Below are 72,089 nucleotides of genomic sequence, written 5' to 3'. Positions count from 1 at the left end.
CTGTTATACCATAGAACAACCACTCTTATCATTCAAAAGCTTATCACTACCGAAACGGTGGCGGTGAAATGTCCGTCTGCGAAACGGTGGCGGCGAGAAGAGTAGGTTTGCACCACGTCAGTTGCTGGCGAAGGGAACCGTGTCAAAGAACCGAAAATCAAAATAAAAGTAATATATAAATATAATTATTATTTTTTACCCTTATAAAGCGATTATGGAAATTTGAATTTTTATTTTTATAGTACTAGTCATCATTGTAATAGTTCGTATCCGTCGATCGTCACCGTTGATTAAAAAGTGGCCAATAATTTGGGGGTCGTCAAAATGTCGCAAACACACAAAGAAGCCGCGGGATGAAAAAGATTGAATATACCTGTACTGTAACATAGAGTTATTCTTTAATCATTAGTATTACACTTTATCATATTTTTAATCTCGTCTGGTCCTTCAAGAAATAAAAGTATTGTACCCGATAGGTTTTGAATTTTTTCTACAAAATATCTATAAACAAATATTATATTTTTTATATTATCATAAAGCTTATAATACTAATATCTTTTCATATTGGTGACTATCAAAAATCGAAAAACCTTAGGTATGACATCAAAAGTAACGTACGATCTACGTGGGACATAGATATGTTATATAGTTTATACATAAAGTAATATGCATGCAATATCTTATTTGAATCTGCAGTTTCAGTATGGGCCCTAGCCCAGGGGGAGGCCCCTTAAGTACGTCACTTATATAGCTATAATACTGTTATATTCACCACACATATTATGTATGAAACTTGTAACTATCTATAATTAAAGAATTTCACATAAAATATGTACGTACCTAATCTAATCGGAAATTCACGATGTCGGATGTAGGCAAAGTATTATTATTATTTGTGTATAGTTTATTACCTATTTTTGTATGTGACCGGAAATCTGCAGTTAGCGTTGTATACTTATATACCTACGCATTTGTCGTCGGCATGAACGTGAGCGTGGATAAATATTGCGAGCCGAGCCAGTTTAAAGAAATAACATTTTCTTACAATACCGATATTCCTATTATATATTATAATTTATAGTAAGTACTAAGTGCTCTGTGAACATGATGGAAAAATAATGTTTGAATTTTGGTGGTGCTTATTAGTCTATAATTTTCGGAAAAAAATAAACTCTTTTTTTCGGCAGGGTGACTATGTCGACTAGCCAGGGACAGTAATATTTAAGAACAAGAAAGTCCGGATTAAGAGGAGCCAAAGGGGGATATGGCCCCTGGGCCTCGGTAGTTGGAGCTTATTTAGAGGCCTCAGATTTGTCTGTTAGTTTGTTCGTTAAAGGCTATATATTGCATAAATCACGCTAAAAAAATCGATGGTAAAGCTGTGGACATTATTTTCAATTACATTTAAATTAACTCGAGAAATGTCGGCGGCGAAACGGTGGCGGCGAGATGTCCTAGACCCGACATTGTAGCAGCGTGATGATGGTATCAATTTCGCTTTACATCAGGATCTCTGTTGACATAATGATGATATTATTATTATTGTTGCAGAGGTAAAATACATTAAATTTTTTCTGGATGAGTGAGCTTGAGACTCACGGGTCGACAATACGATTATCGATCGACCAGCACCTTCCACCGGAAGTGCTGAAGTATAAATTCAGTTGCCCACCGATCACGGTGAAGTCGGATACTCTAACTCCTCGCGATATGTGTTGCACCTCTATAGGAATTCTCGTCACGGGAGAAATCGACACCATTACATATTGTGTAGGTATTTGGTAATAGCTGTAGATATGTAGGGTAATTCAACTCGTTAATTTGATATTTGATTACCTAAATTCCAGAGTATACAGTAATTTAGGTACAAGAATACTACAAGGTGATTTGTTATAAATAACTAATTTTACCATGTCTATTACCCTATTACTCTATTAGTGACTATAATAGTCGGTTTCCACTTCGTTCCTGGTATTTGGAATAGCGGCAGTCTCGATAGAAATATATAACTGCAAAATAATAATATGCTCTTGTATTAAATTATATTTTTATCAGTAACCATATTTGCGCCCTTTTAAATTGTATGTACTTAACAATTAGCAGTATAAATTATGAGTCTTAGAAATGTTCCAAAGAAATATAAGAATTTGTTAAAATAAATACAACTGCACATTTAACGGATCACAAAGAATAAGAAAAACAAAATCGTCAAATACCTACAAAAACCTACAAAATAATATCTGATTAATTCAATTTGACTACAATTATAGGATGATAATCTGATAGATATCGTAATATGTGTTCGAAATTATATTCATTAGAAAATCCGTAATAATAAACCACGTACAATTTAATTAATAGATTTAGGAATAAACATACAACAAACATATATTTTGATCATAGGCATAAAATATAATATCTAATCTGCCGTCGCTGCGGGTTGTGCTGCAGTAAAATTACCGTCACTACTTGTAGGGCGTCCAATTAATATACTCATGATGATAATATTGTACAATATGCATACGGGAATACTTACGGTAAAACTATTTTACTTTTGACTTGTAAAGAATAAGGAGTGCAGCTACAGTGCACTAACCTGCTGTACCTGCCCTCCTTAACAGTTAACGGTCAACGAAGTGCAGTACGGGATCAGTTATGTACGAAAAATCTAGAAGTCGTGACGGACTTATTATGATGCCGACCCGTTTCCGTGAAAAAATCCGAATTATCTGCAATACCACAGCACAAACAATATTATTATACATAGTAGCCAGTACCAGCTATATCATACATAATATATAATATAATAAACTGCAATATGCCAGTATCTTAGTTGTCACGTGGACTCGGGACGACACTGATGAATGATCCGACGATGAGTGGCCACTACCACTATACAAATGCATAACATACGTCCGATTCTCCTGCACGCACAAGTCCCCTGAAAACGTGTATACATACTTACGTATATTTATTTGCAGGTACGCACATAATCTGCACAATACATAGAAGGAGTGTATGTAGCACATATATTATGATGCGTGTACATATGGATGTGGCATTATAATATATTGTACTCGTTTTCATTATTTGATTTTCCGGTTTGTATTTTTTTTTTCTTTTTACCGACCACTCGTCGTTGCCCCTTTTTGCAACAGCAGCAGAATTCTCGCAGCAAAAGTCCCGGCCACGCTAGCGACAGAACGTACCTACCTACATACGCGCGGTGCGCCCACGCTGTGAGAGTTATGTTGTTATTTTCGCGGGCTGCCGAAAAATATAAAAAAAATAATAATAATAGAAATACGGATACCCGGTCAACCGCTGCTGTCGCACGCACAATGGCGTCGGTAGTCGATGATTTTTTAATAGCCCCCAAATATAATAATGCGCCCGTGGGATATGGGTTGGTTTTTTTAGGTAGGTAGGTAGGCCCCGTTTGATTGACATTTTTGCAGCAGGTCCCTTCTGTGTGTTCGCCAACTACTTATATATATATATATAATACCGCCGCCCCCGCATTGCACGCGAGGGCAGCAGCTAATAACACGCACAATCCTATTTTACGCACAGCACGTCATGTGGCGGACCTGACTCGTATTAGGTAGGTACACAATGTATACAAGTGTTAATATCATTTCTATTATACCGGACGTTTGATTTATGTGTGGCGATGCACTCTCATAAAATCGTTTAAATTTCACACACATTTAAAAACCCCCGTAGCAAGTGTATGTTTTACCTGTACTACTGCCTTTATTCTGCACTGTACCCAGTATACGTATATATATTAGATGCGTGGAGTGCACAATTGTAGTATTATATACGCACTCGCCGCGCCTTTATATAAGATTCATATTATTATTACCGAGAAAATCTGTTCAATTCATAAATAGCCAATATTGGTACCATATATATATATTCAAACCGCTACCGGCGTTTCCCTGCAATACCGCACGCACGATAATTATTATTATTATAGTCTGTTGCTGCAGTCGACGCCTGCAGAGTGAGACATATATTATACGACAATCATTTATTGGAATCAATGAGAACTACAATAACGTTTACTGTATATACCTACCTATATACATATAGTATATAGGTGTATATATAATGTTAGATACTTTTTTATTCATGTCAGTAGTATACCTACCGGTATTTAAAAACTATTGTACCAATACTACCCACGTGGCTGCATCACACGTCTCCATCCACACGACCACGAAATATTGCAAATCCGTTCTATCTGCAGTAGCAATAACACGTCCAGTGCGACCGTTCGTTTCAGACCCCACTGAAAAAATAGGGATACATCAATGAGAATATTAACCAAATTATTTTAAGTAAGGGCGATTGTAAACACTCCAGATTTCAATGACATGTATAAACTCTCCCGGGTCAACAATACTTCAGTACTACTAAGCTAGGCGAGCATGAGGCATTATTCGTATTACGCAGTTGGTAAACTGGTAAACAGGTTGAAAAACTTGGTTGAACCATTATAGTCAATATCGTTTAAAATATTTAAATTAAAAATAAGTTGACGGTACTTAATAGAATATTTAAATATTTAAATTACAAATACAGGTTAACGGTAATACTGCAATTATTTATAATAAATATTTAAAATGATAACCACTATCTCTGCAGTGAAGCCAATTCATAGTGTAGCAATAACATTTAAAACGACTTAGAAGAGTTTACACTTTTCCTTCAGGTAAACATAATATTGACCCGGGAGAGTTTACATATTTCCTTCAGGTAACCATAGAATTGTCCCGGGAGAGTTTACTAGTTTTAAAAATCAGGAGAGTTTACCACCACTAATCATAACTTATTTGTAATATCAATTTTTGTAAGAAAATTTAAGATTTTTGTGCTGTTGTCTTCATTGAGGGCTTCTACTAGGTTGTCTGGTGTCGATAACGAAATTCGTATGTTTTGAAATTCTTGGCAGTCTTAGACGATATTTTAGATAGTTAAATCTTCTTGGCATTTATTGAAAATAGGTGATGGGTGTTGCTAATTGAGATTGAGTGTGTCAAAAAAGAATATCCAATTCTCACTCTGATTAGAGTGAAATCTTGTTAGATTATATGAATATATGAATAGGTATATTTATTCTTGTTCTATTTAGATTTTGAAGAATGTGCCACCTTTTGGTGCATTTTTTAATCTTTTTTAGTTTGCTGAAAACAAATTTTCATTTGTTTTTGTAATTTTTATATTCATAATATTATCCTCTAGTATGCTTAAATATACACACTTCAGTTGAATTTTCAAATTTGTTTTACGTGCCATCAATCAAGGTATCATACTCTGATATGTTCTGTATCTGCCTGTTGTCTGTGCTCTCTGTCACTGTTCCAGATTCGTTAAATTTACCGTAACAAACTTACATTACTGATGTGAATATTTTAAATTCGTACAAAAAACACACCAACAAATTACATTTGTCTGTTCGAGTAGAAATCTAACATTATATACAAAATGTCTATGGATATTATATTCCCGATTATTTATGGTTATAGATTTCTAGAAGGTATAATATATATAGTTATTTCTTCTGCAGTCTACACCCAAGTCAAAAAAAAATCAATTCGAAACTCGATTTTTTTTGTTCGTTTATTAGTAGGTAATAGGTATACATTATTGTGCGACGATTTTGTACCTATAAATTTTAATAGTCTCAACAGTTGGAAACCTTTAGAAGTATACCGCTGAATGAACCGTCACCAGTGCGGTATTGGAGCAGAAAAACAAAACCTTTATGAGACTTGACGCCGCCGCCGCCCGGTTTACTGAAAACAAAATAATGCCAATGTCACCACTTTATACTTTATAGATGCGTTCCGGTGTAAGTAGTACCTATATAGTATACGATTTCGGATTTCCATTATTATAAGTTCCGAGTAAAAGCAATAATAATAATAATAATAATAATAATACGTATAAGAGACACGTCATCTGGCATAGTCGGAAAACTCACATATTCCTCACGGTGCAGCGAATCCGTCGGGTCGTCTGGGGTTGTTGTACATAATACAATATACCGATATATATATGCGTGTGTAATGGGCCACATATTAGATAGGTACCTATAACCGATGTATATGTATAATATTGTAAATAAACGGAATCACGTCGTATATTACAAGAACGTTCAAAACCGTATGTAGTTGTGCCGCGCCGAAACGAATTTCAAAATCGGTATGTTTTATACTCGCGGGAAAACGACGACAATAATATACATAAGACGTATAAAGACCTCAAATGTCACGTTTTCGGTCCGTGTGAGACTGTACACACGCAATACAAACTGGCGCACATTATAATATATTATGTACGTCGTGTATTATAAAAGGAAGTCATAAAACCTTTTAACGGCGAAAGCGCCGGGTCGTGTGTGTGTGTGCGTGTGTGTGTGTGTGTGTGTGTGTGCTCGCGCGCGCGCGCTCGATCCTCTGTACCTATACAATGGCCGCGCACAATGGTACAAGGACGTTGAAAAGATAATTTACGCAACGGTCGTCGGGGCGGCTTCTTTGGGGCGAAAAAGTGTACAATATATATATGTTACATTACACGTATACATACATAATATATTATATTATTGTACCTAAAACGGAGCGTTAAACGTATATTATGTATATACGCCGACCCCAAGTCGGGCGGCGGAGGGCATGCGACGTAGTGTGGGCGGCGGTGAAAAGACTGTGTATAGAAAAACGTCTTTTCCCGGGAAAGGGCGCGGAGGGCGGACGATGCGCTGTCGTTTTTTTAACAACCGAGACGACGGCACATAATGTAACATAATGTAGAAGACGACAGACGGGGGGGGGGGGAAGGAATGACCGTTTTTTCGCCTCGTTTTGTTTTCTTCCACTCCGCGCGTGGCGTCCCGCGCACACACACACACACACACACACACACACACACATTATCATAATAGATCTCTCCCGAAATTCCTTTGGCGGTCGCTCTCGTTAGTAGGCCGGACGTCAAATTTATGGTCCTCGGGGCGAAGCGTTTTTGTAATATTATTATTGTTGTATTGTTCGTGGCCAATACGCATACATGGTGGTTGCGGGTCGTATGTTTAGACACATGTGTAATAATATATACATGTATATTTATATATAATATTATATTGTGCGCGCGTTTTTAGTTTTTCACTCTACATACCCACAAACAACATCACACCTATCCAGCTCTACTACGCGTGTGTGTGTGTGTGTGTGTGTGTGTGTTACTTAAAACGGATCCGGCGGCGGCGTTGACAAGAATTCAATGGGGACCCCGTGAAATCAGAAGACGTTATTTGTTGTGCTTTATGTAACATTATCGAATCGCTGCACGCCGTTGCAGTGTATACATATACTGTATAACATAATGTTGTTGTCGTGTGTGTAAGTACCTACCTATATATTATATAGTAAATATAAATAATATCATAATAATACATGTAATGTAGGGGTATTATTCGTGTTATATGACTCCTCGCAGCGTCCGTCGTCATCACGGTCGTAAAATAATTTAGCCCTCCGTGTGACGGGCGGTACACCACCAACTGCACGGCTATTTATATAAAATACGACTACGGTGGCGGTCATCTAGGTCGATTTCGAAGCACGGCTGCTATTGTACCGACATTTTTTCTTCCTTTTTTTTCGTCTTTTTTTTCCGTGCCGCTCCTCGTCCTTTGAAACAGGTAAACCGAAAAGAAAAGGATCGCATGCGAGTGCTGCAGAAGAATTCACTCCAAGGCGGACGATATGAGAGCGTGAGGGCCCGCATTAATATAATAGGAAGGATGGTCGAACTATATTGTACGCCTATTATATGTATATGTATACAGTCAGTCGTATAGATACTAAAATAGGTATGTCGAGGACGCCACCGCACCGAAATGTGTATGTAATAATATTACATGTCAGAATGTTAGGTGATAGGTAAATATTATGATGCATGACAATAATATTATATAAGTGTATTAAAATATATGCACAATAATTACACGACAAGTGAAGACACAAACACGACTTCTATTGAACTTTTATATTATACTATTATAGCCTACACCGATGTATTGGGGCCTGGGGTATACTCACATCAGTAACTATCTCTAGTTTCGTTTTAGCTCATATTATACTCTTTAAATAATGTACGATGACTCATGGGTAGAAATTTCGGTGACGAAATCAAAATATTTTATAATTGATATGGATAATATTGTAATATTCAAGTATCGGTTGGGGTTTAGTAAATATCTGGTGATTTGATATTAACAAATATTTCGAGAACCAATGACCTTTTATGTACACCATATAATATACTGCAGTTAATGATTATATTACTGGGGATGTTGAATTTTATGTAATTTTTCTGGATTTAAATTTCCAAAAATTGAAATTGTCATCAATGTGTGGCGGCTATAATGTATGATATATGTATATCTATTCACTTTTTTCATTTGGTTTTCATGACTTTGTTTGGATGAAACGGGCGAGTACTAAAATTAATATCTATAGAATAAAAACCGAGAGAATATTTTTTTCGACTTAATGATACAATTTTTTTTAGACATTGTTATTTGCGTGAAAAAAGGCTTGATTTTTTATGTAATACATCACTGATTATTACATACTAATGAAATATAATAATAATAATATAATAATATTCGTAACAAAATCAATTGTGATCAAAAAAGTAGTCGCAGGTATGCGTATACCCCTATAATTTGGTGTCGCCGACGACGCTCGTGGTTCGAAACAGCCGATTTCATGTTGTAACTTGAAAGTAATCACTGTGACTTTTTCAGACGCAAAAAAGAATGCGAAATGTATTATAAAATATTTTATGTTGTAGGAAAAAATAGTATGCAATATGCTGTATATTGTATTAGAGTAATACAACAATGAATAACAACAATTTATTCGGTAAAATAATAAATTATGTAAAATATGAATAGGTGTATATATAGTTATAATAAATATTATAAAAATTATGTTGAAGGCGAAATTTCAGAGTGTCGCTAAAAATTCTCAAATAGAAACGACTTAATCCACAAAAATTTAGATAAATAAGAATCCACGAAATAACGATCCGTCTATTGACGTCTCCGGTATACGGAAAAAAAAACCAAAATGATAATATAATCAATATTTTTACGATATATATTTTTCTTTATTTATATCTGTTTTCCGGCATATTTTAAGGTATACATATAACCTTTGTGACGAAGCTTATCTGCACCCTTATTTGATTTAATAATTTTCATATTTTAAAATATTAAATCCAGAACTTTAAAAAAAACAATTTGCAAGACACAAGACACAATAACACAATACAGTAAAGTCACAGTCAGCACAATGATCAATAGTGTATTTTTATATGATCTTCATATTCTCCCAATTTCAACTATAAATCTTGACAGATTAACTTCTCAGACTTGTCTGATTATATTGTTGAGTTATTTTTAATTTTCGAAACCAATAGCATATTTACTGAGAATTTCTCAAACTAAAATGTATGTAATAGCATACATAGTGTTTTATATTATTATTATCTCTATTATTATATTATAGTCGATATATCACTCATAAAATTGATACTTGTAAAGTTGGGTAAGTGTAACACCAAAAAGTGACTAACTTGCTCAGCTTTGAAAATTGGATTAAATAAATATAATATAATTAATTTTATAATATTTGAATGTATAATTAATTTATATATAAATTTTATTCGTTATAATATTGATAACACAGCAATTGATTTTATATTATTATATTTTGTGATTATACTAATTCTCTGATTATATTATTATCATTTTGGTTTTTTTTTCCTTGGTTTTTTTTCCGGGATTCGACGTCTCCATTTGACTAATCTCAACATATCATTTATTGTATATTTTGAGTAGGTATACAATACATAACGATATATGCACCTATTGCACCTGAATATGGACTAAATAATTATTTGTATGATTTACCGTATTCTGAGTAAAATCCAAATTGGTTAAATTATTGTAAGCCCTCCTACAACAATCGGTTATAAATTAAATCAATCCTAGTCGTATGATAAATACTGGAAGCTTTTATAATTAATCATCTGTACATAATATTACCCTGTGTCCCTGTATATAATAACGTTTCCAGTAAATCAAGATATATAAAATAATATAATTTAAAATTTTTTACTCAGAAAAAAACAAAAATATACTTATAGTCAAGTCATACTACAATTTAGAGGGGTTATACTAGACAATAGTAGTAACCTACCGAAACTAATAATATAAATAATTTATTATAACAAATACAAAAAAAAAAAATGAAACACGCGCCTTATTAAGATTGTATGTAATTGTCAATAACATATTAATAGTATATATGTATTATTAATAATATCAATACATATTAAATAATAAATTCTGTCAATTCTCTAAAAAAGTTTATTAACTAAGTAAAATCGATCAATTAAAAAAAATTTATATTCTTGAAAATCAAATTCTTATAAGTCGTAATTATTACCTAATACATGTATAAATATGTTTATTCGCCATTCTATTAATTTTGATTATAATATTAAATCATATGAATATGTAAATATTGAGTTAAATAAACCAAATGATTTTTCCATAGGTGACCTGTATTCATTCATTGTGCACTGAAATAGTGAAATGTTAATTACTTAATATTATAGTACCTATCACAAAGTTGCAGAGGTATAACGATATTAATATTATTATATAGATTGTAAAGGGAATTATCGGGTGCATATAGGTACCTACATTATAACACAATATTATTTTTATTTTTACTTTCTCGATTTTTTACACGCTATTAAAATGTATATATTATATGTATTGCCGTAACACCTCTTACTGTTGTTTGTATCTAACCTTTCATTTTTTTAGGTTGAAATCTGCATTACTTTGATCCACCGACAAAGATACGCAATTGTGGGTATTTTACCCGTATCAAAGATGTCAAGGGCGGCTTTAATCAGATTGTAAGATGTTTTTGCTGAATTTGTAGGCTGCAGGTAGGTGCCTACACCATGTTTCAATTATAGGTAGGTCCATACGTATAGGTACTTCATACCTTCATACTTCATACGTATTATTATTATATTATACGAGTACGTTTAAAATAAATCTTTTCCTTAGGTATTTTATAAATTAATAAATCAAATTCTATTACTTCCAACTTCTGTTTTTTTTTTACCATGAAATGTCTAACATAAAAATGTAAAAAATATTACTTGATAATAAGATAAAAGTGACGATATTAAAAACTGCCTAAATTGGAAAGGTCGTAAGTTTAAAATGGTAAATTTTACAGAAAAGAAATAAACATTTAATACATTTCGATTAGGAATCATTATATTTTTCTTAATTTACTTGCCTAATATTATATTTTATTAGTTAATTTGTTTTTTTATTATTACATATTATACGAATGGTATTCTAAAAAACTTGCGGTTATCCTCTTATAGTTTACATACAGATACATCATGAAGATAAGACTGAGAAATATTAAATATCTTAAGATTATGCAATTGTCTTTAATATTATTAGAACTTAGAAGGTATTATCAATAATATTTTTTATTTTGACAGACAATATATAAAAAGAAACAACTTTCATTGCCACAATAGTTAGTAAAAAATAGCAGTTAACAATACACTTGGACTTGGTAACATTATAATGATTATATTATGATATAGAGGATCGTGTATTTACAACTTTACCTGTATCTATACGTATACAAAAAGCCGTTTTAGGGTATTTATAAACCCCCAATAAAAAAGTGCTATATGCTGTATGAAAAATTAACTTTATTAATGATACTTATCCAATAATCCATTATAATTATTAATTATCATTATCCCATTGTGAGACCAAACATTATGTACCTGTCTATAATATTATTATCTTCACGATGATAGTATGGTATCTCTAAACTATCATCATTCATGATATTATAGCTATTATACGATTGCTATTATTGTGAGGACCCGGCATAATAAGTGATGGAAATTTAAATCTATTTTCTTGTGTGTGGTAATAATAATGTACTATAAGCATGTTGCATGTATAGTGTATAGAGCACCTAAATAGAACACCTTTTTCTATTTTGAAACTTTTCCTAAAAAATATTATTCTACGTGTATTTCACTGACCCCTCTGGAATTTAGGATTTCTGACCACGTGCATGTGAATGTATTGTTGATGTTTTTACACGACTTAATTAAAAAATACTATTTTGGGGGGACTTGAACAACCCCGACATAAATCTCTTGTATAGTTGTATGTGCCTCTGTACGTCTATACCAACATATATGTGTTAAAGTTCCAACGGTAATTTTATCCTTCGTTCCTATTTACAAGTATACATACATTTTTACGTTTTTATGCAATTAACATTTTTACTATGTATTATGATCAAACATATAATATTGGTTTCACTGTACGAACTTATTATTCTTTTCAAAAATGAATATTAATTCTAAGTGAAATTATTTAATTGTGAGAAGTGTACAGCTAGTAATCAGAAATTTATACTCGTATACTCATATAACTATATAAGTATAACACAAGAAAGGCATAATATGACTCATGAATAATAGACAATATAAAATAGACATAAGACTGCAAAGCTTTGATACTTAAACTTAAACATGAACAGTGATAAGGTATTTTTGGTGTAGTTTATTAAAATAAATTATTAGCAAATATGATTGTAATTAAAATAATATACCTAAATCAAAAATCTAATACTACAAAATCATGACTGAGTAACATTTTTACCTTTTAATTAAAATAATTTTCAAATCACATCGCATTGATTTGATAAATTTTACATTCCAACTTTTGACCAAATCTCCTAAAGTGTTTGTTATTTAATATTAAACTATTCATTTTACACTCAAAAATTTCATAGAAATAGTGAAAACTGGAAATAAATAAATTAGAGATTATTAATATACATTTATTTATGTGTAAGAACCCAATCACATAAGAATTATAATTTAGTACATTAAATATAGTATACAAATTTTTAAAATAATACATTCCTACATAACTTAATTCTAATCATTAAAAATCACAGAAATAAATCAACAAAATTACTGAAAGAATTAACATAATTTAGATTAAAATTTAAAAAATCAATTTGTTCACCGTTAGCGATATATATTAGCGATACATCATTCTATGTACAGGATCGAATAATGCATAATTTGTTTTGTGGTTATTTAGATAGAATAAAGTAATGATTGATGATCTAATTTTAAATTGAGGATCAGAAAAATTTAAGAAACCATTACGCATAGAGATTTAAAACATTAACGGTTGGTTGTATGCAACTGCAGGTTTCTATGTGTTTGTATTTACGAAGTACAGTTCGTTGTTTTATAATAACTTAAAAGCAATGTTAATGATGGTCGAGCATTTTAAACGATATTAATTTATTCTGTTAGAAATAAATAATAATGATAAGTGCTACGAAAATCGAGTTGAAAGACGAAAGTATATTTGGCATGCCGCCTAAGGGGTTTGGAAAGCTAAAATAGTAAATCAAAAATAAAATGTCACTATTTTAAATGTGAAAATTCATTATAATTGTATATCTCAGATTTCAAATAAGCTATAATTATATATTTAAATCAAATATATATATTATGTGTATGAACCAATATTTATCTTCTAGTATGTAAAAATAAAATATTAATTATTGTACATAGATTCTCGTAGTTCATCATATTTTTTGATTCCATGCTAAGTTTAAGTTTATTTTGTTTATAAATAAGCAAATTATCTATTATAATAAATCTAAAATGTACGGCAACAAATGGTTTTAATTTTCTATTTATCATGTGTGTACCTATATAGATTATAAGTTATAATTATTACTGTGAATAATTGAGTAAATTGCACCTAGTTAGTTGTTGCTACCTAGTTATGTGCTTAGTTTACCTTGTAAGTAAGTAATTCATATATAAAAACATGAAGTTGTCAATTTAAAACACACAGAAATCATATTATTTATATGTACCTAATAGTTGAGTATTCTATAGTACTATAGAGTATTCCTATGTATTTCATGATTCCTGATTGGTCGTCAAATCATTATTTTGTTTTTACATAAATCATTCTAATTAAATATTTTTGAACGCTTATGACTTATGAGGCCCTACGTAGGTACCTAAACATATCAATAATTTATAATCCATAAGTAAATAATTCTCAGTGCAAGATCTGATCATAATTATATTTTGTGGTTTGTAGCTTTGTACTACATACTACCTATATCAGCTATCGAATTTTAAACCCACACAATGTCATAAATTCAAACATGCATCTCAATTTCTGCCTCTCTATATGAAAATAAACATTTCTCAGGCCAAATTATTTTTATGGTTACCACCTTTGACTATCATTACTGTTTGATTTTTTTTTTAATGATCACAAACATGCATATAACTCACAATTATTAATCTTATTTATGAATACCTATGTTATTTTAAACTTTCATCTTTTAACGTTATTATACATTTACTGCATATTAAACATTAATAAAACAAATACAACTTGAATTTATTCTTTATTCTATAAATTTACAATTTCTAATTATTATCGTGATTTTATATTTTATGTATACGATTTTTTTTTAAATATCTATTTTTACCTGTATTATCGCAATTGAGACGAGGACTATAAATTATAATATGTATTATCATAAGACTATATCTGATTATTAAATCATAGTAATAATTATTAATTACTATAGGTGATTTAAGACCTGTAAACATACAATATTTGTATGATACAACTAACTAATTAGGGGATCTACTATATTAAATTATAAATTATAAAGGCTGTAAAAACCGTTTAGGTAAAATTAACTATAATATATTCATTTAAATTTGTAATAGTATCAATGTACCAGTCTTTAAGTTCTCAGCTAATTCCAAAATAGTTGATGTTGAAGGTAGAGAAATCGAATTGACGACATTAAAATAATCTGCATTAAAAACAATTAATTTGATACAATCTCTTCTAATAATCTCATTCGTTTAGTTCATGGATATTATCTATATCAAAGACCATGGTTTAGTTCTACTCATAGACATATGTAAATATTGTTTATACATGTCTATGATTCTACTACTTTCTATCATATTTGATAAAAGTTATTAACTATGAAATCAAATATTTATAAAAATTTGAATCAATTTAATTAGTTATTATTAGGACAGAGGACTTGTAAGTTTTAGCATTTGCATATTTATTTTACACAATCACGAAAATATCAGGGTATGATACAAATAAGTTGAGAAAAAGCTGGATTTATAATTTTATTCTAATTACAAATGCATATTTTGAGATTATTTTGCTTTTAGTGCATATTTCTTTTCATTTTATTCTTATTGATATACATATTTTAATTGATTAGGTAATAAGTCGGTGTATAGTTTGGTAATAGTACAACCAAATAATACTAAAATAAGTAATTTCTAAATACTAACGATTACAATCTATGTTATCATATTATGTTTGTTGGAATTACATTTATTTTTCATTTTTATCATAACGTAATTTACATGCAGGTTTCCTATTTTTATTTTTGAAGAAGCACTTGAGGTTGGTGTGCTAGATTCATTTTTCGTTTATTAATTTTATTTATAGTCAGTCACCATGCACAAAATATGACCGATAGTCGATCGATGGCTTACAGATTATACAGTCACACCCACATATATTCAATATAAATAATATTCACATTTCACGTTTGGTATGTTTTTAAATGATCAACAACGCTTTCTGTTTGTGATTCATTTTATTTCTGCAGTTATTTAATAAGTAAAAGTTTCATTAATACTTAAACTTTTAGATTCTGAGAGGATCGATGAATGTATTGATTTTACAATTTTTTTTTTTTTTTTGAGGCTGTCATCATCTTTTTGGATAGTAAAAGTGTTTTGGTTTTCTCCAACACCATCTTTCTTGGTAGGAAAGTGAATCTAGTTGGTACTTTAGATGGGTCAGAAGTAAAAAAATCCCAAAGATTTTCAAAAGCAGCAGGAAAAACAAACAAAAAATTAAAGAAAAACGAGAATTTTCACTGAAGCCAGATTTTTGACAAAATCGACTTTGGGTTTTTGATGTAACTCTAAAAAAAAAATCGTAGATCCACAAAATGTTCACTGAATGTTTATATCTCCATTTTCTATACATCAAATTTTCAAAATACTTTGACCCATTTTAAACTATTTATAGGTATACGTAAATGAAATTTTCGATTATTTTTAGTTTTTTTTAATTTAACTAATGGCGACAAAATAATTTCGCTCAGTCAAACTTAAAATTGTAATACAAGGTTCCTCGTAAGTTGTCGTTAGTGGAAAAAAAAAAAAAGTCTATAGCCTAAATCCACAATAATTTTTTATGAGCGTTTTCTTAGTTTTTTTTATAAATGTCAATAAAATTTTATTTGTCGAGCCGAAAAGCTGGAAAATTTAATACAAGTCTTATGATATATTGTCATTTGTCACAATATCTGTTGAAAAATATTAAATTGCATAAGTATGATTTTATTTTACAAGCAAATAAAGTTCAAATTTTGACAACATTTATTAATGTGAAAATGTACAAGCTATTTTGTAGTTAAATATCTACAAAATGTTCAACTTCTATACCTAATAATCAATAATTTAATACAAAGTTACACAAAAATAGTTCAATATGTAACCAAAAAATCTAAAAAATATCCAAAAACCGTTTTTTTAAATAGTTATTTTATGTTTAAATTTGGACGAAATTACATATTATTAAATAACCAAGAATAAGAGTTAAGTTATTTTGTTGTAATTTAAAAATATTATTCGAGCGTACCTACTTGAATCTTTTAGAGTATATTATTATACTTTTTACCCACAATGACTTTTGAAATGTAATTTTTTTTGGCAAAAATGAATATAACATACTGTAATATTTAATAGTAAAATAAATTACTTTTATCACAGTAATGTCGTCAAATATACTAAATTACCAAGTAATATAATAGACTGACAGACCATCTTCACTCAGAATCGTTTTTTCACATAAAATGATTTTATATCATTGAATTCAAATCTAACACCGACCATTACAGTGACTCACTTGTAACCTACTGGCTACTGTACAGCAGAGGGACATCCATTAACGCACTTTTTTATTTATTAATTATGGTTTAATATTGAGTGAGTTCAGAGAATAATTTTTTTAGTGGGGAGGCTTTGCGTAATTTTTGAGAGGGTCATGGTCCGCATATTACTCTTGTTGTGCAGTATAATATACTATAGACATAATATGTCTCTTAAGTGGAAATGGACATTCCCTGATTTCACACTAGAGCTTTTACCCAAAGATTTGTCCGATTTCTTGAAGTGATCGTCGACCAAAAGCTGCTGTATTTTAAAGATATCAATGTTTAATATAGAATTGATATTATAAATAAATAAAAATATAATACCTACAATAATAGATTTATATTGATTATATTTTTTTTTGTTCATAACATACAATAATATACCTATAACCAATATAACTAATATAGATATTGGATGTACACCGACACTCCGTTAATTTGTAAAAAATATAAACTCAATAAACCTGAAGCAAATAGGTATATGAAATAATTGTTTTCATGAAATATTATTTTTATACACACTCATACATAAATAAAATGATATTATTATATTTATTCAATTTTGCGACATTAGGACTTTCCCAAGTGAAAATAGCATGCTTCAATCTGGACGGCCGGAAAAACTTTTATCTAGCAACTGTAAATGAAAGTAAAAATAATGCAGCACATGCGCAATCGTTTGCCTAAAAAGGTATTGCCGAAAAGGACCGTGCTCAGTCGTATGATACCAAAACACATACGATGTAAAAGATTTCCAGAAAATCCTTTTTCTAATCACGATAGTTGCTGTAATTATTTGATATTATAATTATATACGTATACAGTTATATAGGATCTGAGAACTTAATCTCAATAATATTTAGTTTATACATAGACAGAGTAACGCACAGAGAGAATGTCTTAAAAATAATAGAATGCGCTGCAAGGGGTAATATTGAGAAATATGATTCGAGCAGAACTTGATCAAATTGTATGAGAATAATAAAGCGTCGATGAAAATGATTAAATTACTAAAAAGGTTTTCATTTAAGCATAATGTATAATATGTGCGTGAGTATACCTATGTATACATCTACTGTAGTACCAACAGTACCGTGGTGTATTATAATGTGTATTATTTATAAAAATAAGATATTCTTAAATTCAGTAGATAAGAGATAAGAGAGAATATTATACATTATTTATAATAGGCAATAGCCATATATGCGTATATTTATTATTATGTATTGTTATGAAACCATATGCGCAGACTGTAGGTATAGCCACAGTATAGAATATTTAATGTATAAATCATTATAATGTGCACCTCACGAATTACCCATTGTACATCGTTGACAGTTAATATTATATTATATATTGATTATCCATTTTTATTGTTTTTAAAAACAAATTTCGAATACGATTTTCATGTAGAAATACAGAATATAATAATATTAAAACTCGCGAATCCCAATAAAAGAGGCTTTACTGAAGTGAGTACATTTAAATTTTAGAACTAGATGAAGCGCCGACAATAAGCTCACTGCTCTATGGTGAATTCCTTGCCAAATACGTTCCTAATATTATAGCGAGTACGTTTAGCGAATCTTCTTATTTGTTGCCAAGTATTTATGATGCATATGGTATGTACTAAAGAGGTTCTCACATTATACACTTTATAGCTCCGACGATTATAAAGTTTATTATTTATTCGAAAATCTTGGGTTCGAGTATTGGACTATACGAGTTACATAAGTTACAATACCTATATTCAAACACTATAATAATAATGTACCCACCCCTTGTCGTGCATACCCCGATGTTTGATAAAATTGATATTATTATTATTATTATTTAATTTATATTATATGCACCTGTATTTATAATTACAATAATAAATAATATTGACTACAGAACGTATCACCGCAAACATCTGAAAAATATAAAATCTGTGAATATGCATAATTTATCAATGTAACATTTTTATTGAACCTCCCGATGTATTACCTACGCACTCGGAATAATATTTATATGCACACTGCAGTTGCGGTTTTATATTATAATCCTGCACGATAACTCCACGGTGTTCCTCGCTATGAATTTAATTCTTACAGGTGTCCATGATGTACCTCAATAATGTACACGCATACAACTATATATAATATATATATATGCATACAACAGGAAACGTCACATCCTCACATCATATATTATATAATATTATTATGTATAGCCATGCAGGTATTATAAGTGGTATAACTACTCCTGTATTATTACAGGTCGTCGTTGTAAATATTAGTCCTGCAGTGCACTGCACAATTCCCTGTGCGTCCCTTTTATAGATTATTTTACGACTGACATCTTCTTCTACCGTGTTATACCGTGTTATAATATTTCATATTTGTATTAAATAAATGTGTATACATCATGCAGTATTCCGCGATCGCGCATCTAGTTGTGTGTGTGTGTGTGTGTGTGTGTGTGTGTGTGTGTGTATGTGTCTGTATGGAATAAATGTCGATTACTCATTGTCAAGGCACACACTCACATATTATTATTATATATTGTGTTATGTTATACACATATATATATAGGTACGCGTCGGACGTCATCGCCACCACACGAAACGTCCGGCTAGGATTTTTCGGACACGCTGCACACAACAATATATTATCGTACGATGATGACATAATAAAAGTGATAATTCACGTCGAGAGACCGCAACGATCTGACGACGGATGACGACGAAGATACAGACCACACATCGTATTACATATTATATTATATATATATATAAAGATCAAAGGTACATAATATATATATATATAGGTGCACCAGGACAGCGGCGTGTAGTCATCACCACAGGGTCACCTCTATATAATATGTTCAATATTATAAAAATAATATATAGAAGTATCCAATGCCCTTTGTCGGCGCATTCCATTGTCGCGATCAGTATGCTAATACATATATATATATTATACCATGTACATTGTACACGTATGTGTGTGTTTATATATATTATTATTAAAATTAATATTAAGTGTACTATCTGCACATATTATATAGGCAATAAACCAATAATTAATAGGCTTACTAATGAAGAAAGAAGACGCCCCTATATGTACATGTTTCGGGGTCTCCCTCCCTATTCTAAATCTCCAATCGCCTTGCTGGAATACTCAACCCCGACCCTAACAACATCTTAAAGATCATGCAGTTCCTATCAGACAATAAGCACCTCATAAATAAATTATAAATTGCATAAAACACTTAATACTGTAACGTACATATACAATATGTATAATATAGCACACATTTACGACTAGGTGTAACGACTAAACTAATTAAGCTATTAGTATCAAAAGCATGCAGTGGTCATTGATATAGGAGCGTGGCGAACATGCTATTAAAATAATCTGCAATTTGTAAAAGCGTTATCACACGTCTCTTTTCGGAAAAAATTCGCTATCCAATAGAAGGGATATGAATCGACCAGAATACTAAATTAACTACGACCCAAATGCCGACATGTACCAGGAAAGTCACCACCGCCGTGACCACCACTCTTGAGGACATAAAATCATATATTAGGGAGACGATGACAAGAGACAATCAGAAGGTTAGGGGTAACCGGGTAAGCAATACACTTGTTGGCAAGTCGTATAAAACCACTCACAGTCTTAACTATCAGTTTTTAGAGTCAGGTCGTAACACCACTCAAGACTCAACACTCTGTATTAGTTATTACATTGTAATTTTGTATCAAGTAGGTATTGTGAAGTAAACGAACATTACCTAAATACATCAAGTTCTCATTTCTACGTTTATGTATGTATGTACTGGCGACAGTTGGGACGTAAAAATACCTATAGTCTCTTTGTTTTATCTCTCTCTTTTAATTATTTTTTTTCCTAAAAATGTTAAACTGTATATTATCGTTTGAAAATGTAAGCAATGTATTGTCACATCTATTGGCCACAGATGCCACGAATAGTTTGTTTAGTAAAAATTAAAAAAAATGTAGGCTTACGAATAATTTATATTATATATTTGCAGCAGAGGACAGAGCGTTTATAAATTGCATCTTGCATCAACAAATCACGTTATTAATTTCGCGTAATTAGTAATAATTATATACTGCGCATAGGTACTTTGGTTTTTCACGAAATGGAAACCTATAGGTTAGGTCATTATATAATAATATCTAAAAACTGCACAACATAATTTGAACAGATATTATGCGTATTAATAACGTGATCAACACATTGGTCTCTAGTGAAAAATACAAATGAAATACCACGCAATATGATATATTTTTTTGTTGTATAATGTAATGAAAATGTTTAATTTTAAAACGCTTTATACCCAAGTTCTTTCATAATTTACAATAATAACTTTGTACCAATTGCGTTTGAATAAAATAAAAATTGCAGTATTCATATTAATTATCATAAAATGTAATCACCGCATAGCTGGAAATTAGTCAGCCCGTCACATTATACGTTTCTCGAGGATTTCTCGAGGGTGGTGTGTCAAGGTAAGACGCTACACATCAGTCACCCCACTCACCCGTGTATATATATATATTATTTACAAGTTCCGGTACTAGCTACTAGCTAGGTCGTCTCAACGGCTGTAATTTACAGTTTAGCATAAATTATAATGCACTACCTATATATACTCATTATATTCGTGTATTATTATACTGCAGATTTGTAATATCCCTATTATAATATTATATTATAACCTCGAGGTAAAATAGTCAAGTGATCACCAAGTCCATAAATGTTTAAAAAAACAATCTCTATACATACAAGAATAATTTATAACTCCACAAATCAGAATTTGGAAAACTGCATAATTCAAGCATAACTATATATGTATTGAGTTATATGCTTACAAACCATCTTGTACCAGTTGTACCCATATATTACATAAACACGAGGTCCAGCTTACCAGGTTAGTATTAAAACAGGGCTTGATCAATAATTGATAAATACTTTGAACACTTATTAATCGTATAATTGACCTGGATGTCTGCGTGTTGCTATTTAAATAATATTATGGTAACGACCAACAGAAAAGCACTGTTTTCCGAATGCTGTTATCACTTTATTATCTAATAATAATATGTTGATATTTATAAATTATAAGTATATAGGAGGAAAGACCGACTGGAAGAATTGATTATGGGACCTATAGGCATGAAAATATAATGAATAAGTATCTGAACACTTATTTTAGTCAAATATATGTATGCATTCAACAAGTTAACTTATAGATACAAATGTACAATACATTTCAATATTACACTATTTCAACATTTTAAAAGAATACAACTTAATGAAATATTTTATTGTTATTGAGTATAACAGTACTCTATTGATTAATAATCTAATAATAGTGATACACACTACCACGAGCGCGTTGGAGTAATTCCATTCAACTTCAGCAGATGCAAAACTTTCATTGATATTACTTTATAATCATACAAACAAATTAAGTCATATTTGAAGCGAATCGCTTTGCTCGCGTACACTGTCTTTTTATATTAGATTATAAACAAGTATCAAAAACTGTGTATATTAAAACTGTATGTCATATAGGTACCTATATTAAAAAAATACAATATTTAATTCAGATAGAAATGTTATTTTGTTAAAATTTAGTCTATAATCTATAATAATGACACCGTTATAATTGGTTAGTGATAACAAAATTATTACATAACATTTTTTATTATTTTTTTCAGTATTGTGTCTTCATTTATCGAAAAAATTGTACAAATCAATGAAATAGTAATATTATATTTTAATTTTTAATATGTTTAAAGTTCAGCTTCGGCCGTGAGATTGTATGGAACTATTTATTTTTTAAATACGCAATCGTTCTTAAACGTCATAATTGAATGTACTTACCTACGTAATATGTCTTAATAAATAATAGTGATTAAAAAATGTATATATATATATGCAAGATGAAACCCGAGGTCTCATATTTGAGGTTCCTCCTGTGGTAAAATACATTTTTCACACCAATATGACAACTTGTAATTTTTTTCACAATGTGGTTATACGCTTTGTGAAACAAAACATTTACTACGCAAAATGAATCGTAACTATTATTTATTTATGTCGTATTTAATACCATACAAGATATTTTACATAATACATAATTTACCATAATTTATGGTGTGTCCGCAAAAACACTAATACAGTATAATATTTATAAATATTTAAGTCATTTAAGTATAAAAATTAGGTAGATTAACTTAGTAAAAAATTTAGAACAAGTTTCGAAAACTTGCAGGACAAAAAATTTGAAAAAGAGATGTGGGCCCCTAATCTAACTCTCCAGTTGCACTCAAGCCTCCTACTGCAGTTAGCGTCAGAGGGTTTAGCCTTCGAAGAGCTTATTTAGTTTTAACACATCTTTCGATCGACGCCGCTGCTATCGGGAGTTAAAGAAATTTTCTCAAGTATTTAAATACATGATTTGTTTGTTCTCGTGGCAACGAATTGAAAAAAAACCGATTAACTGTTATGTATATATTCTGGATCACACAGAAAACTCTCGATTGTCCGAAAAATAGGGTGGCATGCCGTGGCGGTGAATTCTGCGGTTAATCCACAAAATACAAATTGCAGAAACAAAAATGCTTTCAATGTATTATTAAAAAAATTATAATTATAAACTCGAACTGTTCATATCTGGAACGTAAAAACCTGGATCGTGCATTTATGAAATGTATATATCTGGACGGTATAAATTTGGACAGTGATGCCCGAGTGGCCACTCTTGCTCACTGCGCTGCGCCCGAATAAAAAAAAAAACAAAAATATCCCTCGATTGTCTATGCAACACTACCACAAGCAAGTCACCATCCAGTTTTTTACAGATTCAAAAATATTATATTCCAGATTTGACTGTCCAGAATTGTACCGTACAGATTTGAAACGTCCAGGTTTTTACCGTCCAGATATGTACTTTCTAGATATGTACAGTCCGGGTTTATAAGGTCCAGGTTTATAAATTCCAGGTTTACACATGCTTCCCCCCATGTGGTGCACCTGCTATTATATACGGTAGTTGCCTTTTCGAAATATATATAATTAAAAACTTATATTAAGAACTTATAATATACTAGCTAACCCGGCAAACGTTGTTTTGCCATATAAATTATTTCTTGGTAATTTGTAGTGTAGAAAAAAATAACCAACTTATTGTAAGTGTATATAGGTAGATCAATTACCCGGCGTTTCCCGGAAACAAATTTGTGATAAATGAAATAAAGCCATGTATTACCATTTACCTTCTTAAATACATAATTATCGATAAGACATAAGGTTAGGATACTAAACTTAAAAAATACTACGTTTTTTGAAAAGTAATTTTTATTATTTTGGAAAAATACTACATAACTACCGATTAATCAATATTTCTTTATAAACTATATTATTAGTTTTTTCACCGGGGGCTTAAATGTATAAGTTTTTTTCTGAGCTTTAAAATAAATACCGCGAACCTCACCCACCCAGTCTACGTAACTGGTCATTATTTATGATAATTGATTACTCCTTTGTTTTTAAAGTTAGAGAATCTATCAAAAGCCATAAACCTTCTCCGCAATGAGCTCTTCAATTTAAAAAAAAAAAAATCATAAGGATCGGTTCAGTAGTTTCCGAGAACATATCACTCAAAGGTTTTCATTTTCACATTTATATATTAGATTAATTATGCGCATGTGTTCACAGCATAGTTTCGAGTTCAATTTTTGATTTAATAATGATGACAAACAATGACTATATTACCTATTATGTGCAAGTGACACGTGTTATTACGTGGATTTAAAAAACGGTTAATCTGTTGGAACTCGGATATACTTACGTTTACTTATGTCATTTCCGTTTATATATACTGGTATAACTGGTACGCGTTTTCTATTAAATCGTATGAACCGATTAGTGTCTACCTATTATACATACTACGTGATTTTAGATTTGCTATCAATCGATGAGGCTACATCTCGCGTTTGCAGATTGACTTTATAGGCCAACCCTGCTGAGTCTAGAATCAGTTGATCTGAGCGTATTGCCTATAAAAAACAAATATTCTAATATCATGCGCTTTGCGCGACAGGACTCGAACAACGTACTTATATACCGTCTACCAACAACGCAGTTTACTCTCTTGTGCGATAGGGTATGTAACCACAGTACGCCTTTGACGAGTCATCCTCGCCCGACGGTCCGAAGCGCTGCAGTGGAGGAGAGAGAAAAAATAAAAACGTTCACCGCTCCATCGGTTTATAATCTATAATGAGAATCGTATACATATTATATTATATTGTCACATATATGCAGCCACCACCTATATATATATATATATATATATATATGAGTATACGCAAGCGTTGTATACAAACATTATAATAATAATAATAATAATAATATATTGTTGTATTATATATGTTTTATAAACGTATATATACGAATATAATGAGAGTGACTCGTTAAGAGGGCAGAGGGCAACGTTTCCGTTTACGGACGGAGCACGAAAAATCATATCTTCCTATCGGATCTCCGCACGGTGTGCCGGTCCAACACGATGGGTCTCTCGCGTGCGTATATAATATTGTGTATGAGTCATTAATTCCGGAACAATGGGAAGACAACGGGTCGGAAAAAATCGAAATAAAAAAAAAAACGTTGCTATAGCCAGTGTGCGCATACATTCGGCGTGATGAGGGGGGGGGGGCGTACACGAAAATATGTCTGATAATAATATGTAAGTACGCACACAACACGATAATATGACGTGTATATTTACTACTCAAGCGTATGTATTCACTGTATGTTCACTCATATTACGTACCTATTCATTGCATTCACACATATGGGTTTTATAATATAATATATACCCAATATATGGATTTTGTGTATTTTGATATTATATTCGAACGTTTCATGCCTATCGCGATGGAATTTAAACCGAAGAAACGATGGATTTCCCCGGGGGCGACGTGTAAACGTCACGTCGCACAAAACACGTCTGCTGCTGCAGTGTGCGGTCCACGCGCCGCACAAAATATTTTACATACCTACGTCGACCGCGGTACATATTTTAAATATTTTCCTCGTGTACAATATAATATTGTGTATATGACGTAGGCACATCATGTGCGTGCTTTTTCATTTTCGTTTTTCTGTGCGTAATATAATTATAAATGTTTTTGCATCGAGAGTTTTGAATTTAGCTGTGACGTCTGAATCTAGGACGTTCCCCCACAACATGCCTTCCTCCTCGATTCAATGGACGTTTCCACCCCCAAACGGGACAGTTGAAAATAAAAATACTAAACAACAATATGCAATGCAAGTCAATACATTTACAAATGATTAAATTAATATATAAATATAATTCAATAACACTATTGCAAATACAAAATTCACTAATAGTTATAAATATTGAAAATATTAAAAAATATTCCTACAAATTACAAATACAAATAAATAAATATAATATTAATTAATAATAATACAATAAATGTACTGTTCATAAGATTTTTCATTAAATAATTATACAAATTGTTAATTAATATATAAATATAATTCAATAATACTTGCACAGAACTCTGGTTTATCAATCATTACCCATTTAGTTACCCCGTAATAAATCCATAACGTGAATGATGATTGTCGATAAATGACGATATGATCATATATTTCGGGGAAAACCAAAACAATCTACTTTCCATCCTATAATTATGTGTAAAAAAAATAATATTGATTTTTAGGGAAATGTCTTAATCCAGGGGGGAGACGTCCAGTACCTCTAAAATCTACAGGGGTAAGACACGAGGGAAGAGCACTTCGAATTCGAATTTTTAGAGAGAATCTCGAATCCTCCGATTAAAAATCCTCGGAAAAAAAATCCCCAAATCAACCACTTAGTTTTTAAATCTTAAAAATTATAAACAATAATTATATAGGTAATTATAATAATATAATATTAATTAGTCAGTCAAAAAAAAAAATATATATAATAATTATAATAAAATGGTTCGTTTTTTTATATTGTTAGACACAGCTGTCAAAATCTATGCTTAATTTATCTTCCCTTTGCCTCATAACTAACTCTTTCAAGCGTATGTTTACTGTTTGATTTTGTCCTCTTTTTGTACGTCTAATTGATTAACCTAAAGCAGTGATAAAATATCGTACGATAAAATATATATATTATATATATATATATATGTGTACTGGCTCTAAATGTCATAATAACTTTTTTTTGCATTCAAGTATCTTTGAGTAATTGAGCTGCACCATTTTATTTTTATTATTTTTTTATAATTAATTATTATATATAATAATATATAATAATATTATTTGTATTATTATAATTTAAATAAGTACGAAATAGTTGCTTTGGGGATTTTTTTTCCGATTATACTTCAAGTATGCTCCTTTAACATGAGTTGATGTAGAACAAAGTTTTTCATCCTACAAAAAATGTACTTACTGATAACAGACGCAGTTACAAATTTGATCAATTAAAAAAAACCATAGTTGCACCACAGTGTAACGGTAATAATGTGATAAATAATAATGTAAATTAAAGTAAATAAAACGCTATGTAGATTTAAAAAATCTAAAATATTTATTAAAAATAATAAATAAAAATAACTAACTATGTAACATAAGTAAAATATTTATGTATTATGAATTATAATAAAAATTATATGCATATTTTGATGTTTTTACTGGCTAAAAATGCATTTTTTATAATTTTTAGCTCATATTTTGATTGCATATTTCGTAATTTTTGAGTGCTTAAATGCATGCATATTACAATAGTTTTAAGTGCATAAACATCTGAACACTAGACTTATTCCTTAATATGATTGAATATTATTTAAGTCTTGCATTTTCTAATTGATCAAAACAACTCAATATAACAGTGTTATAAAGCTGTGCAGCTTATATACTTTAACGTAGATTTTTGAATTTTTAAGAGATACACATATATTAAACTAAGTGCTACTGTCTCGGGTCACCAATATTATAATACATGATGTTTTCATTTGTATATTATTATAAAGAGAACAAACAATTGAAGCAGAACCGATTGAAGTATTTAACGTCATCATATACGGTACATCCAGTAATCCAACAGTTTTAAAATATTGCATACCTAGATGATTAAAAATAAAAATAATTTACAACGTTTATCGGTGTGGGACAGCATAGTTACATAATATTGATAGTGCAATTATAATAATATTATAGTCTAAACATATTGCACCCATTTAAGTGTTCTTAGAATATTTTCAATACGAATAGTCAACAGTTAATGAAGTTGTCGTGTTTAAGAGTTTATTATAAAAGTGTAACGGGTGTGATAGGTATAATAGGTAAATACCAAATGGTAATTCTATTTCTGGATCGAATCGATTGTTTTTATGTATAGTTAATTAAATTGTATACATGATATCAGACGGCTGAAATTAATCGTAGGTATGGAGTGAATGTTTGATGTTTTCTATGAGATTTCTCTTCAATAGCATAAGAGTAAACACACTAAACATTTCTTTCAATAGAAGACGATATCATTATGTATATACACCATGCTTTGTTGACTCTTACTACAATTACACGGTACACGAACGTTATATTATATTGATGTTGTTACTGTTAAACTAAAAACATGAAAAGAGCTACAACGGGTCAGGATTTTAAATCTCAGAAACGATATACATATAAGCAAACGTCATTAGTGTGCAGGAGTTCTTGAAAATTTGTCTCGCGACCTCATAACCCACAAAAAAACCGTGTAGGTACCTGCTGCAGTCACACATTATATTGTGCGACGACTCATTGACCTCAGTCGGGTGTGTTTTCTCCATTGTTAAAAACATACTTTGAAGTTTAAACCGCACAATATCAACAACAAGTAACAGTTTTATTAATGCGTATTGCGTATTGGTAGACACATAATATTATCATCCAATGATATTCAAAACTATTAATTTCGAAAAGTTTTACATTTTTTGAAAATATTATTTTTAATTAATTGCATAGCATTGCGAAACAACATTTTTGAAAAATTAAGAATTCAATTTTCACTATTTTCAAGTTAATCATGATTTTTACATTTTTGAATGACAAATAATTGTCGCAACCACGGTCCACGATGGATTATTATTTTAATCCACCATGGTTGCAACAAACATTTTTTTATTTCATATTTAAATATTTTGTAACTTTGACGGGAATATAACAATTTAATTTTTATTGAATAGTTAATATTATTAGTCACAACTTATATGTGGTGATACCCGATTGAGTACGGTTCATTATTTTAACAACTCGATTCAGTACAGAAAAAATATTCTCATTTCATTCAACCGATTTATGAACGCGTCTTTTGAGAAATGGTTTATTACGAGTATTGAGTATTAACACGTTTCACATGTTTTCAACGTTTGTACGAATATAATTCGTTATCTACACATATATTCTATTATTGTTTCTTCTAGATAAACTAGTACGATTTCCAATGTTGATCGGGTTTTTTTCGTTGTCAGTCTATATATTAACTTCAACACAACTATTATAATTATTAGTCGTTACTCGTTACACCGTAGATACTTATCGTGAACCCGACGACATTTCCAATACCTATTGTTGTAGTTTGCAAATTAGTAATAATATATAGAAAAACCGACTATATATTGAAGTACCTACACGAAATATTGTTATTTTCAAAAATATTTTTAATCTTATGACTTATTTCGAATTTCGATGTACAAAATAAATGCACACTGCGCTTAATCGGGTTACAGCCGTTGTAAGTATTTGAAGTTTTGACGAGTAGAGCAGTGGACCAACTATATTTACACATTTTGAGGGGTAGTAGGTACTGGGGACCAGATAGTGAGGTACTCAGTACATAGCAGCGTAAATTACGTGAATTCGACGACGTGTATTATATATTATTCAGAAACGCATGTTAATAATTGAATCCGAAAAAAACCCGACTGTAATTTAATGTACACCTGTATTAATATTATGATACCTATCATGCGCTCAGCTAATATCCCATATTTCTATATATTATATATACATATGATATTATTAACTATAATATGTATGGATTGTTAGGACTTACAGCTATTATATTTTATAATATATTATATTATATTATTATGTACATATATAGTACAAATCGATCGCATTTCAAGCCTGCGGGTAGACGCATTCGTTCGAAGGCTATTTGCACGTTCTGGATAATTTACTGCATTTTTGGTAATGATAAATGATGCGGCACAACAAAGTACAAATTACAGAGCATAATAGATGTTGTGCGTTTAAGTATTTTATGATCACCGTCTTTGCTTCTGGTTACAGAATCGCGAAACACGCGCTGTCACGGCCAGGCAACGTTCACACGTCCCGTCGCGTCTCGCCATAAAGAACTATTTAAATACACAGACGAACTCACGAATACAATGTAGGCACTCGGTGTACCTATGTGTACCAATGTACACACACCTATATTAATATACCAGGTAATATACCTACCACGAGGTCTATGAGGATATGGCACATTAAATAATGAACAAGTAAAGCTGTAAAGTATATACTATATGGGTAGCTGGTCTATTGTAAGACTTACAGGAAAAATAAGCTCAACCCCAATACTATTTTTCCCACGCTATAATTATTGTTCCTCTATTAATAAAATAAAATCAGTCGTTTAGATCACAATAATATTCTAATCTTTAAGTTTTCGTTGGCATTATGTAAATGTTATCATCTAGTGTGTTTATTCTTAAAACTAAAAGTATTCATTTTTATTTTTTAGTATTTTCATATTAAGACTATTGGCCATTAGGTACATCAATATAATAGGTGAAATGAGGTAAGGTGAAAATATGTAAAATTCTGCCGAGAGTAAAGTAATTTTTAGCAATCTCTGCAGCATATTTGGTTCAAAAGAAAATCTTAAAAAATAAACAATTATATAAATGTAATGGAATTCGTTCAAAAAGAAAAAAATGTATTATATTAAATATGTGGACCTGTTGCAATCTGCACGCAACTGTTCACAATTATATTTTTCGAATGCGAAAAGTCACTAAAGTTTCATACTTATTGAAATGCATTTGGGCCTTGGGGGCTGTCTGAAGAACCTTTAAATAAAATAATATCAGTTTTCTAATAATGTTTTTTCAACAAACTAAGCGGAATTTGGAACTTTGAAAATCCTTGCATTATAAAAAAGGTTGTAGAAGAGTATTTAGATCATAATATTTTAAATTATCTTTACCAAATACTAAATTACTATTTATAGTATTATAGTATAGCCCTTAGCCGTACCTATTTATATATAATAATTAATTCTTTGATATAATTATGTATTATTATTATCAATACCTTGTTCAGTTTATTTTTACTGTTTCGCACACAAAAATACAAACTAGCAAAAAAATTAATCGTGCATTCGTTGACGCATAATTTAGATGGTATTTTATATGATAATTTTTAATTATAAATTATATTGGTTATATTATTTAAATACCAAAATTACTATGTGTACATATTATGTCACGCCCGGATTAACACTACCGTAGGCCCTAGACCCATGTGCTAATACGGTCCTGTAGTGTTCAGTATTTAAATGAAGAAACCTAATGTTTGGGAGAGGTAGTGTTGAATCTCAGTGTTTTAAGTCTCTAAAAACGAAAATATTTACAACATGAAAATCATCATGATGTTTTACATTTTAGGCACATAATAAGTTCTATTCTTGTTACATAGTTATGTTATTATTACTTAATATTACAATAGGAATATTATAAGTTTAAAAGCAAGTGTACCTCTCATAAGCAGTGTCTCCCAATAAGACACGAAACAGAGGACTATATACGTATGTATAATACGTCATGCATATTTTATACGATTTTAAAAAACATATAATTCTGGGCTTAATAATGTGTAGTATTTTGAATAATTTAAAATTGTAATACTTACGTCAAGTCCGGGCTTCTTTTTAAAAAAAAATCAAAAGAGTATTATTAGTTGCCGGTAATTTTCTTTTTTTTTTTGCTCCATTTTGCTTTTAGCTTATGAAAATTAAATCAATTGCCTGACACTGTGGCTATGTGAGAATCGATAATGTCATAGTATGTAGTGTGTGTACTTAATCGCGATAATCAATGTAGATACTTAGTGTCGGCGTTCGTAGTATTAATATTCGTTCTACGAAATATAAATCTTAAAGTTACATTTTTATTATTAAATTTTAATTTTTGGGATAGTGGTTTTACCCATCATCGGATTACTTACCATCATAATATGCATGTAGTGTGTAGGAAGTAGGTACTGTAATTAGGTCATACAGATGTGACAGTGCACCCAAGTGTTTATTAATAAATAAGAATTAAAATGAAGCAGACCATAAATTTTAAAATCATGCTCATTACCCTCATATTACTTCATATTACCTCATGTTACCTCATATTACCTCATATTACCTCATATTTACCCGAGTAAATATTTATGATCCGTACTAACACAACATATAAGTTTGTATCTGAACTATTTGTGGGTATACGACAATATAAAAATACAGCTCATGGGGGGGATCTATCCCCCATATCCCCACCCCCGTAATTACGCCCCTGCAGTCCACGATCAACATTCACTTATCGAGTTAGACGCTATAGAATATTTCTCAATTATTTTTTAAATCTTATATTTTATAGTTATTTTATATATTTATCAATTTAGCAAAAAATGTTTTTATTTCATCGCATCACCAGTATTGCAAAATACTCCAAGCAGCCCACTTCCCTAATTGGTAGGTACATAACTACACGGCTATTATAGCAAAAAACTAAAATGGACTGCATTTTTTACAGTCGTATAAATCAATCTCGTTTGCACAAGCATCTGGAGAGATATGGGATGCACCTGCAGCAGTCCTTCCTGCGAGATGAACTTTTTTCAAGTATAAAGCAATTTTGTGTTTCAAATCATGACTGATATAAATTATCTTCAAAAATACAATACTAACTGTTAAAGATTGCGTGGTTATTAGGTACCAAAAATGCTGCCTCCCCTTCCAAAAAATCTTTAAACGCGCATAACAAATTACTGTTGATTGAACGCGAATTTTTTTCCGATCATATCTGATGATATTTAGTTAATTCAATAATGTAAAACTCTGTGCAGTAAGATCTTTTCTTTGGCGCAGCGCTGCAGTAATATAATATAATATTATTAATTCCCTCGATCGCTGCAGCGGTTACAACGTCGTGCGGAGGGATTCGGAGGTGTGGTTTCTCGCTGCAGGTTTCTAAATTTGTAATTTCCTACGTACAAGCATAAATTATACGCGCCCATACACGAAGGGAAAGAAATAATTTTTTCCCGCGGAGATCCGATCGGTGTACATATATATAATACCTATATATACGCCGTACCCGTCGTACATGGTATACATATACTGCCGCAGACGCGCATGCGTGCAGCCTCCGCTGCAAAGTATATGGGTGTATAGGGGCACACAATATAAAGTATACGTTTTATATTCGTTACGACACATTATTGTGTGCTGCAAGTACGGGCACTCGCCGTATATAGTATAATAAATATATGTACAGACGTGTAGGTATCGAGCGTATTTAGGCGCGCGTAGCCTTTCGGGACGGACCGTACGACACAATAATATGATAATAACGTATAACGAGTACCTATTACCCGGTGGCCAAATCATGCAGTACGGGTTCCCCGCGCGCGTTACAACATACCAGGTAATAGGTTTAGAGCGCGGGCGGCGGCGGCATGCGTGTGAACGGCGCTCGTGTGTATAGTATTATATCGCCGGCGTCTTAGATCGTATACACGTCCGTCTGGATAGAGCAGCTATGGTTCAAAATCTCGAAGCATAGCTGTCCGCGCCCGAAGTCATCACTGCGCACGAGCAAAGCGCATATCATCCGAGCATTCGGTACCTGATCGTCCTTATCACTTTAACACACTATCGTTCCTTCCCCGTCCCGCGCCATCTATTTCATTTCTCGCGCATGCGCAACAAGTACTTCGGGCGTGAACAGTACGTGTGCTTCAAACGCGGACCACGCGTGATATGCGCTACAGCAGCTCTATCCAGTGTATAATAATATGATCTAAGGTCGGCGTGCTCGTATCATATTATTATTATTATTATTATTATTATTATTATTATTATTATTATTATTATTAGGAGGAGCGTTGGCTACCAATGCGATGGTTGCGCGGGAGGCGGAGCGCCACCTTCCGGTCTCACTGCGGATCGGGCGAGGGCGGCGGCGGCGGCGGCCGTGGGAAAGCTCTCCCGCGGAAAGTTCATTGCCGGTCACACGACGAAGCGCGAGCCCCGCGGGTCCGGAGGCTAGACGTGTCACGACGACGGAGCCACTGCTGACGGCGCCGCGTACAAGACGTATATTGTATACCTACCCGTCTACCATCGTCGTGCGCACATCGTCATCGTTGCTATTATTATTTTTTATTAATTATTATTACATGTTGTACAGATGTAGCTGGTTAACCGCGCCCTGCGCGGTTTATTTTGTTGCCGTCTCGCGAGAAGAGAAATATTGGTTTGTGTGGCGCGGTGCGTTATAATAATTATTATAAGAACCGGGCGATCCGTTTAACCATAGATTATGACGTATGCCAGTACGTACATATTGATCTGCGGTTTAACGTAGTCGGACACTTTTTATTTCAAAAACCACTTACGTTTTTATAGATTTATTGTTTTACATAATTTCGAGATGTTAAAAAATAACATTTTCCTCTAAGCCATTTTTATTTTTTACCATTTCATAGTAAATTATATATTTAATAAATACCTATTTTAGAAATATCGTAGTCATTTTTACATTTTTTTAGTGACAACGTGCATTTTTAATTCTTTATTTCAAAGTAGAATATTTTTTGTAGTACGTACTTTGATAATAAATTGATACATAGAAATTGAATTTTGGACAAGTATAGATTATGATTTCTTAGTATTTAAAGTTATGACGAACGGAGTAGAGGGGTACCGTACGAAATGTTGGTCCACCACTTTGCCAATTTAAACTTAACATACTTGTAAGTCACAACTAATAAATTACTTGTTTCACCAATATTTGATTTATTTAGATCAAATACTTCCAATAATAATATTCTACTTCGGTCTTCGGAATATGAAAACGTGTGTTACCTATCTTAAATCTCTATATATAAAAATGAATCCTTATTTCCCTCGATCACGGCATCCACACTTGAACGACTGGACCGATTTCGCTAATTATTTTTTTGTTGTATTTGTTATTGTCAGGAGGAGGTTCTTATGTAAGAAAAAAATAGAAAAGTTACCCGGAAAATTAAAAAAAAATTAAATAAACTTGGAAATTGTATCCCTATATATTATTTTAATGTACAATCAACTGTTCTAAGAAATCTTCTCCTTTTAAATGAGCAACAAAAGTATACCTACGATACGCTAATAAAAGTAGTGAACGATGGAACTGGCAAATATTATTTTTAGATGCTCCCGGTGGAACTGGGAAAACGTTTTTAATATCATTGATTTTGGGTAGCTAACTATTTTTTCTAGCTGACCCGAAAGACGTTGTCCTGTCTTAATTATGAATATTGAATTCGAATTGGTATAATTAATAAAAAAAAAATATTTAAAAAAAGTGTTTATTATTCGAATGCCTTATGATGTATCGTGTAGAACATTCTTAGTTTTATTTCTTGAGCGTATATTATAAATAGTTTTGTTGGTACTCCAACGCGGGAACAGGTGACATATAAATAAACATATATTAAAATATTAATATTAATATTAAGTATTATTATTATTACTACTTAATACGATGACTTAAAATGATGTAACTAAATGGAATATTTTCAAAAACGTTTGTTATCTGAAATAAATAATAATAAATATCTCGCTTTAAATGGATTACCCCGTATATATTGCATTAGGTATATTATAAATACCTACTTATATGTAGATATACAAATCACCAAGAGGAAATTATAATTTCTCGGTCGTTATTTTTTTTCTTTATTGATTCAGCATCAACTACATAGGTTAGGTTACCTTACAAGTGTTCATTTCGTTATTATATTGTATTGTATAGACTATAGTGCGCCATTATTAATAATATTTTACTACATTTATCCGTCAATAAACATATAAATCGTAGTTGTATGCTTATATAATATAAGTATTATAATAATATTCAAATCGTATATATAGGTAACTTAGTACCTACATGGTTACATGGCTATTTCTACAAAGTGACATTGTAACGCGGAACACTAAGTAGTACACAAATACTGAAATACACAATATATGTAGAAATATACATACCGATTAGGTACTATACCTACATACCGATATATCGTGTATTATTATTACTGCAGCTGGATTCGATAAGTTTGAGAATCTATAAGTGAAAAACTGTGTTCGACTTATCATATATGCCATTATGCATTTATGCATATTATATTTTATAATATTTACATATCAATTACCAATTACCATACACATTACACTATATACTTAATGGATCCGCACGGTGTAACTGATAGTATTTCGTATCGGTTTAATAATTCAATTTAATATACCTACTTGCGGACTAAGTAAAGATATAACCATGGTCAAAATGCATTCGAGTTTTGGACGTGACCTAAATAAAGCGACATGCGAATTTCGCAGACAAAACTATTTCCCTTTACTGTTTTTTTAGGACTGAGCTGACAAGCTACTAATTCGAGAACCTACTAGAAATAATTGCATTTTATTAATTATTGATGGATTTAATCAAAAATACTTTAAATAAAGTAGTACCTACTTATAGGTAAGCAAATAATGAAAAACATATCTGTGAAAATAACTGTGTGGCAAAAATTTAAGAGAATTGAGAAGCATCATATTTATACAGTCATTTTACCACTCAGTAAATCGTAAATTTCAAACACTAACAATAATATAATACTTACACATACATGACTTTATGTATGATAAAGATAAAACACTGCCACTTTAATATATAATCGGTCCTCCCTAGAACTTGTAATTAATTGATAGGCACTTATATTTTTCGCAGCGCATTGTATTTTGTTTATAAACACCCATAATTATACCCAGACAGTTCGTCAAAATCGGCTATCGATTAAATGTCGAGAAGGTCAAGGCACTATTTTTTTTCAATCTTTTAGGTACCTAGATTATCAGTAATTGATTGGGTTCATTTTTATACAAGGTGATATATGGGTTGTCAATTTTACAAGTAGAAATATTATTTTTTTGTTTCGTTCTCTAGGTATTGTATTATTTTAATACACTAAATTTAATTTAATTTTTAAGCCACCCCCACGTATGGCATGTTGTTTTAAATAAATAAATAAATACAAGTTGAACGTTTTGAAATTTGATTTTACATATTTTAATTAATATATATTATATACCACATATACCACTGCTCCTCCTACACTTAAGCTGCACGGCATATAATATGCAAATACAAAATTCATGGGCGTAGGTAAGGGGGGGGAGGTTGGGTGTTCAAACACCCCCCGAAATTAAATAAAACAATCTTGAGCTTTTTGTGAATTTGTTCGAGAATATTATTAACTCTCACATTATTTAGGATTTAGACAAAAACCCCCTCCGAAAATATCTCCTACCTAAGCCCATGATACAAATGCTCCAAAAGTGTCATCAAGTTCTTCTATTAGCCCTATGTATATTCAGTAGAGTCCCTCCCTCTCAACCGGTGTTCGGTAGTCCGGACATCCAGTTATTGATTCGGACAATCGATGATCATGTAGACTGAAAATGTAATTTTTATTACAACACAAATCATTTAAAATACCTAACCCACTTAAATCTCGATAAGTCTCCTCTTTTCCGGGTTTTCGACAATCCGAAGAGAGTCCGGTCCCATCAAGTCCTGATCAGCCAGACTCTGCTGTATATATATAAATTATATTTAAAACTTAAAAATAAACTAAGTACTGCAGTAGTTGGTACTATAGAAAGGCCACTACATTGAATATTGGAATATTTCACACGTTCCTACAGAAACATAATAATATTATATGTGAAAGGGAAAACGCAAGGATAATCATTAATAATAAACTACTCGAACAAAACGATTCCTTGTTGTAGTTTCCTACTGTGAGGGACCGACGTGGGTTGTATAAAGATGGTTGGTCCAGTGAATTGACAAAACAAGTCTAGACGTGAGTTTACGTACTTCCACACATATAATATGTATAAAATAGGTTAGGTATTCGCCGGATATAATGCGTGTAATATGATGTATTAATAATTCTGCGGTGTACAGGCGTAAAATTCGAGTACCCGTGTGTATATATATATATATGTGTATATCGCCCAAATTCGACATCAGAAGGGACTCTTCGACACAATAATTGATGAATGGCCGCAATACCGTCTTAGGTGGCTTCAAGTTTGTGACAATCCGTAAGACCCATTTGTAAAAACTGCGTCAAAAAAAAAGAATAATAAAAAAGGGGCAATCGCGTCGATCTCGTGCGACACACCATAATATACCCGGAAATCTGATTTTGACCTGTACCAGCAGCAGCAGCAACAGCAGCATAATATCATCGGTCAACCCAGATTCCATGCACTGCATATTCCCACGGATGTCGACTGCAAATAATACAAATGTAATAATACTATAAATAACTTTTTTTGTTGTTCTTTTTCGCTACTTGTCACTATATTATTGACTGCTGTAGTGCTGCGTTGTTCCGTTTTCATACAATACATTATGCATCATAATACAATAGGTACTAATGGATCAAAAATCTTTTGTGCCTCGAACGGATATACCGACACCACTAAATTTAAGCTATTATATCGTCAATAATATTATACTATGTTAATATATTAGATCATTTATGTATTGCCAAGCATTTAGTTTAGTAAGCGGTAAATAACTACCAATACATAGATAATATAGATAATAGATACATTATTTTGAGATGCAAGATATGAGTTATAACTGATTATGTTTGTGTCTTAACCCGCCCCCCCCCCCCCCATCAGGGGGATATCATGTCTTGCCGCCAAGTTCACAACATCGATAATGCCATCACCAGGAAACGAAAAAAAAATAAAAGTCGAGGGGTGAGTGTCGCTTTTATATTGACATATGCTTGTATTAAGTCTATGTATGACCATTGTGACCTATGTCGGTTACCCGGTTATCAAAATAGAAAGAAAAATGTTCGATTCGTCGAAACGACAATAATTAATATTATGGGGCGAGGAAAATTATTGAATACTTAAATTATAGGAAGTTGTTATAGTGAATTCGATTAATGAAGAAAACAAATGTACAATATTACAATTACAAATAATGTTAATGTGCAATTGATTATCGGATAAAAATGAAGACGACCAAGGCGTTGCTGTTGCTTGCTTTGGGCTTTTAACATAATATGTATTGAATAGTTTTATTTTTCTCGTCCAACATAATTCTTTATTTTGAGGAACGTGAACGAGAAACACAGTTCATTGAAATTTTAAATTTTAATACGTGTGTTTTAATGATAAATTAAATAATATTTAATACAACACATATTAAAACACACGTATTAAAATTTAAAATGTGTTTTTAAATTTCAAGGAACTGTAATTTTCGTTCACGTTCCTCAAAATAAAGAATTCGTTAATTTTTTCTTTTTCCTTTATTTTTAAAGGAAACAGTTCCAAGCTTCGTTCCTACAAAAATAACTCGTTCCAGGAATCCGTTCCTTTTGGAACGAGTTCCTTCTCAACACTGCATATATATATATATATAAAACTAAATACCTATAAATATTGTGTGCGTTGTCCTTGTCACTCGTCAACCATCGTCGTTTTCCGCTATCAGCCTGATGTTCTTCCAACAATTCGACTAATAACGACCCATAGACGAGATAAAAATAGATCTTATGGAAAAATTGATAGTACTTAAAAAGTAAGAAATGTTGGCACTTGAGTACTTGATAGGTTCCCTTTTTCTAAACCTACCATCCTATTTTAACATCCTTATTACTCAATCTAATATTAGTATACCAAAAACTACACTTTCAACTTCAACTTCAACTTCAACTTAAAAAAATAATGTATTGTGAATAATGAAGTTTTGCGTTTTAAGACAATTTTAGTGTTTGCTAGAGGTGGGACCCGGGGCCCCCTAAATATATGGGGAAAAGTAAGTTCTTACACGAGAGTAGCAGGTAAACAATTATACATACGTTAGTTCCTACACGGTAAAAAACATGTACTTATGTAAGTTCCTACACGGTAAAAACCAGGTACGTATGTTAGTTCCTACACTGCGGAAAGGGTTAAACATGTATATTATACACAGACGTATCGTTTTAATAATATAATATGTCCAGACGTAGCTTACTATAATATACAATAAATTAATAAACTTAATTTAAGGCGGCTCTTAGTGACCATTGTTTAAGGGGAACAATTTAGGCAATTCCTACTCTTTACGTCGCCGCCCGTAGTATTTGTGTTAGTCGTAAATGATTATTAGTGTGAGTGCAGTTTAAAATGTTCATAAATGTTTATAAATATTTATTTTACATTTTTACCTTCCTACTAACGGGGATAATAGTAAGTTCCTACACGAGAGTAGCAGGTAAACAATTACATACGTTACTTTCTACACGGACATATGTAAGTTCCTACACGGTAAAAAACAGGTACGCATGTTAGTTCCTACACTGCGGAAAGGGTTAAATATGTATATTATACACAGACGTATCGTTTTAATAATATAATATGTCCAGCCGTAGCTTACTAATATACATTAAATTAATATACTTCATTTAAAGCAAAACGTATACAAAATTACTGGTAAAAATGTTTTTTATTATATTTTTTAATCACCATATTATACAATATTTATTTGTGAAAATGCACTATGACGATTTTTATTATATTTTTTAATCATCATAATACATATTTTGTTTTTTTAAATTCGTATATACATATTTAACCCTTTCCGCTGTAACTAACATACGTACCTGGTTTTTACCGTGTAGGAACTTACATATGTACCTTTTTTCGTCGTGTAGGAACTAACGTATGTATTTTGTGTACCTGCTACTCTCGCGTAGGAACTTATATTCGCCCAAATATACGTAAGCATTGAGGCCGGCCGCACACTCAGCACACCCGGTTTTTGCGGCACAGGTCCGAGTGTTATGAAAAAAAACTGATATTTAGTTTTTATTAAATCGTTTTATTATTATTGCCATTTATTTCGTACAGATCAGTTAGAACTCGAAATATTTCAATAATATTGTATTTTATTAGTTATTACCGAAGAATATTTTCGTGATACGGAAAGAAAAAATCAAAATATTTTGATCTCATCTGACGTCGAACGTATTCGAATAAAATACTAAATTATTCGGAAGATATTTGACCGCGACAATAAGTACATTGCAGAATGTAGGTTATTACTTATTACATAATATTTATGTTTTCGGCTTATCCAATTTCGTCAAGTAGTCTGACCCAACCATGAAAAATCATTTGTTTGTTCAAAAATATGCTTTTAAAGACAAAAAGTGTATTGTTAACTTTCGATAAACTAATGCTTGTATTCATATTAGCTTTATTAAAAATTAATTCAAGATATTTTTAACTCAAAGGGGCAGCCAAGAACTATTCCGATAAGTTCCAGTGGCTCGTTGCTTATGTTGTACTACTCATTCAGTGTTAAAAAATTCAACATTTTGTTAGTTGCAAATATAAATAGTAAATACAGGAAAACTACTTAACAAGTATTAAATGGGTAGGGTATGCATGGAGAAAACAGAAATCGACAGTAATAAGTACCGTAGTTGAAAACAATCGAACAAAAATGTAACTTCTGGGAAGACATTGCTCAAGATATTTATTCAGAAAAAAAAATACATGTATGAATCAAAATGTATTTCATTAAACAACAACTTATTATATACAGTAAAATAGTACAATAATGTAAATGGGAAAATAAGGCATTGTTATTTCTAAATTTTGTTAAGACTTATGAGTTTTATTTTCTTCCTGTAATACAGATTTCAGATACACAATTATACTTTAAAGAGGGTAGAGAATGCCTTTAGCAACTTTAACTTTTTCTTCATTACCAAGCAATACTTCTACTAGACTTAATCCAAATTCAACAGCTGTAGCAGGTCCACGACTGGTCACCAGATTTCCTACAATACAAGAAAACAAAATAACATGTTGAAAAAGCACCAACTTTGTAAACAAAATGAAGAAAAGTTACATAATGGCATTTTTAAAAAATACAAAACATAAAATCAAATATCAAACATATTTAAAAATTATAAAATAATAATATAAAAGGCACTAATCAAAATTTAATATTTTAGTAAAAACATCTATTTTGTTTCAAATACACAGTAATAGTCAATACTCAATAGAGATAACAATTTAATTTTCAGTTGTATGGACTTACAACTGCATATTAAAATTTAAAATGATAATTTACATGAATATTAATGATTGGTTAAACATTGCCTACATAATAAATTATCAAAAAGTCCTGGACATGTCACTAAAAGAGGAACACTTTATTCAGGTGGTACATGAATCAGATTTTTGAATCTAGATGAAATAGCACCAAAAAAATATATTCCAAAATACTCAGTAATTTGTAATTAATTAACCATTTATGTGTTTTAAAAATAAGAGTACAATGCAATCTATATAAATTTTCCAATTTTTAAATGAAAGAAATATTATGAAATCAAATTTTTCACATTAGGCGAGTTTTTCTCATGGGAAAATTTTTTAAGAGAATCAATACTCATCGGATCAGATACTTTTAAGGAATGTTCTATTACAGATCAAAAGTAGTTTTGACTAATAATTTATCAAACATCCGATTAAATTACTAATGAATAATAGGTTGTAGAGAGCATTAATTACCTAGTTATTGATATATTTGCAGATATTATCAGTTCTTAAGTACTACAAAGTTAAAAATTATTATGACAGCACTTATCATTTCTGACCAACTAAAGGTCCAAAAAAGCAAAACAAAATATAGTTTCTTAGGTTAGGCAAGGTAGACGCACATTTAAGAAAGTTTAAAATGGTATTCCTACACCTAATTATTGATAAAAAATTAATTTTTTATTTCAAAATTTAGTTACCTAAATTTGGTTTACCTACCTATTTGGTTGTCCAAACACTATTCTTAAATGTGTTAGTTTGGTAAATAAATGATTATTAAATAAAAATAATTCATTATTTTAAACCACTTTTAGGATTTCATTTTTTTATAATAGAGTTGGCATTAAACTAAACAAAATATATTTTGATTTTACCATCAACAACTGTACTATCTTCTTTGTATTGGTAAAAACCCTCAATGTCACTCTTCACAGTTGGGTAAGATGTTAATGATTTTCCTTTAGCAATTCCATGTTTGAATAACACAAATGGGGCTGTAAATGTTATGGTTTTAAGTAATTTGTTATACATAATGATATTGTGTACAGAAATATCAAATATAATATTAAATATTTTATAGACCCTCACCAGCACAAATAGCAGCAATGACTTTACCAGATTTTTCGTGTTCAAGCAAAATTTTTCCAACTACATCAGCCTGAAAATATAAAATGTATGTCAATACAAATATTTGGAAACACTAGGTATTTTACATCACTGGCTATAGAGGTACAAATAGTCTCTTTTAAATTGTGTAACTATAGTTTTAATATTAAAAGTAATTAGAGAATATGATTAGTGCTTTTACTGTATTTTAGTATTGTAATATAACTAGGGTTATCATAGTATAGGTTATCAAGAGCCGAGACAAATAATTTTATTTTTTTATTTTTTACAATTATTTGCAAAACATATAATATTTTAAACTTTAAAATGTAAAGGATTTACATTAATGTAAATTAATTAATTAATAAAATACAAAATTATTAATCTGTGTTTGGTGTGTTCTACCATTCTCCACCGGCAGATTAGTCTGAGTTAGCTGTTTGGTACTTAGATGAACTTTTTTAAACAAAAGCATTTAATAAAAGACAAAAATTTAAGTAACATTAAATATTTCTAAGAGTACAATTTTTTACACCACTTAAACTCCTAATTTTTGGTATTAAGTGTTTCATCCGTTATTTGTTCAATAAAAATTAATATTTTGGAATTACAAGAAAAGTATAAACAAAAACTTACTGAAGCTAAAACCTTGTGCGATGGACCACCGGGTATAACAACAGCATCAAATTTGTTATTTTTTACATCTCCCAACTTAGCATCAGTTTTAATCAGTAGATTTGATTTAGTCTTCACATATTCAGAATCAGCTAAATCAGCAATTGTAACAGTCACCTTTATAACAAGAAAAATATATCAAACATAAGGCAACTAAACAGTTTATTAAAAAATATTAGAATCACAGCATTAAATTTATGTAATACTAGCTGAATAACTGGGCTTTGCCCACTTGCAGTTATTTTTTTTGCGGAAAATCCTATACAGGTATATCTCAGTTTTAGTGTATGTCAGGTCACAGACACATCAGCATCAGTATAACTAGCTTTGTGACCTAGTTGGGCAACTACAATTTGTGGATTGGATTTAGCACTTGATACATTTTTTAACATAGATTAAACTAATTACTGACTAAACTCTTCTGATATATCTAAAAACAATCTCTAAGATTTTCATCAAAATCAATCGAGATATTTATGATTATATAAACTAGTAAGCTACAAACATACATTTGGTTTTAAGATATAGTTTCTTGAATTGAGGCCATGTAACACAACAGTTTATGTACAAAAAGGTTTCGATGTGAATTTCATAATCCTTGTTTGAAGACCTCTATAAAATGCAAATTTTGGAAAATTTTTTCTTAATGGGTCTTTCCATAATAAAATAAAACTACTGACATTTGATACTCGTAGCTTTGGTAGTCCTAGCTAGGCAAAACCGAATAAATCAGTCAGTCAAGACAAGTTCTTTTATATTCAATTATATTATAGATGTTTTAAAGAACCTACCTCTATAAATCTAAAAGCGAAAGTATGAACATTTTTAAAATAGCTAGGTATTGCTAATAAGTTTTAAATTGTTCATTTACAAATGAAATACAAAACCAATTATTTATAACTAGCAAACATTTTTAATTATTTGAGGAATATTACATTAGCACGGCGAAGAATGTCAACAGGCGCCACCAATTCAAGCTCTTCGCTGCCTTCTGCCACAATGAATAAAGCAGTTTTTGTGGCCATTTCTATGCAAGTTGTTGATGAGTATTTTGAATTGATAGAGTTGTTTCGTTGGACGTCGAGCGCAAATGAAGGTTTCTGAACTTTGATCAAACTGTAACCAGAACAATAATACGGTTTAGCAAATATGAGCAGTTTATGAAACATCTGAAAACTTTATAATCAATGAGACAAACTGATAAAGCTGAAAATGTCTGTGAAGATAGCTCCGTCTAGTGATGGGCACAACCGACTAGTTTTAACTATCGATTGTTTATCGATAGTTTCAAAAACTACTGAGTGATTTTTCAATTGAATAGATATTATTATTCATCGATAGTTTTTCAATAGTTCGATAGTCCGATAGTTTTATAAAACAACCGAGTAATTAGATAGTTTAAACTATCGAGTACTTCGATAGTTTTCACTCGGTTGTGCCCATCACTCTAGCTCCGTCCTATTCATGAACTAAGATATACCAATATCTTAGTTCATGGTCCTATTTAGCTCCTTTACCACTGATAAGATAATGGTTTATACTAGACATATTAAGTTGCATTTACTCAATTTATCAGGGGCAATTAAAAATTAAATTTCTAATTTGTAATAACACGAAATTTCAATCAAATGAAAAAAACAATGAAGTTGGCTCATAAAAAAAGGTTTTATACAAAACTCAATTTTTTTTACCCCTATTTTAAGAGCAGAAATACTTAAATATGTTTCAGCAATTAAACATAATAATACATTTTTTGATTGTGGAATAACTAATATTGCATTAAAAAATAAATTCATTATACCTCTATAAAAAAACTGGTGATACAAAATATTTTAGAAATTACAGACCTATTTCTTTATCACTAATACTATAAAGTCTTTAAAACATTTTTGAAAATCAGAATTCTAAATTGTTTAATTATAAACATATTATTCTCAAGTTTTCAATTTCGATTACTAGCAGGAAAATCAACTATGGATCCTCTGCTGATACTTTATATATTTTTTAACGAGGACCTAGATTATATTAATAAAGTGATGAGCATCTTTTTTGTATTTAAAAAATCTTTTGATTCGGTTAATAATGATATTTTAATTTAAAAAAACTCGATTATGCTGGTATTAGGGGTCTACAATTAAACTTTTCAAATCTTACTTAAGTAGTAGAACGCAGGTTGTAAGATTAAGTGGTGTTCTTAGTGATTCTGTGAATATCACACATGGACATGTTGTTTCAAAAGGAACTGTTTTAGAGCCTATCTTATTTTTTATTTATATAAATAGTCTACCTACTTAATTTAAATGATGACTCAAACATTTCCTGTTATGCTGATGATACCACCATATTACTATTACTATTACTAGTGATAATTATAATGATTTGAATAAGAAACCAAATTCTCTATTATATTGTATTAAAGTATGGTTAGATATTAGTATGTTGATGCTCACTATAAGCTCAAATTACATCTCTTTGATTGTAACTTTAGCTCTTGAGGCAGCATCAATTGTAAATCTGATGTCTTGGAAAAAGTAGTAGTATAAAAATATCTGGATATTACATTAGATTACAAATTAAAATGGGCATGTCATATTAATAATTTAATCTCCAATGTACTTATTTTTTTCTTTTTTTTAAGATGTTAAACGGTACTTTTAATATAAATATGAAGTGAATAATTTACATTTCTTTGGTACAATCAATTTTTAATTATGGAATAATGTTCTGGGGTTGTGCTTATAAATCACATCTTGAAAAACTAAAAGTTATAATAAATAGCATTATAAGATTTTTATTGAGCAAACCTAAATCCTTTAATACTAATCTTATTTTTAATGAACTTGATGTACAATACTTTGATAAATATTTTTTACTAACTAATGTATTATTGCTTTTATATAAACATAAACATCTTTTGACCAATGTGAATCATTCTTATATTACCAGATATATGTAAATACAATATAAATATTGTTTTTAGTGGTACCTAATACAATTTTTGGTTCAGAAGGTAAATTAATCGTAGGAGCATATTAATTTAAGAAATTGAACATTAATTTATTTAATTTCAAAACAGTTAAGGAGTTAAAATTTTTTTTTGAATAATCTAGACATTGACAATATTTGAACTAATATTTATATTTGCTTAAATTATTTTTATTTAATGTTTATTAATTCTTTTACTAGTATTAGTAGTATTATATTCTTTCTGTCATGCTTATTTTGACATAATAAAACATATATATAACTTATAAACTAAACTCTACTCTCCCAATACAAGCTACGTCTACAAGGAGTGTTGTATACTGCTTATTTTTTTTATCTTATTATGTTTATTGTATATCTATTTTGAAAAATAAAAATTATTTTTATAATTATTATTTATTAAGTTTTATTGATGTATTATATTTATTGTAAAAATTACATATCTACCTGACCAAAATAATTTTAAAATCATCTTAATATCACTTATGAAACTTGCAAATACATTTATGTTAAAAATATGAAAGTAAATAAAATAGTATGTACAAATATTTACATTCATTTGCGTCGTATCAAAGTGTATCGAGCATCTGGTTTTTGATTAAAGTTTTTACTCGTACTGTAAACTTCAACAACTGCTTCTTCACCAGTAGGCAAAATGTGTAGTTTGAACTTCTTACAGTCATCATGTTTACAATACATCTTCAGCTTCATTGATTTTTCAGTCTTAATGTATTCTAGCTTTTTAATATACAATATACAAGTGTTATTCACTTCTTGAAGATGTTTCCTGATAACACCAGGATACCTGAAATATAACAATAAAACATTAGTATAGTTTCTGAGTAAAGGCTAATAATTGTACATTACATTACACTAAAATAAAAATCAATTATTTTTTAGTCTACTTGATGAATTATATTTACATATCTATTTAAATTATGTACAACTTTCCAAAGGTGGGCATTAACTATGTAAAAAGTTAAAGTTAAGTTAAAACGTCAACTTGGGACACGTGTTTAACTTGGGGCAAAAATATTATCTTTTAGTTTTACTTTCATAACTTAATTAATTAATGTGATGTAGATATTCTGTTGTTATCATAACAATATTTAAAATCACTTTGGTAGTGATGCAGTATCAAATATGATACGTAAGTATTAATTTTTATTAATTCATCTTATGTCGAGTATCTATCGTTTTTAAAAAGTCCGAAAACGTACACTAATACTCATTGAATGAGACGTTTTATATAAAAATTGATAATAAAAAATATGTTCAGACATGTGTTAAATTTATACTACTCCATATTATAAATTATTATAATCGTGCACACATTTCTGTATATTGTGATTTACTTATTTAGTCCAACTTGGGTCACTATTATTCATCCATGGTCAAAGTTATAATTAGGATAAATTTAAACAAGTCAATTCTATCAAAACAAGACTAAACTTTATACGATTTAGTCTAAATAGTACCTACAGTTATATTTTTAATTTTGTACAGATGGGTGAATGTCTGAGAAAAATTAGTGAAAATTTTAAGAACAAGAATGTAATTATTATGTTTATATGTTAATATGTATTAGGTACAAAGTATATTTGTTAAATTCAGAACATTGTCTAGAATTTTTTAAAATTTAGAATAGTGCCCCAAGTTAGTTTAAGTAAATTATAAAATAGGAAAAACATAAATGCCCCATGTTGTCAATACTCGGTACAACATGGGACAAGCAGAAAATTTTTTTTAAAAAAAATAGAAAGAATAATTGTTATGCTTCAAATACAACAAAAATGAATAAATCAAACCTTAACTAAAAAAATGATGTATTGAAAATCAGGGGCGTAGCCAGTAGGTAGGCCTGGTAGGCCCGGGCCTACCCAGATTTTCTCTAGAAAAATACCAATAATATTAAAAATGATATATTCAGACACTTATACTGCACGTTTTTACAATAGTATAATATTATTATAACTCTATAATAATTTGTCTGTATCAAGACGGCGATATCATTAGATATCATATATATTATACATTGTAGTTATTACATTAAATTATTACAAATTGTATTTTATTTTTAAATGAAATGTATACATTTTAAGTTGAATTTTTAAAAGTTTGTTTGGTTGTAATTTTCTTGCAAATTGAAATTGCCGTTTGAAATTTCATCACGAGAAAATTCTGAGTATTATGACGCAGCTGATGATGTTGCAGACGGTGGCCGAACAAAGTCATAATCAGGAGTATGAGACAGTGGTCGAAATGAGGTGGCAGGTCTAGTGTTCAATAGTGATTGAATAATTGAAATGTTTAAATGACTGTTGAATGATCGATTAATATGAGTTTTATTTTTAATGTTATTAATTAGTTGCATTGTTTGCATTATAAAACTAAATTTCTGGTCTGCAGTTAACGATTTAACTGTTGGAAGTAGTGAATAAAAGAATGCCATGTCTTCACCTTGTTCCATCATGGGGTTTTTTGTCACCTCATTATTAAGTGACTCCATAAAGTCAACTAGAGCTTGCTCCACCACACTAGGCTTCATTCGCTTGTTTGTTGATTTTTCATTCAGAGAAGAGGAAGAACTCCCAGCCATTTCATGATAACTTCCATCCTCAATATCAACAGATGAATTAAGCTCTCTTTCATTTATATTAGGTGATGTTGGTTCAGATAGAGGCAGTGGCGTAGCCAGGGGGGGTGTTATAACCCTCACCCTCAGCCGTATTTATATCAAAAATATAATGTTTTTAATATAGGAATAGGTACAATCATTTGGTCGTGGTAAAATGTATTCTGTTATGCCGTATTCACACACAACCACGGTTTAAGATATTCCTAAGGTTGAAGATACCCCTAAAGCTGCGGAACCATTAACTCCTGTAGCTGCAGCGGGAGATGCTCCTGTTCCTGCAACCCCTCCCCCACAAATATCACAGCCCCCACCACCAAGAGTAGCTACTCCACCAGCAGCTGCCCATCGAATACCAAATCAACAAACTGCCACTGTTAAGGTACCACCAACTGATCCCACCAAAGAGATAGCTGGAACCAGATCAGAATATCGTGTTAAAATGAACCGTATGCGATTACGTATTGCCCAACGTTTGAAGGATGCTCAAAACACAAATGCCATGTTGACCACTTTTAATGAGATAGACATGAGGTGATCATTAATTTTTAAAGTAAAGTTACTTAAAGATTGCCCTATTATTTATAATTCAATTTTTAGCTCGATCATGGATTTCCGCAAAACTAACCTTGATGCTTTTCAAAAGAAATACGGATTGAAATTAGGATTTATGTCTGCATTCTTAAAAGCGTCTGCTTACGCCCTACAAGATCAACCCATTGTCAATGCTGTAATAGAAGGCAATGAAATTATCTACAGAGATTATATAGATATATCTGTAGCTGTAGCAACTCCTAAAGTAATCATTTAAATATTAATAGCACTATTTGACAATGGTTTTCTAAAACATTTTATAAATAGGGTCTATTAGTGCCTGTCGTTCGCAATGTTCAAGACATGAATTATGCAGATATTGAAAAAGCAATTGTGGCTCTCGGTGAAAAAGCGAAAAGAGGTGCTATTAATGTTGAAGATATGGATGGTGGTACTTTTACTGTCAGTAATGGTGGAGTTTTCGGATCTCTAATGGGAACACCAATCATCAACCCACCACAATCCGCTATTTTGGGAATGCATAGCATTTTTGAAAGGCCTATTACTGTTAAAGGACAGGTTATTATCTATTACTGTAGTTTTTTGCTTTTGATAATAATTATTAACATATTGTAAATATGTTTTTTATTATTAATAATTAGGTAGTCTCAAGGCCCATGATGTACATAGCTTTAACATATGATCATAGGCTTGTAGATGGACGTGAAGCTGTACTGTTTTTACGCAAAATTAAAGCTGCCATCGAGGATCCTAGAATAATTGTTGCAGGATTATAGATAAATATAAACCCTAAGATTTTTGATATACCTTTGTATTTGTGTAAACGATTATATTAGAATAAAAATTGAATTATATTAAAAATATAGACCAAGATGATGGACAATAACCTTAACTACAAGAAGCATTGGATACGTTACTCGTGCTAGAAAAACAAACTAGAACTGTGAGTTATTATTATTGTCAATATACATTTTCGGTTTTTTCGTTTTTTTTTGCTAACGTCGATAAAAATTTTTTCCTTCCGTCAAAAAACTTACAAATTTAATTCTAGATTCTTCATAATTTGTTTAAAGTGAAAATCAAAAAAAAAATTGAGCGTAAATGTTGGATTGTTTTTTATTAGTGTCTAAAGTTAGAAATTAGAAAAAATACGTAGAAATCACGAAATTTCGCAGTTTCTTTTTATTGAAAAATTCATAAAATTTTTTGGGTTTGAGTAAGATTTGAAAATTAAAAATGAGATTCTGCATAAGCGTTTATACCATTCTAACAAAAAACATTTTTACCGGAAAGTCAAACTAAATTTTTATGAGCGTTTGAAGTAAGACATTGGGTGTTCCCCCGTTTTTTCCGTGCACGAATTTCTTATTTTGATGTAATTCAAAAATAAATTATCGCAGACATTTGAAAATGTCACCAATTGTTAAGATAACCATTTTATATACACTAAAAAAATAAAAAAATAATTTGACAAGTTTTGTAGGCCTAAGAAATTTCAATTTTTCCAATTTTTTTTTTAAATATCGATAAAAATAATTTCGTTGGGTCAAATTTTTTGAAAATTTAATACTAGATTCCTCACAAGTGGATTAACTAGCAACTCAAAAATAATAAAAATACATAAGTACAATTTTTTTTTGATAAGCATTTAAATATCAAATTTTGACAGAAATTCATCATTGCAAATTTGCAAATGGTCTTGTTGTTAAAAATTCATAAAGTGTTCAGATTTTATATTTAAGGATTGAAGATTTAATGCAATGTTTTATGTAAACAGCTTATAATGTTACCAAAAAATCAGAAAAAAGTATTCAAATTATAATTTTGTATAGACATTTTAAGTAAAAATTTGGACGTCAAAATATTGGAAATGTGCAAATTGTTTTGTAGTTAAACATTTATAAAATGTTCAGTTTTTATAACTAAGGATTGAAAATCGAAAACAAGTTTGTTCTAAATGCTGTTAAAAAAATATTTAAGATTAGTATGCACACTTTTTTTATAAGCATTTAAAATTAAAATGTTGACTAAATTCATCGAAATCTCGAATGTTTGCAAATTGATTTGTACATAGTTAAAAATTTATAAAATATTCTAGAACGACAAACCGTCTGCGCTCAGAATCGTTTTTCGTATGCAATGATGTATCGTTGGATTCCAATTTAACATCATCCATTACAGTGACCCTCTATATAGTAACCTACTGTACAGCAGAGCGACATCCACTTAACCGCTTTTTTTATATTAAAGTATTGCACATCTGATCATGTGTATGTTATTTGTATATAATATGCATACCGATTTAATGTTAAATTATTTAGTACCTAACTGTGTACTTCACTCATGCCTAAAAGAAACCTATTTTTAAAGATTATTATTCGTTTCAATTGAATGAGTTCACATTTTTATTACTACTTATTTAAATTATTGTCAATGCGTAAGAGTGAATAATAAAATATTGTGTTTTGATCTATGTTCGAGAGCTTATATGAAAATACTGTTGATTTTGTAATCAAGATTAATAAACTGTTTGCATAATAATTTGTACAAATATACAATAACCTATTTTTGAATAAATAATCAACCCTTAAACATAAATAATAGATTAGACAGTTGATTATTTATTCAAAAATAGGTTATTGTATATTTGTACAAATTATTATGCAAACAGTTTATTAATCTTGATTTCAAAATCAACAGTATTTTCATATAATCTCTCGAACATAGATCAAAACACAATATTTTATTATTCACTCTTACGCATTGACAATAATTTAAATAAGTAGTAATAAAAATGTGAACTCATTCAATTGAAACGAATAATAATCTTTAAAAATAGGTTTTTTTTAGTCATGAGTGAAGTACACAGTTAGGTACTAAATAATTTAACATTAAATCGGTATGCATATTATATACAAATAATATACACATGATCAGATGTGCAATACTTTAATATAAAAAAAGCGGTTAAGTGGATGTCGCTCTGCTGTACAGTAGGTTACTATATAGAGGGTCACTGTAATGGATGATGTTAAATTGGAATCCAACGATACATCATTGCATACGAAAAACGATTCTGAGCGCAGACGGTTTGTCGTTCTAGAATATTTTATAAATTTTTAACTATGTACAAATCAATTTGCAAACATTCGAGATTTCGATGAATTTAGTCAACATTTTAATTTTAAATGCTTATAAAAAAAGTGTGCATACTAATCTTAAATATTTTTTTAACAGCATTTAGAACAATCTTGTTTTCGATTTTCAATCCTTAGTTATAAAAACTGAACATTTTATAAATGTTTAACTACAAAACAATTTGCACATTTCCAATATTTTGACGTCCAAATTTTTACTTAAAATGTCTATACAAAATTATAATTTGAATACTTTTTTCTGATTTTTTGGTAACATAATAAGCTGTTTACATAAAACATTGCATTAAATTTTCAATTCTTAAATATAAAAACTGAACACTTTTTAAATTTTTAACAACAAAACCATTTGCAAATTCGCAATGATGAATTTCGGTCAAAATTTGATATTTAAATGCTTATAAAAAAAATTGTGCCTATGTATTTTTATTATTTTTGATCTGCTAGTTAATCCACTTGTGAGGAATCTAGTATTAAATTTTCAAAAAATTTGACCCAACGAAATTATTTTTATCGATATTTAAAAAAAAATTGGAAAAATTGAAATTTCTTAGGCCTACAAAACTTGTCAAATTATTTTTTTATTTTTTTTAGTGTATATAAAATGGTTATCTTAACAATTGGTGAAATTTTCAAATGTCTGCGATAATTTATTTTTGAATTACATCAAAATAAGAAATTCGTGCACGGAAAAAACGGGGGAACACCCAATGTCTTACTTCAAACGCTCATAAAAATTTAGTTTGACTTTCCGGTAAAAATGTTTTTTGTTAGAATGGTATAAACACTTATGGAGAATCTCATTTTTAATTTTCAAATCTTACTCAAACCCAAAAAATTTTATGAATTTTTCAATAAAAAAAAACTGCGAAATTTCGTGATTTCTACGTATTTTGTCTAATTTCTAACTTTAGACGCTAATAAAAAACAATCCAACATTTACGCTCAATTTTTTTTTTTGATTTTCACTTTAAACAAATTATGAAGAATGAAGAATTAAATTTGTAAGTTTTTTGACGGAAGGAAAAAATTTTTATCGACGTTAGCAAAAAAAAAAACGAAAAAACCGAAAATGTATAATGACAATAATAATAACTCACAGTTCTAGTTTGTTTTTTTAGCACGAGTAACGTATACAATGCTTCTTGTAGTTTAGGTTATTGTCCATCATCTTGGTCTATATTTTTAATATAATTCAATTTTTATTCTAATATAATCGTTTACACAAATACATAGGTATATCAAAAATCTTAGGGTTTATATTTATCTATAATCCTGCAATAATTATTCTAGGATCCTCGATGGCAGCTTTAATTTTGCGTAAAAACAGTACAGCTTCACGTCCATCTACAAGCCTATGATCATATGTTAAAGCTATGTACATCATGGGCCTTGAGACTACCTAATTATTAATAATAAAAAACATATTTACAATATGTTAATAATTATTATCAAAAGCAAAAAACTACAGTAATAGATAATAACCTGTCCTTTAACAGTAATAGGCCTTTCAAAAATGCTATGCATTCCCAAAATAGCGGATTGTGGTGGGTTGATGATTGGTGTTCCCATTAGAGATCCGAAAACTCCACCATTACTGACAGTAAAAGTACCACCATCCATATCTTCAACATTAATAGCACCTCTTTTCGCTTTTTCACCGAGAGCCACAATTGCTTTTTCAATATCTGCATAATTCATGTCTTGAACATTGCGAACGACAGGCACTAATAGACCCTATTTATAAAATGTTTTAGAAAACCATTGTCAAATAGTGCTATTAATATTTAAATGATTACTTTAGGAGTTGCTACAGCTACAGATATATCTATATAATCTCTGTAGATAATTTCATTGCCTTCTATTACAGCATTGACAATGGGTTGATCTTGTAGGGCGTAAGCAGACGCTTTTAAGAATGCAGACATAAATCCTAATTTCAATCCGTTTTTCTTTTGAAAAGCATCAAGGTTAGTTTTGCGGAAATCCATGATCGAGCTAAAAATTGAATTATAAATAATAGGGCAATCTTTAAGTAACTTTACTTTAAAAATTAATGATCACCTCATGTCTATCTCATTAAAAGTGGTCAACATGGCATTTGTGTTTTGAGCATCCTTCAAACGTTGGGCAATACGTAATCGCATACGGTTCATTTTAACACGATATTCTGATCTGGTTCCAGCTATCTCTTTGGTGGGATCAGTTGGTGGTACCTTAACAGTGGCAGTTTGTTGATTTGGTATTCGATGGGCAGCTGCTGGTGGAGTAGCTACTCTTGGTGGTGGGGGCTGTGATATTTGTGGGGGAGGGGTTGCAGGAACAGGAGCAGCTGCTGGTGAAGTAGCTACTCTTGGTGGTGGGGGCTGTGATATTTGTGGGGGAAGGGTTGCAAGAACAGGAGCAGCTGCCACTACAGCCACAGGAGTTATTGGTTCCACAGCTTTGGGGGTATCTACAACCTTAGAAGTATCTTGAACTTTAGGAACTGCTTTGGCTGGCGCAGGTCCTCCTTCTAATAATTTGTTTAAACATCATACACGTAAAATAAACTAAAAAAATAATTTCTACCCGTGATTGTAATTGTACACAAATCTTGTCCAGCTTTGACAGTCGCCCCATCTTCAACAAGTCGCTTTTCGATAATCCCGTTGACTGGTGAAGGAACAGGAACTGAAGTCTTAAATAATGAGTAAAAAAGAGAAAGTAATATTAATTTATATTGACCTATTTTTTTTTTAAAGTATTTTCTCACTTTATCTGTTTCGATTTCACAAATAACTTCATCCACTGCTACTGTGTCACCAACATCTATGAAAAAAGAAATTAAACTTTATCACACTATAGGTGCCAATTATGTTCAATAGCTGTGAGGTAAGTTAAGTTCTAGTTTTTATTGTATTGCACAAGTTTAATTGAATAAAGTAATATATTATAGTCAATTACTTATTAATTTATCATGTATTACACTGAACTTACTTTTTTCCCATCTCATATCACCTTCGGATACTGAATCAGCAAAAGCTGGTGTCTTTAAAATATGTTCTTCCCCTATTGATAAATATTATATTAGGTTATTAGATTATTTACAATGTTAAATTGTTTGTAATGTGTTTCTTACAGTGAATTGCACTTGTTTGAAAATAGCGGCATTGATCAAAAAACTTTCTATTGGACGAATTATAAAGCGATATCCTGAGAAAAAAGTGTAATTAAAATACTGATATTTAAAAATCTCTGGGTTCTATTAGACTACTGACGGGCTAACAGAAGAGGTAGCAACTATTGATGATCCTCTCCTTGGACAGGCGGTTTCGTTTCTTTGGTGGACCCTTCGTGTCTCGTTTGAAACCTGGTGGTGTGAAAAAACAGAGGAGATGAAAAAATTACTTCGACGCTTTACACTTCTGACGGTCCACCAGATTAGGTACATACTCCATACCATCCGACGGCAGTCTAACTTACCTCGAACTGGGCCGTCCGTTTGGCGGCGGCCGTTGTCTTCAGGGCGTTCTTGAGCAGACCCCTGACGACGTGCAACATACCGTAGGTCATTTCGGCTTACAGCGATCAACCACTAAACAAGTTCTGGAAGAAGAGATCCGTGGACTGTGGTCGTCACGTCGTTGGCCTTTGACTTACCCGTGCGGAAACGATGGTGGGTTGACGAAAATGAAGGCGATGTCAGTACTTTTGTCCGGATCTTAGCGCCGGCAATAAAAATAATTTTACTCGTGACTTATTTTAATCTTCGCGACTCGACTGCGCGGCAATTACTCGAAAATTCAAAACGATAAAATAAATAAATAAATAAATAATCAATTCACAGCGATTGAACATTTGAACAAATATTTAAGGACTACAGATAATAGAAAATTGGCGATTAATCATCGAAACTAGGTTTCCATCACGATGGATGCAAATTACAAACACTTGGCAACGTTGTCTGTCGCAATGAGATTACAAACAATTTAACATTGGAAATAATCTAATAATCTAATATAATATTTACCAATAGTGGAAGAACACATTTTAAAGACACCAGCTTTTGCTGATTCAGTATCCGAAGGTGATATGAGATGTGAAGAAAGTAAGTTCAGTGTAATACATGATAAATTAATAAGTAATTGACTATAATATATTACTTTATTCAATTAAACTTGTGCAATACAATAAAAACTAGAACTTAACTGATCTCACAGCTATTGTACATAATTGGCACATATAGTGTGATTTAGTTTAATTTTTTTTTTCACAGATGTTGGCGACACAGTAGCAGTGGATGAAGTTGTTTGTGAAATCGAAACAGTTAAACTAAAATGTTAATATATGTACAATAAGTATATAGTTTATCTGTGATGTATTTACCAATGTTATTTTTTTCTGCTACAGTTTTATCGTCAAAATGTTTGTAAAATATTTTAAATATATTTTCAAAGGCATTTATCTTGGCATTTCTCAGGCTATATTCGGTAGTTTGACGGTTCCATATCGCACTCGCGTTCTCAATAGCATTTATAAATAATTCAGTGTCAATATGTTCTTTTCTCGAACATTAATACAAAAATATATATTATAGTTATAGAATAATTTACCGCATTTTATTGCCGGTTCCTTGTATTCAATTTTACCATATTTCGACTGGTACTGTAAAATACAATTTGTATTACTACACTTAAATATTAACTTTCACTCTGAGGTGAGTTCCATGACGAAATAACATGTTATTGTTAATAACATGTTATTTCGTTATGGTGAGTGCAAAAAGACATTTTTTAAATTTTATAAAATAAAATGGACCTAAGCGCATTTTATCAAAAATGTACAAAATATAATTACTTTATGCTACGAACAATATACGTTTAAATTGAATCTGTGAACTTAATAGAATAAAAATATTTATAAATAACGAAATTATACGAATTTATACTTTTGAATTAAATTAATAACGAAAAATGTTATTTTTTAAGACTCTACTATTTAATAACTCGCTTAGATAGTATCTTACGAAAGGACAGTCGAGATTACTGAATCTCTTCGACAGATCAAGATTGAGTTTCATACATTCTTCTAATTTGCGCTTTATTATCGTTATGTCTTCTCCTGTGTATATAAACCTTGTTTTTTGTTTCTCCAATTGATTCTAGAATACATATTATTATATATTTTATGCAATGTATATAAATTCTAAAATAAAATTGTTATTATTTTTAATTACAGCGATTTCGATTAATTTCTTATTTTCCAATTTCTCTGCTAATATTATTTGTTTAAACGTGTTCATTTGTTTGTATAATCCACGTCCATTTTCTTTCAATTCATCGACCGTTATCAATAATTCATTTGCTTCGTCCTAAATACAGTTTTCACCAAGTTAATTATTTTCTGATTATGTTTAATAATTAAAATGTTAAACAAAATAATCACCAATTTTTTTTGTAAGCTATTGTTTTGTTTAAGCAGACTCGAATATCGAAGTATTGACTCTGAACATTCCTTATTCATAGTTTTTATTTTTTTTTCCAGAACTGTTACACGTTTTTCAGAATCTGTTAATTTTTTCTGTAAAATAATTGTTTTGTGAAATATATTATACTTAATTTATATCAAACATAATACACAAATCGTTAGATATTCGAAATTTGGATACATAGTTATTTAACTTACCAATACATTCTCAACCTTAGTCTCAAGAATTTTATTGGCCCTTGCCAATCCTGTAATTTGCATTTCTTTGTAACGTAATTCGTCTGCATGGTTACTAATCTGTGTTTTCAGTGCCTTATGATGATGTATTACTTTTTTAAATATAGAAATCACTTCATGTTCTTCAATCTTTGTTTTTGTTTTGTTATTTTCAGCTATTTTTCGAAGTTTTTCCTTGATTTCTTGTTCTTTTTCTAGTTTACACTTCGCGTTAATTTTTTCAAGCTTCCTGTTCGTTGTCTAAATATTTATTTTATATTTAATTCACTTATCGTGGAAATAATTTGTATGTGAATCGTGCTATATTATTACCATTAAAGCTTTATTAGTTATTACTCTCCGTAACTTCTTTATATTTGTTTTCCAATTCTTCACGTTTTTCTTTCGAATTTCCGTTGGTCATTAACACATTTTTTTTATCAGTGGTAAGCTTGTTGATTTCCTTATTTAAATCCACGACTTTTGCTTGAATATTTGGTAATTTGATTGAATTTTCCTAAATTTTAAATGTTTTTATTTTATTGATAGCATTTATTTCGAGCTAATAGTTTTTCAAGGATGCATCGTGATAAAACTGACTATTCTTACGTTTTTATATATTTTATATACATCATTCTTGTTAAACTATTCAAGAAAAATAAACAAGATTTTAGTTGGATGTACAATGAATCCATTAGTCCATAAATCCATTAAATTAGAAATGATACGTAAAAAAACATATTTAATTTTTGTTAAACAAATATTAAAATGAGAGTGGTAATATTGTAATAATATACTAAATTATAGGTAAGTTTAGTTTATCAATTTTATTTTAGAAATTATATGAATAATATTGTATTTATTTACAACTATTAGCTTTAATATTAAATATAAAGTATTTTAATTTTGGTTACATATGTATACATGTATACATACCATATATTATATATTTTATTTTCGTTTTTGTATATATATACAGTGTTAAATTTAGTAGACATAAATGTATATATTGATAATATGGACGGGATCACCCAACAGTATAATAAAATTTAATTTTCTCCACAAATATAATATATAATAATAATTAAAAAATGCAGTATATATCTTTAAAATTTAATGTATTTCAGAAACGCCAATAACCCTAGAATTCGAAGAGTATATGGAAAAAAGAAAATATATACATATTTTATTTGTGGAGAAAATTAAATTTTTTTTTATAAATTTGTATTGTGTATTTATGCCAGGTACGGCAATATTCTCGTTTTTTCGGACTACCTACACACAATATTTCACATGTCTCATTGAGAAAATGATTTTAAGCGGAGATAGCACCGTATTGATTAGTAAATTATTTATTATATTAGTCAGCCTAGGATATTTTGCATTCCATTTAAATTGTCATAAGTAATTTGTCTTACTATAATCGTTATGGTAGGTTGATTTAGTTTTTGCCTTGCGCTGAGCATTGAATACATTATAATATTTAATTTTTCTATTCCAGCATGACCTACTAATGAGGAATTCTTGTGTTAAAGTTTTAATTTTTTGACCTAGCGACAATGTATTAATCAAAATTTTAGAAAAAATATAAAATCCCAAATTTCTATCAATAGTATAATAATCATCATAATATTTAGAATTATACATCATGTAAGGTATTTATTTATTTGTATAAATATTTAGTGAAAATATTAATCATCTATGGTTATTTGTTTTGATAAAATAAATACTTATGAGTTATAACTAATCTGAACAACGCGTCTGTAATTCGATACTTATCTTTGGTGATAAATGCTCTGCTTCCGTGGTTTTTTGGAGTATAAAATCAATAATGACGTATGCAGTCATTAAAACTAAAAGAATGAAATAAATACTTAGATGTTGTTTGATAGGTACAACATTGAGTTTAAATGTTCAACATGATATTTTATGTAAAAAATAAATATTTCAAAAACGTAAATATTTTTAAAAAAAAATGACGAATTAACTTGAAAAAAAATCAGTGTGTATTATGCTTTAATTTATGTAAATATTGCTAACCCTGAATTATTAATTTTTACTTATGTAATCATTATGAATAAGAGTAGAATTTCTATGAATTTTGATCAGAAGTTTTTGACTACAATAACCAAGAATGGCGTCTATGGTATCTATTATGTCTTTTAGAAGATCTGGCGTTAGTGTTGGACTGCTGGAAAATCTTTTATACGCGGTAAACTAATATTTATTATTTTACTTTGAATGTGTAATACATATTTTGTTACAATAATAATCGTTGTAGTAATAAAAAAATCTCCCGAGGAAGATTCTTGGATTGTTTCTCCAATTTAAAATATTTTGTATTTGTTTTTAAACTATAAAAAGTTTTTAATTTGTCTGATATAGTCTCGCGATAGCAGTCGTCCGCTTCGCACGCGTTCCATGCGCTCTCGTAAATTAATTTAATTAATTATAACTATTGTTTTTCTATTACCACACCAGTCTATAGTTATGTGAGAACGTACGTAACTTCCAACTCTTTTTCTTTACGGAAAAATAAATTAAAATCTGTTCTATTTAACCCAAGTAAACCAAATGCATAAGTGAATACTCAACAAACGTAATACATTTCGGTCGTTTCGGTCAAACTGCACGTTACGGCATACGTTGTTCCTATCTGCGGCCGCCGCGGCCGTCGAGATAAGACTAATTATCGCAAACGCTATCGCCCGCCTACGAGTACAAGTACAATACTGTCTCTCGTCCTTAATTAAAAATTTATTATTAATATCAATATTAATTGACAATGAACTCCAATAATAATCAAACTAACAAAAACAACAAAAACAACACAATCTCTCCGATTACAATTGCGAGAAATAAAAACGACAACACACCCGATCAAGGCTGGACTGTCAAGAACTCCGCCAACAACAAAAGAAACCACTCCACCTCTTCTGCCTCCGAACCGCCATCCCCATCAACGAACAAGCAGATAGATAAAAATCCTAAAAAAAAAATTTTTGTTACTCAAAATCGTTACCTAGTACTGAGTTAAGATGAAAATCAAAATCACGATGCAACTCCGCCCTCAAACCCAACCACCCCAACTGAACAAATTGATGAAATCGCACCAATCAAACCACCGCCTCCAGTTTTTGTGAAAGGTGTCGCGGATTTTCCTGAACTTTGCAAAAAGCTTATCGAAATTATCGGAGTAGATAACTTTGTCTGTAAAGCTTCTGCCGACAAATTAAAAATCCAAACATCAAACCCAGATTCATATAGAACTCTAGTTCGTTATCTTAAAGAGGAGAAAGCACAATATCATACTTATCAACTCAGGGAGGACAAACCTTTGAGGATAGTCATACGGAATTTACACCCTTCCACACCAGCCGAAACTATAAAAGAAGAGTTAGAACTCCTTTCTTTCGAAGTCAGACAAGTAATTAACGTCCTCCATAAGGTTAACAAAAATCCTCTACCGCTATTTTTTGTTGACTTAGAACCCACGTACAATTCTTCCGAAATTTTTCATCTGTCCTCACTTCTACACACCAAAATCAAAATCGAAGAACCTTTCAAACCAAAATCAATAAGTCAATGTCATAATTGTCAACAATACGGCCACACAAAAGCATATTGTGGCTACCAACCTCGCTGTGTCCGCTGCGGCTTGGGTCACCTCTCATCTGTGTGCCCCAACTCACGTGAATTGCCTACAAAATGTGCCCTCTGCTCTCAAAACCACCCTGCTAACTACAAGGGGTGTACTATCTACAAAGAACTTCAACGTCGAAAAAAACCATCTTCATCAAGTAATTTTATGTATGAAAACTCTAAAACTAAATTTACTAATGTACAAGCTAGCCACCCAATTAACCACTCGAATCCTAGTCAACCCATACCTCAAACACAGACTTACGCACACGTTACGTCCAACGCTCCGTCTGATAACACAATTCCTCCCCCTCCTGATATTAATAAGATAATGTCAAGTTTCATAGACGACTTTAAGTCTCTCATCAATCCATTAATTTCCCTTCTCACTAAAGTAATTTCCTGCCTACTTGATAAAAATGTTAAATAACAATTATAACAACAACTCTGTCACTGACAACTCTCTACTTATATTACTATTCAACGCAAATGGCCTAAGAAATCATGCTCACGAACTCGAAACAGTATTAAACAACAAACGAATTGATATTGCCCTCATCTCCGAGACTCACTTCACTAATAATTCTAAAACATATATCCCAGGTTACAAATTGATCAATACAAATCATCCTGATAATACGGCACACGGTGGCGTGGCCATATATGTTAAGTCATCCATTACTTACCATCCTTTGCCTGGTTTTTCCCAAGACTTCTGTCAATCTTGCTCAATTCAAATTAAATTAAACTATACTTACTTTACTATTGCGGCAATTTACTCCCCCCCCCCCAAACATAATGTAACAACCTCTAAGTTTACAGAATTTTTCAACACAATTAAAAATAATTTCATAGTTGGTGGAGACTTTAATGCCAAACACCAATCGTGGGGCTGTCGCACGGGCAATCCTCGAGGTACTACGCTTCACAATTTTATAAACTTAAAAAAATACAAAGTACTTGCGCCTCCTGCTCCTACGTACTGGCCATCTTCTTTAAAAAAAAAACCGGACATACTTGATATTTTCGTCACTAAATTACCCAATACACTTTATAGCAACACAAAAAATATCCTTGATCTAAATTCTGATCACTCATCTGTACTATTATCTTTAAATACCTCTCCCCCAATTCTACAAACATCGCCTTACCTATTCAATCGTTTCACTGATCGTCTCAAATTTCATGACAACGTAAATGAAAATATTAAATTAAATATTAAACTCAAAACACCTGACGATATTGACTTAGCTGTTAAAGATCTCACTAACATTATACAGATTGCGGCGTGGTCCGCCACAAATAATAATTCCGCCACTCCTCATATTTCCAACCCACTTCCAGAAGTGATAAGAACGTTGATAACTGAAAAGCGTAAGGCTAGAGCCTGTTATCAACGCACCCGATTACCCTCACATAAAAAAATTTACAATCAACTGGCAAACTCTTTGAAGAAAACTCTCGCTAAACACAAAAATATAATGCTAATTAACAATCTTACCAATCTCTCCTCAAAAGACGGCAGTCTGTGGAAAGCCACAAAAAAAATTCTCCGATATAAAGCCCCTAACATCCCTTTAATAAAACATAACGGCAGTCTTACGTCATCGGACTCTGAAAAAGTTGAATTATTCAAAATACATCTTTCTGAGATATTCCTGCCTCATCCAGATATATTTGATCCTGATACTATATCACTGGTCAATAGGTCTCTCAATGGCCCCCCTCAATCCTCTCTCCCAATTAAACCCTTCTCTCCTAACGACTTAAAATATCAAATCCAAAAATACCCACGAAAAAAATCTCCGGGCTATGATCTAATCACGGCCGAAGTAGTTAAATGTCTCCCCAAAAGAGCCATTGTTCATATTACTCATATTTTTAACTCAATAATCAGATTATCTTATTTTCCACTACTATGGAAGTTCTCGACAATCATCATGATCCATAAGCCAAATAAGCCAGCTGATACAACTTCTTCCTACAGACCAATAAGTCTTCTTCCCTTCCTTGCGAAAATTCTAGAAAAACTTATACTTAAACGTATCCTACCAATAATTTCTGACAAGAAAGTTCTGCCGGACTACCAGTTTGGTTTTCGTTCTTCTCATTCGACGACCCATCAGCTGCATAGGGTAGTAGATGCAATATCTTTCTCTCTGGAAAAAAAATTATTTTGCACAGCAGCTTTCTTAGACATATCTCAAGCTTTTGATAGAGTATGGCACGATGGTCTCCTTCATAAATTAAAAACATTTCTTCCTTCGCCTTTCTATCTTCTAATCAAATCATACCTAACTGAACGTACCTTTCAAATACGATACGGGTCTGACACGTCAAGTATTGGCAGTATAAGTGCTGGGGTTCCACAGGGTGGCATTTTATCCCCCATTCTCTTCAATATATTCGCCGCAGATCAACCTATCACACCAAATACATCAGTAGCAGATTATGCCGATGACAAGGTAATTATATCTATGAATGACAATCCATTCATAGCCTCCGCAAACCTTCAAACTCACCTAGACCTGATGGAGAATTGGTATACCAAATGGAGATTTAAGTTAAACCATTGCAAGTCTATACACACAACCTTTACACTTAGACCAGCTCTTACCCCTGAGGTAACTCTATACGGTGCTCCAATCCCATCCTCTCCTTCAGTTAAATACCTTGGTCTTACTTTAGATAAACGATTAACTTGGGCCCACCATATTAGGGAAAAAAGACTATCACTGAACAACAAATTTCGTATTCTCAAACCTCTAGTCTCTAATAAACACATCTCCCTTCATGTCAAACTCCTCATCTACAAAACACTACTGAAACCAATCTGGACGTACGGGATACAGCTATGGGGAAGTGCAAAAAAGACAAATTTAAATAAAATTCAATGTTTTCAAAACATTGCGATAAGAAAGTTGATAAATGCTCCCCCATACATATCTAACCATACTCTCCATACAGACTTAAAACTAAAAACTATCCACGAGGAAGCCAAACACTTTTATAAAAGATTCCACAACCGTCTTTCCTCCCATTCAAATCCTTTAATTAAAAACCTTTCCTCCCTCTCAATCCCCGGCAATCCTCCTAGGCGATTAAAACGTAAATGGTGCAGAGACCTGTTACAAATTTTAATTTAGAAATTTAAAAAAAAAAAAAAATTAAAAAATTAAAAAATCAACATTAAAGTGTCATCATTGGGTGGCTTCTTTATTCACTTTTTGTTTTTGTATACTCATGTTTTTTGTACCTTTATCATATATACTTATTGTGTCATATTTGATATAGATCGTATATTTCGACTTTAAAATAAAAAAAAAAAAAAAATTTGTCTGATATCGAAAAATTAAAAACACTTGCACTGCCAATGTCTTCGTCTTTAAATTGTGAAAATTTGGTTGATTGTTTTGGAGTACAGCATGAGTTTTCTTACCTGTGACAGTTCTTACAATGTTTTGCAATTGAAAGACGTAAACAACACTGAACACATGTGGGTATTGTGTCCTCTTACTTATTTGCATTGATAGAGTTTGAAAATAATAATATAAAATGTGTACAAGTAAATGCAATGTTGTTCGATGTATATTTTCAACATTATATTAAGCTTAATTGTTTAATTTTGATTAAATAATGATTCTTTATTAGTTGATCAAGCTTGATTTTTAAGTTCTTACAATCGTTGAACTTTTACAATATTTAGTTTGATATTATGTTGGTTACAATGAATGAACCATAAATTTAGGTTTGTAATTAAGAAAAATTATTGGTTTTATTATACTGAAATATGTTTTAATTCAATTGTGTAGATAGGAGGTTATGATGATTTATTGGAAGAGGAGTTAAAGTCTGTTGAATGTTATTATCCCAGTCTTGATACACGAACACCAGTAGCAGAAATGTGTGTACCTCGCTTGTGCTGGTGTTGGAATGTTAGGTGTTATACTGCAGTATGCTGTAGGTGGTCACGATGGATTTGAAACTCTGAAGTGTTGAAGCATGCAGACCAAGTACGGGAGTTTGGATTACTATTGCAAACATGAATTCGTATCGAAAAAATGCAGGCAAATACTTGTTTAATAATTCAAAATTATTTTTTGAAACAATTTATTTCAAATGTAATTATTTTGAGCAAAATTTTTAATACAGGTGTAGTTGCATTGGATGAACTATTGTATGTCGTTGGTGGAATTTCCGGTTTTAATTCTTATGATTCTGTAGAATTCAACAATCCAATCTCTAATGCCTGGACATTGCTAGAAGCTTCAATAAATGTACCGCAATATTATGTGGGAGCAATACCCATTGTTAGGTTAAACCTAACCTATCTTACAACTCATTAGGATATCTACATGATTTTTTTTTGGTTATAACATACATATAAGTATTTCTTTGCAGTAAATTGTTTTTCCATTCATTAGTTTTGCTGTGTTTTGGTTTATTTTTTAATTTAAAGATAGTTGTACAATATAAATTGACTAAAAATAAAACAAACAAGGTTTAATATGTAACGAATGGTATATTTTTACGTACTTACAAAACTTTTAAAGTGTAAAATACAAAATACTTGTTTTTTTTCTCTTTATTTTCAAAATTCCATTCGACATGTTGGTACAATTTGTAGAGCCTGTTTGATTTAATTATAGACATTTTATAATATCTAGCGACTTAGGACTATAATCAAGAAATATTTCAGGAAGATTTATTGTTATTGAATACATATATAAGAATTAGTAATAAACAGAAAGAAAAGCCTTGTCAAATAATTAATCAAACAATAATAAGTCGTTGGGTAAAAAATTATTATTATCTTAGTTATTTAACATCTTAATTTAATTTAAAACCTAAACTTAACTGAAATCGTAAACTTATTTCAAATAATTAGTTTATGTATTAATCTACACTATACCAACATTTTTTCATTTTACCATACTATTACATATGAATATAATATAATGAAGCCAATGACCACTGTTGCCGAAGCTATATATTAATTTAAAAAAAATTTCGAACCTGTGACATGTTATACATTCTACATTTATTTTTGTTTTGCATTATAAATGAACACCTACACATAATTTTGCTTTGCATATTTTTTTATACATTTTTATTATTTTTTTTTATTAAATTTTTTAAATTATTTGCATTTTCATTCAAACATTGATTACAATGTTTTGACTTCGTCCATATTTTTTATACCTTTTTCGGTCCTATTTTTTTTTTTTTCAAAATTGCTAGAATTTTTTCATGCACACACTTACATTATTACGCCATTCTCAAATTTGTTATACATTTTTTTTGTACCTAATTTTTTTGCATTCTTTGCATTTTTATGCACACTTTGGTGTGCATTATTTTTTGCCTTCAGTACATATCTTTTCTTGCCTTCTTTGGACTGTTTCAAAAAATTTATTTCATTCAAATAATTAATAATATATAAACCTTTTTTTTTCATTCAGATATTATAGATCATATATTTTTTGATGTACCATTACCATTTTTTAAATATTTTTTTTTGATTTCATGTATTAAATTATGATGTACCTGCTGGTTTTGTTATGTGATTAGATATATATTTTTTGTTGCAATATATTTGTTGTATTATTTGTTCATAATATTAGATTTATTTATACATTATATATTGTTTGAACATTATTGCGTAGTATGATGTTCAAAATACATATGTTTTATAAGTGTCGAATACAACGATGAGTGGTCAAAACATTTTTTGTAAGTCCGTAAATAAACGGCTGCCTTTGGATTCGAAAACAATTATTATGAACGCAAATCTATGCTTTTATTTTGCGAACAAAATTAAGTCCAATCTGGTTGGTAAATCATAGGTTAGGCAAGTACCTGCTATAGGCCGCTTTTAATTAAACAATAATAATACAATAATTGCATAATCACAATAATTTTATGGCGACGTTTCAAAATAGTGTTCGTATTAAAGGCATATTTGCAGATCGTAAATCTCACGATCGAATGCAATTCACTCGACTTACCGTGTATTTGCCGATGATATATTATATCCATCTAGATATCACTCGCAGTCTATACACTTTCAAACGTTAGATGGTGTGATTGGTGTGAACATACAGTAATACAGTATACGACGTATACATGTATATATTAGCTAAGTTACCTATATAACTGTATTTATAGTAATATTGTGTAACTTGGTTTTGAGACTTATATGTTAAGTAGTCCAGTACATCACATCCGAATAAGTTTTGTTCATTCACGAGTAAACAATACATTTTATAAACATTAACTATTGATATTATAATTTATAATATTCTCATTGCTCCGTCAACAAAGTACCATCGATAAATACCTTAATTAAAGTTCTTCTATAGATAATTTGGTATTCTCAGATGTCCCAATGGTCATTAAGTGATTCTAGAAAAAACTCATATTGATATAGATCATATGGGTGTAGACACTATATTATAATCCAACTTAAAATATTATTTTATGTATTATATTTATAATCATATTCAAAAAATGTAATGACTTCCTATAATCGAATGTTTTATATTTGTATAGACACCTCATAAAACCGTTTTGCACAGATTTCTTTGGATCCTGAGTGAAATGTTGGCAATTTATAGATCTTTTATTTTGATGAGTAGCAATTGGATACGATATAATGCAAACCCTACCGTTATAACAGTGCCGAAAGATCATATTTTGGTACCTTCAGTTTCCAAGTACACCATTCTGTTACTTAGACTACGTGGACATATATAGTATAAATCCCTAGGTATAAAACATGTCACTCTTTTTAGGGTTCCGTATCTAAAGGGTAAAACTGGTCCCTATTCCTAAGACTTCGCTGTCCGTCCGTCCTTCTGTCACCAAGCTGTATCATGAACCGTGATACTTGGAGAGTTCAAATTTCTACAGATCACGTATTTCTATTGCCACTACAACAAGAAATACTAATAATAAAATAAAATAAATATTTAAGCGGGCTCCCATACAACAAACGTGATTTTTTACTCGTTTTTTGCTGAATATTTATAACGGAAACAAACATGATTTTGTTGCCGTACTTATAGAATATAGATCATGGTACGGAACCCTTCGTGCGCAAGTCCAACTCGCACTTGGCCGGTTTTTAAGATGATACAAGTACAAAAAACAAAAATAATTTTCAAATTTAATATCTGAGATCATTGTAACATATTGACATGAGTCTCCGTGGAACTATTTGCTAGAGCCAATAATAATTATCAAATGCTGCAAGTCTCCGGCCCTGCTGAAAAATTACATTGTTCTTATGGTGCTTAGGTACGAGACGTACGGTTTAAGATGTACTTTAAATATATATATAAAATATACAGTATATATTTAAGGAGTGTATTATTTTAATCTTAAATAATTTTTTAGGCGGAAAAATATTAAATACTTTTTTTTTGTATTAGAATTTAGAATTAAGGCTTCAATTACTACTAGTTATTATAGGCAGACGTACTGTGTAGGGGGGAACGGTCAGTTGGAACAAATATGATGGGTGGCAAGGATTTTATTGCTAAAAATAGTGTTTCCGCAGATTGAGTGTACGACCATGCCACCCTGCGATAAAATAAATATTTTGTTGTATATTTTCAATATAATAGTAATAGTTTATATCCATAGCTACCAATTTAATAATAAACAAAAGCATCGATTGATCGAATTCGAAAAAAAAAACATTGACTCTGTCAATTTATAAAGGTCTCTTCATAGTTAAAACTATTTTATAATATTTATTAATTATGAAGTTTTCTACTGGTATCATAATAAGTGCTTCTATAGGAATCGGATGTGTTTCAGTCTGGTATTTGAAACGCTGTTCTCGGCTGGCCACTGAACGCAATGCCAAACCTCCAGCATGCTCCAAACAAGTGGATTCTAGAGTAAACTGATACTATTATTTATTTATAAATTTATTATATATCATACTTATTGCGTTAATATTTTAAAAAACCCCTCAGATTCAGTTGTATGGTATTGTGGAAACCGGCACATGGGGGAGCAATTACAAACATGCTACATCTGTAGAGGTAAAATGTTCAAACGGATAAAACTAATTTAAATTATCCATGCCATGGCAATAATAATTACCGTATCCACTGTTCTAAGCATTTGCAAATGCACAATTTACTTGGTTATTACAAGAAGATTATCTTATAGGTCGTTGAAGCTGTTGGTAACAAAAAAGGATTTACACCTGAAATTAAGATATTGAAGTTTTCAAATACAAATAAAGCTTTAGATAATTTCAACCTGGATACACTTGAGCTATTGTGTTCTAAAGCAGCAGAATTTAAAACGATTGATTTTAGTGTGCGTTGTTTTAATACACCTGTAATCCAACAAATTTCAAAGTTTGGAACTCAAGAATGGAAAGGTCAATTTAATGTGGGTGATTTGCCATTTCCTCTGGACGCATTATACCTGGAAGTCAACGATAAACTTACTTTTAATAAGCTTAGAAATCTCTTTGGAGAGATCATGAATGGTATTACCAACGATTGCGGTAGAACGTTATGTCACGTGAATACAAATCTAGTACTATTAAAAATGACAATAGTTATTGAAAATATTTAGTAATTGTATGCAATTTATTTCTAGGTTAGACGAGTTTTGGATGGCATACGTATTATACTTCCAGAACCGTCTAATTTAATGGATATGATGAGAAAGGTTGAAGAACAACCTCCATTCGTAATCGTTTCATTACGAGAATGTGTCCGTATGAATTGGTCAATAGACGAAATTAGAAACTCATTAAAAGATCTACCTTCAGGATTAAAGGTACATAATTTATTTGTTAAATTGTTTAAGAACACTGTGCGCAATTGAGTGACAGCAACATCTTTGAGATATTTCATTTAGATCTCAAATTAGACATCA

General features: G+C 30.7%; 3 protein-coding genes across 4 annotated transcripts; 1 reads left to right on the top strand and 2 right to left on the bottom strand.

Moving 5' to 3' along the window:
* Positions 1-42,144: 42,144 nt before the first annotated feature.
* On the bottom strand, positions 42,145-45,742 carry LOC111038704 (protein dj-1beta-like). 2 transcript variants are annotated; one of them, XM_022321922.1, is made up of 6 exons: positions 45,724-45,742; positions 45,461-45,641; positions 44,487-44,642; positions 43,833-43,902; positions 43,619-43,738; positions 42,145-42,481 (listed from the first exon to the last, which is right to left on the bottom strand). In XM_022321922.1, exons 2-6 carry the CDS (start codon positions 45,548-45,550, stop codon positions 42,360-42,362), a joined length of 558 nt encoding a protein of 185 aa, XP_022177614.1. In that variant the 5' UTR covers positions 45,551-45,641; positions 45,724-45,742; the 3' UTR covers positions 42,145-42,359. The 2 variants fall into 2 exon arrangements, with proteins under 2 accessions (XP_022177614.1, XP_022177613.1); XM_022321921.1 differs by lacking the exon at positions 45,724-45,742 and having other exon boundaries at positions 45,461-45,717.
* Positions 45,743-50,174: 4,432 nt separating this feature from the next.
* Positions 50,175-51,476, top strand: LOC111038701 (dihydrolipoyllysine-residue succinyltransferase component of 2-oxoglutarate dehydrogenase complex, mitochondrial-like). Its single transcript, XM_022321917.1, has 5 exons — positions 50,175-50,180; positions 50,357-50,679; positions 50,746-50,944; positions 51,007-51,258; positions 51,342-51,476. The coding sequence occupies exons 1-5, from the start codon at positions 50,175-50,177 to the stop codon at positions 51,474-51,476; spliced, it is 915 nt and encodes a 304-aa protein (XP_022177609.1).
* A 3,646-nt stretch (positions 51,477-55,122) lies between these two features.
* Positions 55,123-57,410, bottom strand: LOC111038702 (dihydrolipoyllysine-residue succinyltransferase component of 2-oxoglutarate dehydrogenase complex, mitochondrial-like). Its single transcript, XM_022321918.1, has 11 exons — positions 57,321-57,410; positions 57,116-57,207; positions 56,977-57,050; positions 56,835-56,906; positions 56,611-56,666; positions 56,427-56,535; positions 56,269-56,370; positions 55,920-56,193; positions 55,655-55,853; positions 55,341-55,592; positions 55,123-55,257 (listed from the first exon to the last, which is right to left on the bottom strand). The coding sequence occupies exons 1-11, from the start codon at positions 57,408-57,410 to the stop codon at positions 55,123-55,125; spliced, it is 1,455 nt and encodes a 484-aa protein (XP_022177610.1).
* Positions 57,411-72,089: the final 14,679 nt, after the last annotated feature.

Source organism: Myzus persicae, unplaced genomic scaffold (genome assembly GCF_001856785.1).
Source record: "Myzus persicae strain clone G006 unplaced genomic scaffold, MPER_G0061.0, whole genome shotgun sequence".
Classification (NCBI taxonomy): Eukaryota; Metazoa; Arthropoda; class Insecta; order Hemiptera; family Aphididae; genus Myzus; species Myzus persicae.
The sequence above is the reverse complement of the archived record's forward strand: the minus strand, read 5'-3'. Positions and strand labels throughout refer to the sequence as shown.

What these genes read in the sequence shown, in the direction of transcription:
- LOC111038704 (XM_022321921.1), bottom strand. Translation starts at nt 45,694, where the DNA reads ATGTTTCATAAACTGCTCATATTTGCTAAACCGTATTATTGTTCTGGT. An exon ending in CGCACAAGGTTTTAGCTTCA is followed by an intron (nt 43,903 to 44,486) that starts GTAAGTTTTTGT and finishes TTATATTTTCAG; the next exon opens with GCTGATGTAGTTGGAAAAAT. An exon ending in AGATAGTACAGTTGTTGATG is followed by an intron (nt 42,482 to 43,618) that starts GTAAAATCAAAA and finishes CTTGTATTGTAG; the next exon opens with GAAATCTGGTGACCAGTCGT.
- LOC111038701 (XM_022321917.1), top strand. An exon ending in TTTAATGAGATAGACATGAG is followed by an intron (nt 50,680 to 50,745) that starts GTGATCATTAAT and finishes TTCAATTTTTAG; the next exon opens with CTCGATCATGGATTTCCGCA. An exon ending in TAGCTGTAGCAACTCCTAAA is followed by an intron (nt 50,945 to 51,006) that starts GTAATCATTTAA and finishes TTTTATAAATAG; the next exon opens with GGTCTATTAGTGCCTGTCGT.
- LOC111038702 (XM_022321918.1), bottom strand. Translation starts at nt 57,410, where the DNA reads ATGACCTACGGTATGTTGCACGTCGTCAGGGGTCTGCTCAAGAACGCC. An exon ending in TCAAACAAGTGCAATTCACT is followed by an intron (nt 56,907 to 56,976) that starts GTAAGAAACACA and finishes ATTTATCAATAG; the next exon opens with GGGAAGAACATATTTTAAAG. An exon ending in CTATTACTGTTAAAGGACAG is followed by an intron (nt 55,258 to 55,340) that starts GTTATTATCTAT and finishes ATTAATAATTAG; the next exon opens with GTAGTCTCAAGGCCCATGAT.